The 71035-nt window shown below is 49.0% G+C and overlaps 2 protein-coding genes and 1 pseudogene across 3 annotated transcripts in view; 1 reads left to right on the forward strand and 2 right to left on the reverse strand.

Annotated features, from left to right (window-relative positions):
* Positions 1-11263: 11263 nt before the first annotated feature.
* LOC119622718 (uncharacterized) lies at positions 11264-20976 on the reverse strand (annotated as a pseudogene).
* On the forward strand, positions 11456-53932 carry LOC140712178 (SH3 domain and tetratricopeptide repeat-containing protein 1-like). 2 transcript variants are annotated; one of them, XM_073017941.1, is made up of 7 exons: positions 11457-11680; positions 41152-41201; positions 41336-42756; positions 45850-45972; positions 46679-46835; positions 47779-47975; positions 50773-53932. In XM_073017941.1, exons 5-6 carry the CDS (start codon positions 46706-46708, stop codon positions 47880-47882), a joined length of 234 nt encoding a protein of 77 aa, XP_072874042.1. In that variant the 5' UTR covers positions 11457-11680; positions 41152-41201; positions 41336-42756; positions 45850-45972; positions 46679-46705; the 3' UTR covers positions 47883-47975; positions 50773-53932. The 2 variants fall into 2 exon arrangements, with proteins under 2 accessions (XP_072874041.1, XP_072874042.1); XM_073017940.1 differs by having other exon boundaries at positions 11456-11680; positions 45850-46835.
* A 13629-nt stretch (positions 53933-67561) lies between these two features.
* Positions 67562-71035, reverse strand: part of LOC119625742 (protein FAM90A3-like) — a 12491-nt gene continuing 9017 nt past the window's right edge. The window contains exons 3-5 of the mRNA XM_073018631.1: positions 69610-69809; positions 69043-69151; positions 67562-68396 (exon numbers count right to left, since the gene is read on the reverse strand). Of these exons, the coding sequence (XP_072874732.1) occupies positions 68070-68396; positions 69043-69151; positions 69610-69809 (636 nt within the window). The 3' untranslated portion in view covers positions 67562-68069. The remainder of the gene's footprint in view (positions 68397-69042; positions 69152-69609; positions 69810-71035) is intronic.

Genomic DNA, 71035 nt, shown 5'->3' on the forward strand with positions numbered 1-71035 from the left:
CCCACCTTTTAAAAAGAAGACCCAAACAAAGCAGTCAACAGAAACGGAGTGCTGCTCTGGTGCCATGCCCGAGACACCTGCCAATAGTCTTCTGCCACTCACCATCCTTGCATCAGCATCTGGGACATGGTCATTACACTTGACGGCTTGTCACTCCACCTCTCCTCACTCCTCAGCTCACAGAAAAGAAATCTGTGAAATACCAGCTCTGGTCTTGGCAAATATTTGTTTCCCCTGGCACCCTGGAAAATGCATTTTTAAAACTCTTCCTACACTTGCGGTATGGCAGCAGCTTTATCAGTATGTGAAGATAGAGCGATGATGTGGCTTGGATACTTGACATTTTGTATTGTTGCAAAGTGGCAAATTGCACTGAGCTGCAAATGCACTGTAAACGGTGTTGTGCTGAATTATAAAGACAATTAGCATATTTCTTCCTTGTTTCTCATTTATCTTTTAGTTTGTAAACATGGAAAGCAGAGTGCGGTAAGCTTTACATGCCTTATCTGTAAAATGAGCCCAGTGATACTTACGTTACAGACTTTTGTAAGCCAGAAGGTTTAAAATGTTAAACTACCTAAGATAGTATAAAAAACATAGCAGCATCCAATAAATGACAATTCTTAGTATTACCTCCACACCTCCTGATAACATTAAACTCTTGGAGGATGGAAGAAAGCATGGATGTGAAGCACATACAATCACTAGAGGAAATCAGAATACTGCAATGTTTGGGGTTCCTTGAAAATTTTTAAAGCGTGTAAGGGTCCTTAGACATGATCTTTTACAGATAAGAACAAGATGAAATGAGATTGATAAAAATTAATCAATTTGCCCACGTTTTGCACAGGAGCATAAATTACCAGCAGACAACATCTGGATTCCATACTAAGAACAAGCATCTCACTACAAAGTTACAAACTGAACATGCCTCATGCCTAAAGTGCACACACCTATCAATCTTCACTTTGCATGGTCCCAAAGATTCTGTAACTTTCACAAATTTGCATGTTTAATAACAAATTTGAACTTTTAGGCTACTGAGTCATGTGCTGCAAATGTCACCGGTCCTTTGTTTAAGTCTCTGCGTGTATTTCACTCAACAGGTTTTCTTCATTACGCACTGTGTTTTCTGTCCATCAGGCAGCAAATCATCAGCGCATCCCACCACCAGATGGCGCCAGACCCACTTGTGGAGGCTCTAGGGGCGCCGTCAGCTTGGGACTAGAAGCTGATGAAAAACGAGGAGTTTCATTTCCGGGTTCCATTTAAACGTTCATCCTGAGCCATAAAAGCAGATGAATTAGATATGCCATCATCCTGAATATTATTATTTATATTTTATTTTATATATATATATATATATATATATAGAGAGAGAGAGAGAGAGAGAGAGAGAGAGAGACACGGAGTCTCGCTCTGTCACCCAGGCTGGAGAGCACTGGCGGGATCTCAACTCACTGCAACCTCCGCCTCCGGGTTCAATCCATTCTCCTGCCTCAGCCTCCTGAGTGGCTGGGATTACAGGCACGCACCACCACATCCGGCTAAATTTTGTATTTTTAGTAGAGACCCGGTTTTACCATGTCGGTCAGGCTAGTCTCGAACTCCTGAGCTCCTGATCCACCCGCCTTGGCCTCCCAAAGTGCTGGGATTACAAGCGTGAGCCACCACGCCTGGCCTATCCTGCATATTTAAAGTTAATTGAGTTTAATAAAAACAGAGCAGAGAGAGAGAAATAGCGGCCCGCCCAGCAGCTCTGAGCTATCTCATATAAGGTTTAGCGGGGAGTCCCGACCCAAGTCCAATCTCCAAGCTCTACACATCTCACCAACAAAACAGGAAGCCAACACATTCTGGATCTTCTTTCCAAGATAAAGTCGACCATTTGTAATATTTTTTTCAGAGACAACGGAAGCTGAAAAATAACTGCTGAGAAAGGAGGAACTTTTCTAGAAGAACTTAAATCCAAAAGGCTATGGGATGGTAATGAGAAGTGGACGAGAACAAAAAAGGCATGGAAAGTAAAATCAGGAGGCAAAACAAACGTTTTAGAACAGCCAAGTGTGGGGAGTTGGAAAGTGAAGCTTTGAGTAGAAACCAGAGTTACAAAATTTCAGAGCTGGAAGGGGCTTTATAAGGAAGCAGAATTGGGCCCGAGGACTAAATAGTTGCCAAAAACCACACAGGCAATTAGTGGCAGACAAGAGAGGACCTTCCTTTTTGCTAACCTGGGCTCTTTCCATCGAAACATGTGGCCCTCTCACTATCTAACTAAAAACCTTTCACAAAATCCAAGTAAACACAGAGAAACATCCTCTCTTCTGTCTTCACTGCTTTCTCTGCCCACACGTGCACATGTGCACACACAGCCACAATTACAACAATACAGGAAATGGAAGGAAGCCATCTGAAACTTCAACGTCGGGCACGGCCACCACAGATAACGTATCAAATGCAAGGCTAGAAATCAGCACTGTTCACATTCACACAGGAAGCCCGACTCAAGCTGTTTGACCCTATTTAGTAATCAGTTCCATACTCACAACAGAATGCCAGAACAAAAACAGAAGGAAAAGAAAAAAAAATAACTCCAACCATCCTTTTCCTTTGGAAGAGGATTTATACCAAGAAGTTTAAAGAGAGGCCCAGCTGGTTTATAGAATTTTGCAGGAAATTTGGGGACCTCTGTGATGCCATTGTCTTCCCTGGCCCAGGAAAGTAGCCATACCAAGGCGGTTATGGGGATAATTCAAACAAATCAAAGCCATATTTCACCTCAATTGTGCTTACACTTTAGGCAAAAGTATTTTGGACCTAAATATTTCCGATAATCATCAGATGCATCCTGGTCTCGTGGGAAATGCTGAGAAAACCTATGGGGCTATTATCCACTTACTAGCTTTGTAACCTTGGGCAACTTACTTAACTGTTCTGAGCCTCTTCCTTCCTCTACCAAAATGAGATTGATCAACTATTGCCTTCCAGAATAGTTCTGAGGTGAAAATGAGAGTCAATGTTCTATGGCATGAAGACACACCAGGAAATATTAGCCGTTTCTTTCAGACATATATGTATATTTAGTAATAAATATATATTTAGTAAATATTAAATATTTAATATATATTTATATATATTAAATATTTAATATATATTTATATATATTAAATATTTAATATATATTTATATATATTAAATTTTATACAGTATTATATGTAATTATATAAAAATTATGTATAGTAAATACATATATATTTAAGTTTTACATATATATATATTTTTTTTTTTTTCCTGAGACAGGGTCTCTTTCTATCACCCTGGCTCGAATGCAGTGGCAGAATCATGGCTCACAGGAGCCTCAACCTCCCTGGGCTCAGGTGATCCTCCCACCTCAGCCTCCCAAGTAGCTGGGACTACAGGCGTGCCACCACACACAGCTAATTTTTGTATTTTTTGTAGAGACAAGGTTTCACCATGTTGCCCAGGCTGATCTTGAACTCCTGGAGTCGAACGATGCACCTATCTTGGTCTCCCAAAGTGTTGGGATTACAGGCATGAGCCACCGTGCCTGGCCCCATTTAATTTTTCTATTTTGTTTAATTTGTGTGGACTTGGGCCTCAAAGAGAAAAGTGAGAAGAAAATGCCTCGTGTACAGTGGAGCCACTGGCGAGTTCTCTTAGGCCTAATCTACATCTGGAGTTCTCAAATATTTTGGTCTCAGAACCCACCTACTTTCTTAAAAATTGAGGATTCCAAATGGCTTTTTAAGTGTGGCTTATTGATATTTACTATATTCACAAATGATACTCAGGGTTGGGCACGGTAGCTCACACCTGTAATCCCAGCACTATGGGAAGCCGAGGTGGGCAGATCACTTGAGGTCAGGAGTTCAAGACCAGCCTGGCCAACATGGAGAAACTCCATCTCTACTAAAAATAAAAAAAATTAGCTGGGCATAGTGGTGCACACTTGTAATCCCACCTAGTTGGGAGGATGAGGCAGGAGAATCGCTTGAACATGGGAGGTGAGGTCACAGTAAGCTGAGATCGTGCCACTGCACGTTAGCCTGGGTGACAGAGTGAGACTCAATCTCAAAACAAAATAAATTAAATAATAATACTGGGGAAGTCTTAAATTATTTATTCATATAAAAGTAAAAGCAATATATTATATGTTAATATAAATAACACAGTTTATGAAAAATGCATTTTCCAAAACAAAACAAAAATGTAGTGAGGATAGTGATGTCATTTACAGTTTACAGATCTCTTTAATGTCTAGCTTAATAGAAAACAGCTGGATTCGCATAGCCACTCCGCTTCTACACTCAGCCTGTTGTAATAACTTGTTTTAGTGGAAGTTCGTGAAGAAAAATCAGCCTCTGTGTACGGGAGAAATTTTTTTTTTTTTTTTTTTTTTTTTTTGAGACGGAGTCCCGCTCTGTCGCCCAGGCTGGAGTGCAGTGGCCGGATCTCAGCTCACTGCAAGCTCCGCTTCCCGGGTTCACGCCATTCTCCTGCCTCAGCCTCCCGAGTAGCTGGGACTACAGGCGCCCGCCACCTCGCCCAGCTAATTTTTTGTATTTTTTAGTAGAGACGGGGTTTCACCGTGTTAGCCAGCATGGTCTGGATCTTCCGACCTCGTGATCCGCCCATCTCGGCCTCCCAAAGTGCTGGGATTACAGGCTTGAGCCACCGCGCCCGGCCTACGGGAGAAATATTTTAATAGCTTTGTCAGGTATTGGTGCTTATGGTATGACACTATACCTAAGTTCAGTAAGTACTAGTTTCTCAGAAGTTAATTTCAGTGTGGAATCTGCAGCCTTAACAATGGAGTTTTGTGCAACTTTAACAATGGAGTTTTCCTCTGTTACAGGAATTCCATTGATTTATTCTGCACTTTGAATACATTTTATCTATGCATGATTTTGTAACATTTGGAAGATACTTGTTCACTGAGTTATATAGATCTTTCAATTTCAACAAATTTTATTATACAACATCAAAAATCATTTTTTAACAATATTACCACCAATCTCATCAGAATAGTCTCTATAAGGAAACTGTCAAGCTCACTGTGATAGACATAAGTTTTCTATAGTTCTTATTTTCTCTTGAGTTCAGATTTTATCTTTGGCAACAGATACTCTTTGTTATTTTACTTGAGGTGACAATCTCACTTTATTCATTTTTGAGAAAGCATTTCTGAATTTCTCAAAACATGACTCCCATAATAGCAATGAATGGACAGCCACCTGGTGATATTGCTCCTAATATCCACAGAAGCAGCGTATGATATTATTCCCAATATCGCAGGGAGGGTACAGCTCTTCTGTGATATTGTTCGTAGTATCCGGAGGGGGAGAGGATGATGATAATTCCAGTATCGCAGGCTGTGTTCACCTGCCCTGTGATATTGTTATGAGTATCCTAGAAGGGAGAGGATGATACGACTCCCCGTAGAGCAGGAGGGTTACACCCAGCCTGGGATATTGTTCCTAATATCCATGGAGGGGAGAGGCTGATATTACTCCCAGTATGCCAGGGAGTGAACATCCACCCTGTGATATTCTTCTTAATATTCCAAGGCCAAGAGGTTGATATTACTCCCAGTACCGCAGACACTGTACATCCCCGTGTGATACTCTTCCTGATATCCGGAAGGGGAGAAGACGGTATTAATCCCCATATCGCAGGAGGTGAACACCAACTCTGTGATATCTTTCCTAATATGCAGGGGGAGAGAGGATAATTTCATTCCCAATATTGCAGAAGATGTACACGCCCCCCCGTGATATTGTCCTCAATATTCCAAGGCACAGAAGATGATATTACTCCCATTATCGCAGAAAGTGTACACCCCCCAGTGATGTTGTTCCCATGACCCAGGAGGGAAGAGGATGATATTACTTTCAATATGGCAGGGGGTGTACACGTCCCCGGTGATACTGTTCCTAATTTCCACCTGGGAGAGGATGATATTACTCCCAGTATCGCAGGGGTCAAAAACACTCCTTTGATATTGTTCCTAATATCCAGGTGGCAAGAGGATGATATTCCTCCCTATATTGCAGAGAGTGTACACTTGTCTTTGATACTGTTCATAATGTCTAGAGGGGGAGATGATATTACTCACAAAATCATAAACACGCTGTGTGTCCACTGTGGATCCTACGTTGAATTGTCTATTAATTTTAATGTCCTAAAATTTTAATAACCCTAAGGGGTCACCATTTTAGATGAAATTATACCAGGAGATTCCTCTAAGGCCAAGAGCATCCAGCTGCTCCCCTGAGAGACTCTACCCCCTATCTCAGGCTGTCCTTGGGGATGAGATGACCCTGGGGCTGATACTCACTAGACCCTCCAATAGACATGGCCACAGTGGGTATCCTGGGTCATCCCCAGACAGTTCTAAAATGCCAGGACTAGGAAAAGACAGGAGGGTGGCTGAGGACACAACGCCCTGTAAAGTTTTCACGGGGACACCTCAACCTAAAGACATTTTGGTAATATGTACACTTAGGAAAGATGAAAAGAAGAGAGGTACAAAGATTTTTTTTACAGTAGAGTGTCAGATGATTTAGTCTTTGCTTTCCTCTCATGTAAAATGTTTGGAAACAGAAAAATATTTTGGCCAAGGTGGCTCACGCCTGTATTCCCAGCACTTTAGGAGGCCGAGGCGGGCGATCAGTTAAGGTCAGGAGTTCGAAACCAACCTAGCCAACATGGCAAAACCCTGTCCCTACTAAAAATACAAAAATTAGCTGGACGTGGTGGTGGGCGCCTATAAGCCCAGCTACTTGGGAGGCTGAGGCAGGAGAATCGCTTGAACCCGGGAGTCAGAGGTTGCAGTGAGCTGAGACTGTGCCATTGTACTCCAGCCTGGCAACAGGGCCAGACTCCGTTTCAAAAAAAAAAAAATATATATATATATATAAATATACATTTAAAATTATTACATGTAGATAGCATTTGAAGTCATGGGACTGACTGTAGTTAGAAACAAGAAAAGGCAAGGAAAGTTTTTATATTTATATTTATATATAATTATATAAAATTAATATACATAATTATAATATGTAAATATATCATATAGGCTGAGCACAGTGGCTTATACCTGTAATCCCAGCAATTTGGGAGGCCGAGGTGGGCAGATCAGCTGAGGTCAGGAGTTCGAGACTAGCCTGACCAACATGGAGAAACCCCATCTCCACTAAAGATACAAAAATTAGCTGGGCGTGGTGGTGCATGCCTGTAATCCCAGCTACTCAGGAGGCTGAGGCAGGAAAATCACTTGAACCTGGGAGGTGGAGGTTGTAGTGAGCCCAGATTGCGTCATTGCACTCCAGCCTGGGCGGCAAGGGTTAAACTCCTTCTCAAAATAAATAAATAAATAAATAAAACAAGAAATACATCTTTATGTCTAAATATATAATTATAATACATAAATGTATATATAAATATACATTCATTATAAATTTATTAATATATGAAATATGTTTATTTCTGAGACAGGGTCTGGCTTTGTCACCCAGGCTGGAGTGTAGTGGCACTATCATAGCTCATTGGAGCCTTGAACAGATGGCTCAAGCGATCCTCCCATCTCAGCCTCCTGAGTGACTAGGATTGCATGCATACACCACCATGCCTAGCTAATTTTAAAATTTTTTGTAGAGACAGGGTCTTCCTTTTTTGCCTAAGCTGGTCTTGAACTCCTGGGCTCAAGTGATCTTCCTGCCTCAGGCTTCCAATGTGTTAGACGTGGGCCACTGCATCTGGTCTAATGCATTTTTTAATTTGCGAGTTTATATTATTTAATATTTTGAAGTACTGAATGTGTTGAACAACCAACTTGCAGAATTCTCAAACAATGGACGGTCAGCTGTCATGTCCTGGTTCAAATCGTCCCAGCACACCAAGGCTAGAAACCTTTCAGCCAACTTCCACTTATGTCTCATGGGGCAGGACAATGTCACTTGGCCACTCCCCACTAAGAGGGACTCTGGAAAGGCAAGAAACTATTCTGTTCTCTATAATGGAACGTGACCAGGGAGAAGGCAGCTGGGAGGGCCAGCTGGGCCCTCCAACCAGCAGCATCCACCATCGACCAACTGCCCTAGAGCTACACCGTGCTGGGCATTTGGGGCACTGTTATGAGCAAGAGTTTCCATTTTTCTTCTCATGGGACCTTCATGCTAGTGGCAAGAGACTTTTTTTTTTTTTTTTTGAGACAGAGTTTTGTTCTTGTCACTCAACCTGGGGTGCAATGGTGTAACCTCGGCTCACTGCAACTTCTGCCTCCTGGATTTAAGCAATTCTCCTGCCTCAGCCTTCGGAGTAGCTGGGATTACAGGATTGCACCACCACATCTAGCTAATTTTTGCATTTTTAGTAGAGATGGGTTTTCACCATGTTGGCCAGGCTGGTTTGGAACTCCTGAGCCACTGCACCCAGTCAAGAGGGAGATTTTAAATCAATAAGTATAATTGTGATGAATGCCAGAAAGAATAATGTGTGTGATGGGTAGGGGACCTAAGTTATTGTCTCATAGTTTAACACTTTCATAGGCAATAACTAAACACTTAGAAGCTTAAAACAACACACACCTTTAAGCCAATTTTGGCAAGCTAGGAGTTGAGCACATTTTAGCCGGTCCTGTGCTTGGGATCTCACGCTAAGCAGCTGGGCTGCATCCTCATCTGAGGCTCCGCCAGGGCAGAATCCATTTCCAGGTCCGCTGAGGTTATTGGCAGAATTCCTTTCCTCGGACCCGCTTGGCAAGGGCCCAGCTTTTTGCTTCCTTGCCTACGGGGCCCTCCAAAGGTCCTTTCTCAGCACAGCATCTCCCTCCTGTAGCGCCTGCAGGCGGAACCTCTCTCTCTAGTGTGCGAAGGTGATGCACTGTGACAGTGACATCCCATTGCTTTTGCCAGGCTCTATGGGTTAGAAGCCAGTCACCGGTTTTGCTTGTACCCAAGGTAAGGAAGACCATGCAAGGGCATAGGTCACTGGGGGGTCAGTCACTTTAGGGTGTGGCTGCCACCACTGAACTTGGTGAGACTTTAAGGGTTGGTAGGAGCTGGCCAGGTACAGGGGTGAGGGTGTGTCAGGCAGGGGTGAGGGCATGGAGGGGGATGCAGAGGCCTGCACCCTGGAATGTCCTTTCACTCCCTGAGGTTTTGTTCTCCTGATCCCTGAGTATATCCCAGAACACGGTGGGGCCCTAGCAGGGGAGAGGTAGGGAAGCATGTGTTGTTCGTCCGGGGACCTTGTTAGGCAAATCAGATTAGGGGCCAGGCTTTCAGGGGTGGGTGCGAGCGTGGGAGTGATGAGTGTGCAGGTGTGTGTGGGAAGAGCGATGGAGATGGGGTCAGCCCCGGCCACCATGAAGACCTTAACTGTGCATCCACCCATCCCAGCAGCCTCCCTGAGTGAGTGCCTTCAGGGTGCAGGTCCTGTTTTACACATGGAAGTGAATCAGAGTGGGACACTGCCTTGCCTTAGAGAGGTCACACTTCTTCTTCTTCTTCTTTTTTTTTTTTTTTTTTAAAATTTGTGACAGAGTCTCACTCTGTTCCCCAGGCTGGAGCGCAGTGGTGTCACCTTGGCTCACTGCAACCTCTGCCTCCCAGGTTTGAGCAATTTCCCTGCCTCAGCCTCCTCGGTAGGGTAGCTGGGATGATAGGCCCGCATTACCATGCCTGGCTAATGGTTGTATTTTAGTTTCACCATATTGGCCAGGCTGGTCCCAGTCTCCTGGCCTCAAGCGATCTGCCCGCCTCAGCCTCCCAAAGTGCTGTGACTACAGGCGTAAGCCACCACACCGGGCGAAAGGTCACACTTCATGCCACGTGGGTGGCAGCCACTCAGCACCCCAGCTGGTGCTGGGAGTGAGGGGTGCTCAGCGTCCTAGGAAGGCAGAGGGCTGCATGAGAGGTTCTGGGAGGAAGGACTGGAGGAGGATTTGAGATTTTCACCTGAGCAGCTGGGTGGATGGAGGGGCTGTTTATAGAGAATCACAAGAATGTGGATGAGCAGGTTAGGGCACTAATAAAACACTCTGTTTTGGCCTGCGGAAAATTTGAGATGCTTCCCTGTGTCCAACTGGGGCTTTGGGAAAGGTCAGGGCTGGGCATCTGATGGGATAGATGTCTCTGGCAGGCAGCAGAGCATGTGGATGGTTTGTGAAGCCCGGAAGGGCATGAGATTTCCTGTGGCAGTGCCCACTGCAAATGGAAGGGCATTTGGCCTGAGTCCAGACATATACAAGTTGGGCAGAGAAGGGGGTGGGTCCCCGGGACCCACCGAGGAGCAGCTATGGAAGTACAGGGAAACCAAGGGTGTGGTGGCACATGAAGCAGGAAGCTCAAATAAGATGAGGAAAGACGTTTTAAAGACGATCAGGGCTGGGGACAGTGGTTCATGCCTGCAATCCTAACACTTTGGGAGGCTGAGACGAGAGAGTAGCTTGAGGCCAGGAATTTCAGACCAGCCTGGGCAACATAGGGAGACCCCATTTCTATAAATAAATAAATACCATTGGTACTTGGCATTTCAGGCGGGGAACAGCAAACACATGAAAGCTCTGAGGCAGGAAAGGGAAGTGATTAGCGCTCGCTCCTGGTTCCTTTATCAGACCTTAAAGAGATGCAGAGACATTTCAGGTACTCCTCGGCCGAGCTCCTTCAGGGAAGTCCTAAGTTCGCTTCTACTTCCCATCTATTAATTTTTTTTTTGGAGACAGAGTCTCATTCTGTCGCCCAGGCTGGAGCGCATGCAGTGGCACCATCTCAGCTCACTGCAACCTCCACCTCCGGGGTTCAAACGATTCTCCTGCCTCAGCCTTCCCAGTAGCTGGAACCACAGGTACGCGCCACCACGATCGGCTAAGTTTTTGTATTTTTAGCAGAGATGGGGTTTCATCTTGTTGGCCAGGCTGGTTTCGAACTCCTGGCCTCAAGTGATCCACCTGCCTGGGCCCCACAAAGTGCTGGGATTACAGGCGCGAGCCACCGTGCCCAGCCCTACTTCACTCCTAACGCCCACCATACGTGCTTCCAAATGTTTGCTGAATGACAAGGTGAACGAGTGAATGGGACTACGTGACTTCGGGCAGCAGGCAATCTTATTCCTTGGACCTTAGTTTCCCTTTTTGTAAAGCAAGCCTGTCTCTCGCTCTCTGCCCTAAAAGCCTGAGTTCTGGGCTTGAGATGAGCGCGTCCTGTAGAGCAGACTCCAGGTGGACGTTGAGCTGGGTCTTCTAGGAGGCCAGGATCCGGCCACCTCTTGCGTCGGGTCCTCCAGCTGGACCCCGCATGCCCAGTCCCAGCGCCGCCACGCCCAACCTCCCTTTGTTCCCCCAGGCCCCGCCCTCTCCATGCAGCTCGCTCCCCATTGGTCGGGGGGCGGGCCCTGGGCGCCCGACACCGCTGGGGGCGGGGCGGCGGGCGGGGCCGTGTGCACCTGCGCGGTGTGTTCCCGGCCGCAGCCCAGCGCCAGCTGCAGCTCATTGATCCGAGCCGGATCCTGAGCGGGGAACACGGGCTGAGGCTGCGACTGCGGCCCCGCCCCGGGGCTCCATTGTTGAGGTTGCGGCGGCTCTGTCGGCTGCTCAGCTGCGCTCCAGTCGGCCCAGGCGCCGCGGCAAGGAGCGAGCGCTGTGAGGCGGCGGCTTGAGGTGAGACGGCACGACGGGCGACGGGGTCTCCGGACCGGGCGGGGGTCTCTGCCCCGGGCGTGGCGGCTCCGAGCTGGGCTCCGCAGGGTCCGAGGTCGAGATCCGGGGTCCTTGCGCCTGGGCTTTGTCTCGGGCTCGGGTGGCACCGGGGGCTTCACGCCTGCTGCGATGCCGCGTGGGACCGCACGGGGGTCCCTGTCGCCCTGCAGGTGGGGGCCGGTCCCTACTGCTCCTCGGCTCCCCGCGTCTGTCGCGGAGGGGGCTGCATGGACCCCGGCGCTGGCTTCTGCCCGGTCTCCCGCGGCGTGGCTGGTCCCCGCGTGCGGCAGAGGGGGCCCTGCGAGGGCCCACTCATGGGGCGGGGTCCGGGTCACCGCGAGTGGGAGACTCCGCCGCCTTCCCTGCCCTCCCTGGCAGCGAGACTGCTTCGCCAGACTCACCGAGGGGACTGCGCGGACCCTCGGACGAGGTAGTCCGTGACTCTGGGTGGGCTTTCCCGGCCCCGCATGACGGCTTCCTGAGTGTTTTGTCACCTATATAGGTGGCTGCGTGGACCCGCGTGCGTGGGTCCTGGCCGCCCTACTAGTGGGGCTGCGCGCCGCTCCGTGGCTCGTCTGGGTCGACCCCACCTGGGACGCGCGTGTAGTGGGGGTCCGTGCGCCGGGGGCGCGGTTGGTGGGGGCGCACTGCCCCCACCCCATGATTTATCCTCTCACTTGCCCGGCGGGAGGAATTGAGAGGCGTGGGCCTGGAGCTGTCGCGCAGCGGCCGCACTGACCTCTGCCCTGGCCAGCGGGTCCCGGGGGGCGAGGGGCTGTCACTGCGCGTCCCACCGCCGAGCTTCCTGCTCTGGCCCCGGGCTGGGCTCTTATTGGAGGGAGCAGGGCCTTTCTGCCTGGCACTTCTTGATTTCTTCCGTTAGTAATAGGAAGAAAACAAAATCTGGAAAGCCAGATTGAGCTTTGTAGTTCTCAGCGCTTGGAGAGTGGAAGAAACTCTTCCAAGAACTTGGCGGGCTGGAAAATGCGTTTCAAGCAGGAGCATCCACACCCACGGAATGAGGCCAAGGCAGTTACAGTTAGAGGTCAGATTTATGAGGGGAGAGCGAGGGTAAGGTCCGTGGGTGGGGAGACTCCGACCTCAGCTTGATGGGAAGACCTGATGCTGCCCCTCAGACGCGTATTTCTCACCCACCAGAGAAAGTGGAATCACTCCTTAGTGAATGCTTTCATCAAACTTTTGAAAAACCTGTAATGTCCCAGGAAGGAAAATCGAACTGGACAGTTTTCCCCTTTTAAGAGTGTTAAACCTCCCGGAGACAAACAGCAGAAGGCTCAAGGAGTTCAAACACTCAACCTGAAGTTCTTTCTGAACAAGAGATGGTGTATAAGTAACAGGCATACAAGACAAAACTGAACTAATCACCGCAGCTGTGGTGGCTCCTAGTCCTGTAGCGTGTCATGCAGGCCCTTTTGCCTTCTCTGCCCTCCGCTGTCCCAGACCCCAAGGCTACCGCGCACCTCCAGTCATCAGCCTCTGCCTACCCATTGCTATGAACTCTGTTTCGGTGGCTTCCTTCTCTCTGAAGTTTTGCTTGTTCTCCTGAAGGTCCTGGTCTTTAAGAGCTTATGATCTGCAGGGACAGATTGGCTTTGGGCAGTACATAGTTAACTGTAGCACAGCTTGAAAAATGCTGTGATAGAGGTGCGCAGGCAGTTTGTGCATGCTGGTAAATGCGAGGTCCTTTTTCAATACCATGAATCCAAGTATTCATGCTATTTTAAATCTGCAATTCTTTGACTCTCCAGAGGGTTTTTAGATTAATTTTTTTTCTATTACTTCCTAGTGTTTGTTGCATAGTTCAGAGTACTTGATTAAAACTTACCAGGTCGGCCGGGTGCGGTGGCTCACGCCTGTAATCCGAGGACTTTGGGAGGTCTAGGCAGGCGGATCACTTGAGGTCAGGAGTTCGAGACCAACCTGGCCAACATGGTGAAACCCTGTCTCTACTAAAAATACAAAAATTAGTTGGGCGTGGTGGTGGGCGCCTGTAATCGCAGCTCCTCAGGAGGCTGAGGCAGGAGAATAGCTTGAACCCAGGAGGCGGAGGTTGCAGTGAGTGAAATGGCTCCACTGCACTCCAGCCTGGGCCACAGAGTGAGACTTCCTCTCAAAACAAAAACAAAAACAATGTACTGGGTCTACCTCCGGCTCTGGCATTTTCCTGGAAGGCCTTCTCTTCTGGGCTTCATTTTTCTCACTTTTGAGGATTATAAACTACATAATTTCCAAGAATTTTTGCCCTACACCTTTAATTCTTTCAAGCAAATATAGCAGAGAAAAATTCTCTTCCCCGCAATGATGTAAATAATGGAGGCCTTTGAAAATGCGGATTCTAAAGTGGAAGTTCTTTTTCTTCTTCCCCTTTGTTTCCTTTTAAACGAGTTTAGTTACATGAGTATATACTTTATCTCAGAGTTAAGGACAAGTATCTATGATGAAAGCTTAAGCAGCTTTTTGGCAATATCTTGCATATTCTTCACAATTGTGTTTTATGTGTAGCATCTTCCCTATATCCAGTTGGTTTGTTTTTTTTCTCATTAATGGAGTTGTTGAGCTCAGACCTTTTCAGGAGCATTTTGTTGATCTTTTAAGTGTCATGTGAAATACGTTCCAATTTAACATTTTATTTTGGTGAGTAAAATGGGAGTAAATGGAAATTTGAGAGTGCCTAGAGTAGATGCACTTGGCTTTGTGTAATGGTTTGAAGCATAGTTTAAAATTACCACTTGTGGCCGGGTGTGGTGGCTTACACCTGTAATCCCAACACTTTGGGAGGGCAAGGCAGGCAGATCATGAGGTTAGAAGATGGAGACCATCCTGGCTAACATGGTGAAACCCCGTCTCCACTAAAAATACAAAAAATTAGCTGAATGTGGTGGCACACACCTGTAGTCTCAGCTACTCGGGAGGCTGAGGCAGGAGAATCACTTGAACCCGGGAGGTGGAGCTTGCAGTGAGCCGAGATTGCACCACTGCACTCCAGCCTGGGCGACAGAGTGAGACTCCATCTCAAAAAAAAAAAAAAAAAAAAAAAAAAAAAAAAAAAAAAAAAAAAAAAAACACTTATAAAAAATTGCATCACATGTTGAATGACCTATAAAGGAGCTACAATTCTAAGGAATATGGTAATTAATTCTTTAAAATAGTCAGGCTGGGTGCTGTGGTTTACACTTGTAATGACAGCGCTTTGGGAGGCTGAGGTGCGAGGATCACTTGAGCCCAAGATTAGAAGCTGCAGTGAGCTATAATCATGCCACTGCACTCCAGTCTGTGTGACAGAGTGAAACCCTTTCTCTAAAAGATAAAAAGGTAAATAAGTAATTTAAAAATAAAATACTAAGCTCCTTTCCAATTTATCTGTTTGGTAAGGTGGGAATTTGATGTGCTTGAGTTTCTTAAAACCATGTGTCTTTGTAGAAAGGAGACACAATTTTCTCTGCTATTCCTAGTTATTTGGATGATTATAGGGATTAAAAATAGCCATTTGGTCAAGTCTTGAGCTACTGAATTACAATTTTTGCTTCACTCAGTAGGATTTTGCCTTTATTTTGATTTGCATTCTTATCTTAGTTTAGGAAAAGATCTTTGCTATATGCCCCATGCACTTTGTTCTTTTGGGGAATCTGATCTTAGGAGAGGGCTTCAAAACACGACCAGATTTTCTTTGTGGTTTTCTAGATTTTATTAATGTCTTAATAAAACTTAACTAGTTAATGCTGCTTCTGTGTCAAAGTATTTTTCATTTAGAGTAGGCTTGATTTTTATATGCATTAAATGAAAGGAAGTCTCTCATGGAAGGGGACACATGGGTATAGAGAAGACAGAGGGGGTGTGTGTGTGTGTATATATATATATATTTTTTTTTTTTTGGAGACGAAGTTTTGCTCTGTTGCCCAAGCTGGAGTACAGTGGCAGGATCTCGGCTCACTGTAAGCTCCACCACCTGGGTTCACTCCATTCTCCTACCGCAGCCTGCCACCATGCCCGGCTAATTTTTTGTATTTTTAGTAGAAACAGGATTTCACTGTGCTAGGCAGGATGGTCTCCATCTCCTGACTTCGTGATCTGCCCGCCTCGGCCTTCCAGGGTTGTGGGGATTACAGGTGTGAGCCACTGCGCCTGACCGACAGAGGATTTATTTTTGAGCTCTACATTTCAGAGTTCTTTTCTCTAGCCCTGGCCTGGGTCCCAAACAGGGAACTTAATTCACTCTATCCCTGAAGTATACTCTTGCTTTGATGCCATTGGTATGTTGTCCTAGAGATTTGCTATGGCTGCTAGGAGTGTTTCATAGGTAAGAACTGATGCAACCTCTCTTTTGTCAGCTTATGAATCTATAAACCATCTTGTTTCCTTTAGTATTATCTCCCTGGAACTGGAAGGTCAGAGATGAAGTTTTCCTAGATTATAAGTCTCAGTCTTTGGTATCTACCTTTGTCTGTCTCCCATGTCACCTGCTGTTTTTTTTTCTCACTGTTTTTCATTTTAATATTTTTATTGGATAGGTGTCTATTATTGCAGGCTGCTTCAAAACATTTTTGGATATTGACAGGATATAAGTATGAATAATATGTAAAAGATAACTTATTCTAGTTCTTTTGAGCAGAGGATTTGGTTTCGATATGTGGCCCTATTAAAGCTTTTGTTAAGTCCAAGTACTTTGTGAACTTCAGTTCCCTTACCTGTAAAATGGAGGTAGTTGTTAATAATACCTGTTCTGCCTAACTCAGGAGATTGTTTTGAGGATCAAACAAAATTATGAATGTAATGGAATTTTGTAAATTTTAAATGAAATATTGTATTACCTAAGATTTTTTTTTTTAAATGCCATATTAAGAATGGAATGAATCTGGGTTTTCCTTTGAAATCCCAAATGTTTAATGTACAGAGACGTTTTAATGTGTCTGTTGGGGAGCTTCATTAGGATTGTTTTCTATCTTTAATTGGCCAATATTGTTTTATATTTTAGCATTTTTGGGGAAACATCAAAATTTGTGTTTCAGTTATCATTAATATTTTACAAAGTTATTGAATGTGCGTGATTTAGTCTCTAACAATCTCTTCAATTGTTTACATTCCCATGTAAAAAATGCAGTAATGAACGTTCATGTAAATAACATTCCCATGGTTCAATGAAGCATAATTTCTGGACATCTCAGTTTTTAAGTGCCCTGTGTTGAGGTTGGGAAGGCTAAAGGGCAGTCAGAGGTCAAGGTCAGCAAAGCGTAACCTTTGACATTTGAAATCCAGCAGCAGGTGTCACAGTGAACCCCATTCCAGCATCCAGGAAGTTTCTCTGCCCTGCCTCTCCTCCAGCCACCTCGGAATCTGTGTCTGTGGTGTTGGTCCTGCTTTCCTCTCTCTCCTCTGCCTTTTCTTTCTCTTCACCAACTTCTACTGAGTGCCTCTGATGTCCCAGACAGTGGCAGTGGGAGTACAAAGGCTAATAAACCCAGCCCTGGTCCTCAAAGAATTGATGTTTTCTGTGCAGATATTAAGTGACACTGTCATATATAGTGTTGACAAACATTGATACAGATTTCCTGTGAAGTGCAGAAGCACCATCCTAGAAGCAGAGATGCAGAGGCAGCACTGGTGACTCACACATGGAGAGCTGGAGTTCTTGGTCTAGTGGGATAAACTGACCTGGACATCATTTCAGTGCAGTGGAGTGAGTGCTGGGATGGGCTCCCTCGGGGCATCTGGGGCTGGGTTTGTCTGGTGTTTAGTCTCCTGCCTGGTACTTAGAGTTTATCAGTAAGATGAGCATTGGGAGGTTTCTAAGTGAAAGGAAAGGCAATCACCTATCTGAAACCTAAAATTTGTAGGTGTTCTGGGCCATTTATAATTCACTGAATCTGTTTTGTCAGAACAAAACTATCATCTATTGTTTTGGATGGAGTGTGGCCAGCCCTGCCTCACGATGTAAGGAAATCAGGAAATGCTTGTTAGGTGTCAACACCGTGCCAGACACTCTTCTAGGGGTTTCCACGTAAATCACTGTATTCATTTCTGTTGCTGCTTTACCACATTTCCACAAATTTAGTGACTTAAAACAATTGAAATTGTATCATCTCACAGTTCTATGGGGCAGAAGTCTGACGTGGGTGTCACTGGGCAAAAATCACCATGTGGGCTGCGCTGCATTCCTCACTGGAGAATTGTTTCCAAGTGCTTTTGGCCAAATATAGTTCCTTGTGGTTGCAGGACTGAGGTGTCTGTTCCCTTGCTGGCCATCTGTTGGGGGCTGCCCTCAGCTCCTGAGGCCTCTATCTGGTGTTTGCACGTGGTCCCATCAGCTCAGGACTAGCTAGGTCAGGGACCTGGTCAGGCTCTCCAGTTCCCCTGTGTGCATTTCTCTTCTTCCACTCAGAGAAAGTTCTATGCCCTATTTTCAAATATTTTTTTGAGATGGAGTCTCGTACTGTTGCCCAGGCTGGAGTGTAGTAGCGTTATCTCAGCTCACTGCAACCTCTGCCTCCTGGGTTCAAGTGATTCTCCTGCTTCAGCCTCCTGAGTAGCTGAGACTACAGGTGCCCACCACGATGCCCGACTAATTTTTGTATTTTTAGTAGAGATGGGGTTTCACCATTTTAGCCAGGATGGTCTCCATCTCTTGATCTCATGATCCGCCTGCCTTAGCCTCCCAAAGTGTGGAGATTACAGGCATGAGCCACCTTTCCTGACCAGTTCTATGCTCTTAGAGGCTCATGGGATTAGATTGGACCTCCCTGGATAGCCCAGGATACTCCTCCTAAGGCCTGTGGCAAAGCCCTTTTGCTGCGTGACATAGTCACAGGTCTCGCGGGTTGGAATCTCCCACCACAGTTACCGATCCACTTACTACAGCAGCCTGGGAGGTGCTTTTCATTGCCTCTGGTTAACAGATACCAATTTTTTTTTTTTTTTTTTTTTTGCAAATTGGCGGAACATGAAGATCCTTCCTTTTTTTTTTTTTTTTTTTTTTTTTGGAGACGGAGTCTCATTCTCTTGACCAGGCTGAAGTGCAGTGGTGCGATCTTGACTCACCACAACTTCCACCTCCCGGGTTCAAGCAGTTCTCCTGCCTCAGCCTCCTGAGTAGCTGGGGCTACAGGCATGTGCCACCAGGCCTGGCTAATTTTTGTATTTTTAGTACAGACGGGGTTTCAGTATGTTGACCAGGCTGGTCACAATCTCCTGACCTTGTGATCCACCTGCCTTGGCCTCCCAAAGTGCTGGGATTACAGGCATGAGCCACAGCGCCCAGCCATGAAGATCCTTCTTAAACGAAAAAACCGTTCCTCTGACTTGATGTGAGGCTGTTGGTGAGACTGATAGCAGTGGAGACAGGTCCATCAGAAATGGAGCTAAACTTTGTGTTCTGGAGTATTTTGATGGCCTGCCCTGATCATGTAAGTTTTGCTAAGAAGTCATTAGAGTAATTCCTCTACTGGAAGAAACACCCATATGGGGAATTTGGGACCTTGCATTTTCAAGTTGTACACAAAGGACTCTTCATGGGCGAAAAGTACATGATTCCAGGTCCATTTCTAGAATGGAAACAGCTGCATCCACCCAACAGCGATTCACATTCCTGAGTTTGAGAGAATCCGATTGTTTCAAGGCTGAAGCCAAAAGCCCAATAAACAATGTTTGTACCTTTATTCATAGTTAGGAATTAGGTGCATCCTGGGGTCAAGAAAACAACTGATGGTGGTCACCAAGTAGTTTAAAACCAAGCAGGACCTCATTTTATCATGTGGGTGTTTTTGATTTTCTTAATGAAGTTTTTATTTTCCTGTGCAATAAATGACAAGCTCTGACTTGAAATACATTTCCTTTAATAAACCAGAATCTAGGGCCGGGTGCGGAGGCTCACGCCTGTAATCCCAGACTTTGGGAGACCGAGGAGGGTGGATCACGAGGTCAGGAGATTGAGACCATCCTGGCTATGGTGAAACCCTGCCTCTACTAAAAATATAAAAAATTAGCCGGGCATGGTGGCGGGCTCCTGTTGTCCCAGGTACTTGGTAGGCTGAGGCAGGAGAATAGCGTGAACCTGGGAGGCAGAGCTTGCAGTGAGCGGAGATCACGCCACTGCACTCCAGCCTGAATGACAAAGTGAGACTCTGTCTCAAAAAAAAAAAAAAAAGAAAAAAAAAAAAATCAGAATCTATAATCCTAAGGTTTTTAACCTTGCTTTCAGAAGTTTATGAAGTCCCCAAAATCCTGTGCAACAATTTTGTGTATATGCATCCATGTATGTTTATGGGGAGATGATTTATAGCTCTCCATACTTTTTCAAAGTGGTTGGATTCCAAAAAATTTTAGAATACACCACTTCGGCCTGGTGTGATGGCTCACACCTGTAATCCCAGCACTTAGGGAGGCTGAGGCAGTAGGATCCACTGAGGTCAGCAGTTTAAGACCAGCAACATAGAGAGACCTCCACCTGTACCAAAAAAAAAAAAAAAAAAAAGAGAAAGAATGCTGGGCGTGGTGGTGCACACCTGTGGTTCTAGCTGCTCGAGAGGTTGATCACCTGATCCCAATAATTTGAGGCTGTAGTAAGTTAGAATTACACCACGGCATTCCAGCCTAGGCAACAGGGCAAGACCCTCTCTCAAACAAAAACAAACACAAAAACCCATATCACTTAGTATACTATTGTTGTTGGTCAAGTATCAGATTTTTTTTAAAAACTAAATACTCTCTTTGTTTTTTTTTTTTTTGAGATGGAGTCTCGCTCTGTTGCCCAGGCTGGAGTGCAATGGCATGGTCTCAGCTCACTGCAAGCTCTGCCTCCTGGGTTCACACCATTCTCCTGCCTCAACCTCCTGAGTAGCTGGGACTACAGGCACCTGCCACCACGCCCAGCTAATATTTTGTATTTTTAGTAGAGACGGGGTTTCACCGTGTTAGCCAGGATGGTCTCAATCTCCTGACCTCGTGATCCGCCCACCTTGGCTTCCCAAAGTGCTGGGATTACAGGTAAATACTCGTTTTTAGCAAAGTTGTACAGGCCTACAGCTCTAAGAGTCAGAAATTAACAAGGCTTAGGACAAAACCCAGCAATCCCCTACCTTACCCTTCTCCACTCTGATCCCTGCTCCTTGGAGGTTACTGTGTTTATGTTTTAGCTCGTTCTTCTAGATTGTGTGAAAGACAGGGAGATGTCCTACTGTGGAAGACAAGGATTCAGGTTGCTTACCCTCCCCGCTCCTCCTGTTGCCCACGTTTTTCTCCCCCATCCTCTCAGTATAATTACTGTGATAAGGAGGCCAGGCACGGTGGCTCGTGACTTATCCCAGATTTTTGGGAGGTCGAGGCGGGCAGATCACTTGAGGCCAGGAGTTGAAGGCCAGCCTGGCCAACACAGTGAAACCCCGTCTCTACTAAAAAATACAAAAATTAGTCAGTGGTAGTGTCGCACACCTGTAGTTCCAGCTACTCAGGAGGATGAGGCACAAGAATTGCTTGAACCTGAGAGGTGGAGGTTGCAGTGAGCTGAGATCCCACCATAAGCTGAGATCGCACCACTGCACTCCAACCTGGGCAACAGAGGTAGACTCTGTCTCAAAAAAAAATTACTTTAATAGTGGGATACATAGTACAATAGTGTATATATTTAGTATTCTTCCTGGTTTTTGGCCCAGAGCTTCTAAAACCCTTGTAATTTCCTGAGTGATAGGAACATCATTGGTTATAATATTTGGTCTTAGGTTTCAATTCCTGACACAAGAGCTTCTAAGACTTTTGGAATCTCTGGGGTGATAGGAGTGTCTTTTGTATGATAATGAGATGACAGGGGGCTTCGGCCCCTAGACAGGTTCAGGATCAGGGCTGGTTGCCAGAAAGATGAGTCATGATTAAAGAGTTGTACACATCAGCCCCACCCCTGCCTCTGGGAGGGGAGACGAGACAGGCTGGAGATTGAGCTAGTCACGGGTGGCCAATGACTTAATCATGTTGATGTTATGAAAACTCCATAAAACCCTCTAAATACTGGGTTTGGGGATCTTCTGGTTTGGTGAACTCATTTGGTGCTGGGGAGGTGGCACTTCCAGGGATGGCATGGGAGCCCTGACCTCTCTGCCCCGTGGTGTGCCCTGTGCGTCTCTTGCATTTGGCTGTTCCCGTGCTCTCTTCTTTGTAATAAACCAATAAGAGTAAGTAAGTGCCAAGCACTTTGCGTCTGTCACCTCTCTTACTTTTTCAGCAACACTGTGTGGCAGATAATGTCCTCATTTTGCCGGTGACAAAATGAGACTGATGCATTGAGTAACTTGCTCAAGGTCACATAATAAGTGGAATTCAAGCTCTGACACCAAAGCCTGTGTTTTTAACCAGCATGCTGCATACGCGGCCTCTTTATTTGTTAGGAGCTTTGGTGTCTCTAGGGCCTGACACCAAGTTGACTGTTGTGGCCTAGAGCTGTTATAACGGAGCTTTTAGTGGCCCTGCTGAGAACAGAGCCAGCACCTCCGGATTGGCAGGGCAGGGGCTGTTCCTGCTGGGAGCTGCAGGCCACTCCCTGTGGCCCTTGGCTGATCTCGCTCATCCACTCCCTCCCTCATTCAGTAGTTCCTGAGTGCCGCCTCTGTGCGGAGGAGAAGGAGGCAGCCTTCCAGCCCAGGTGGGGCCTGCGGGTACACACAGGGAGACGCAGCTGTGCACTGAGCTGGCTGTAGGCTGGGACAGTGTGGCTCCAGAGGTGGCGATAGAATGCTCTGGGACTGCAGAGGGAACACGTGTTTGTGAAAGGGAGGAAGGGGCAGGCGTCGCAGAGGAGGTGTACTTGAGTTGGACTTTGAGGGAGGAGTTGGATTTCCACAGTGGAATCGAGCAGCTGAGACTTTCTCAGCAGCTGAAGATTACAGCCAGCCAGCCTCAGATGCTCAGCTTTTCCTGAATTCCCTTTTTTAAGACAGTGCAGTAAGTTTTCAACAGAGATAAAGCAGTCACCTCCATGTCATTCATGTTCTGCAAATCCTGTGTGTAGTTTTCGATGCTTAGCAGATGGGGGCAGCCTGGGCCATAGGAGAAGAGCCTGTGTGTCCACCTGTTGGGACATCAGTCAGGTGTGGCACAGGGCAGTGATCACTGCCTTCCCCTGAGGAACTCAGTGGTACTTTTATGTGGAGAGGACAAAGAAAGCTGTTGTACAGGGGGCAGGAGACATTTCACCTGCAAAGCAAGGCACAAAATACATAGTCTGTGCCCTGCATGAGAAACCTAGCAGAACTGTGTGCTGATTCCCACCCCGCCTCCCCTCCTGAGAGCGAACCGTCCATTGTACCATGGTGGAAGGCATTTCTGAAGCCTCTGCAATCGGAGTGATCTGTTACTTGCCCATTGAGCCTTAGGGGCAGCAATTAGGTGGTGTGGCTGAAACACAGGCCTTGACCAGACCTGGTTGGGCATGTTGGTTCTGCCACTGATTGTGAATTACAAAACCTTGGAGAAGTCATTGTCTTTGTCTGTGCCTCTCATGTAAGGTGGGGAAGACTGTGGCCATTGCAGAAAAGCAGATAGGTGGAGCGAGTATGAAGTGCTTTGTGTGTGTGTGTCATACGGTGAATGACATGGCACTGATTGACATTATTGATAGTAATAACAGGTTTAATTCAGGAATAAAACTGGTAAAGTAGGCCAGGTGCGGTGACTCATGCCTGTAATCCCAGCACTTTGGGAGGCCAAGGCGGGCGGATCATGAGGTCAGGAGTTTGAGACCAGCCTGGCCAATATGGTGAAACCCCATCTTTATTAAAAATACAAAAATTAGCTGGGTGTGGTGGTAGTCCTGGGTGCACCTGTAGTCCCAGCTACTTGAGAGGCTGAAGCAGGACAATCGTTTGAACCCGGGAGGTGGAGGTTACAGTGAGCCGAGATGGTGTCACTGCACTCCAGCCTGGGCTACAGAGTGAAACTCTGTCTCAATAAAAAAAAAAAAACCTGGTAAAGTATTTTACCCAGCCTAGGTACATGTGGTAGAGCTGAATGAAAGCTCAGAAAAAGATGACTTGAGAACTAGCCCAGCAGAGGAATCAGGCGGGATATGTTGTTACTGAGTAAGTGAAATTTGCACCTGCTTTCTCCCAGGCCTCGCTGAGTTGTGTACAACAGAGAGCTCAGGTGTTGGGGGCAGTTGACCGGTTGAAGAATGCATTGCTATTATGTGAGGAACATTGGGCTTTGAAAAAGCAGAGCTGGATCCGCGTTCTTGCCTGGTAACTCTAACTATCGTCTAGTTTGTAAAGGGGAATGCAGTTCACTGAAAAATTCTTGTGACAGTGGGGAAAGGATTGGGGTGTCTGCATTGGGGTGTGTAATATAGGTCATATGAAAGAGCATTTAGGCTGGAGGGAGACTTTTCATCTCTATAACTTTACTTTCACAGGACAATTCCATGATTGGAAGATTTTTGAGTCAAAACTACATTGTTCTGCTATGTGTTTCAGGGCAAATTTATACATACAACTTGCTTAAATATTTCAGATGATACAAGAATATGTGTAGGGTAAAAAGCTGAAATTTGCATTTCCCCTTCTCTAGAAGTAACCATTGGGAATAGTTAAGTCTGTATTCCAGCTATTTTGTATATTATAAACAACTGTGAATATATGAATGTATATATACATACATGTTACAGAAACACATTTTTAGAGAGGGAATATTGTTGTGTTGCCCATGCTAGTCTCAAACTCCTGGGCTCAAGTGACCCTGTCGCCTCAGCCTCCCAAAGTTTTGGAATTACAGGGGTGAGCCACCGCGCCTGGCCTGCATGAGAATATTTACTAATTGCTAAGTTACTCTGTTCATTATGTGTCTGTTGAAGTCCCCCATGTGCCAAGCATTGTTCTGAATACCTTATATGCACGAATTCACTTAATTTTGAGAGCAGCTCTATTATTGTGGCCCTTTTACAGTGAGGAAACAACCACAGAGAGGCTGGGGACGTTGTCTAACATCACACAGCCAGCGCTGTTGGAATTGAGGTTTGACCCAGACAGCTGGCTTCAGATCTCTTAGCTGTTATCATAGATGGCACGCCCAAACCTTAGGGCTGCCTCCCAAGCCTTGCCTGAGCTCTGCCTGAGCTCTGCGAGAGCCGTGTATGTGAGGTTTCCTTCCTCTTTAAGAACACAAGTCTTGGAATTGTCCCACACCCTGGTAGGACCACTTGAGGACCAAAAAACAGGGATTCTTCAAGCCTGCCCCAAGGCCAGATCTCTGATTTAGCTACTTGGAAGGTAGACGTGGAAGAGAGTAATTTTGCCAGAACAAAAAGCCAGGATGGCTGGGCTGACTCGGCCAGATGCAGCGGCCAGCACTTTGGGAGGCTGAGGCAGGTGGATCACCTGAGGTCGGGTGTTCAAGAGCAGCCTGGCCAACAAGTTGAAACTCCGTCTCTACTAAAAATGTAAAGATTAGCTGGGCGTGGTGGTGGGCACCTGTAATCTCAGGTACTTGGGAGGCTGAGGCAGGAGAATTGTTTGAACCCGGGAGGCAGAGGTGGCAGTGAGCTAAGATTGCACCACTGCACTCCAGCTTGGGTGACAGAGTGAGACTCCATCTCAAAAAAAAAAAAAAAAAAAAAAAAGAGGGAAAGGGAATGGCTGGGCTGACTCATCCTAGGGAAGAGACCCTACAGCAGCCGTAGGACCTTGGCCACTCGGGTGTTAAAGAAGGAAGGAAGAGCTTCACCCATGGCGGTGACCTGCACTGCAGAAACCACACTAAACAGTCCACATCCTGGAGCCTGGCCACCCCATTTGCTTCTCTTCTCCTTGGGTAGAAGGCGTGGGGAGCTTTCTACCCTGGAGGCTGAGCAGCGCAGCTTCTAACCAGGGTGAGCATTTGTCTGTCCCTGGGAATACAGACAGCATTCTCATAACCAGCCCAAATCCTCCTGAACAGCTTTTTGTAGGGTGGGGCGGGGCGGGGCAGAGGGTCATTTTGACTCATAGGTACCTTTTCCACTTTCACTGCTGATAACTGTGTTACAGGTTAAAGTTTTGTTTTTGATACTGAAGAGGGCTTAAGAGAGTGAGCTATTATGGCACATCTAAGTCTGCTAAAATAGAACCACGGGGTAGTGTAGGAAAATCTCTTCTAAATTATGGATCATATATGGTGAATGTTAGAAGCCATGTGTACCTAAGTTGAAAAATCAAAACATGTCTTGTATTTGGGTGACCCTGGTAAGTCTGGATGTCACTGCGCCTTGTGTGAACACAGGATGTTGAGGTGTAGGGATCAACAGACTTTTTCTGGACATTTTATGCTTCTCCCTTGGGATAAAGTGGGGCGGCAGTAGGATCACACAGCTGTTGGGCCCGTAATATTTGTCAGCTGTTTTACATGTGGGATTACATTTAATGCAATCTTGGAGGTAAAATTATTTTATTGAAGATGAAGATAGAGGCTTAGAGAAGTTAAGAAAATTGTTCAAGGTCACGTCATTTGTTTTTTGTTTGTTTGTTTGTTTTTGTTGTTGTTGTTTTGAGACAGAGTTTTGTTCTTCCTGCCCAGGCTGGAGTGCAATGGCGCCATCTCAGCTCACCACAACCTCTGCTTCCCAGGTTCAAGTGATTCTCCTGCCTCAGCCTTCCGAGTAGCTGGGATGACAGGCATGCACCACCATGCCAGGCTGATTTTGTATTTTTAGTAGGGACGGGGTTTTTCCATGTTGGTTAGGCTGGTCTTGAACTCCCAACCTTGGGTAATCCACCCAACTCAGCGTCCCAAAGTGCTGGGATTACAGGTGTGAGCCACCACGCCTGGCCAAGGCCATGCAATTTCTTAAGTGGAAAGATGAAGTACTTGATGAACTCAAAAGCTTGACTTCAAAGCCCTTGATCTTTCCATAACACGTGGTTCCTTCCCTGGTTGGTGGGGAGTGACTAAGAACTCAAGGAAACTGTGTTTTGTGGAAAGAGGACCTGAGGGGTGTATGGTCTTTCCAGGCTTGGAATCTGCCATGCTGGGCTTCTGAATTGTATAGCTTGGCCATATGGAGAGAAGCCCCTCATTTAAGACTTATTCTTTGGGGGAAATAAAGGAAGGCCGCCCACATGAGACAGGCAGAGGCGACTTTCTCAGAGCTGCTGTGGCAAGGGAGTCGGCACCGTCACTTGCGTGTGGCAGAGACTGACATGCGAGTGAGTGACAGATGAGGAGTGGGGAAGCGTCAGGATGGAAAACAACGGCTCCCAGTGGAGGCTGTTCTGGGGGCTGGAGGTGGCTGTGCAGAAGTGGGGTGCCCTATGTCATTGGTTAGGGGTGTATATGGCTTTCTCTGAATGATCCTAACTGGAAATAGGGGCCACAATTAGGGTGGCTGTCAGTTTTGAGTCAAGTCCTGGCCATGTGGGACAGAGTTGTGGTTTAGTTTCTGGGTTGTGGAGAGAGAGCAGTCTGGCTTCCTGTCTGATGTGCTAGCCTGGCTGGCCTCCTGGCTGTTGACTGTAGATAGGGGATTGGTTCCCTGGGTGGGCAGCTACCGGTTGTGGTCTGAGTTCTGTCTTTATACATAAGATCAGGCATGGTCTGTTTGTATATTCAGTCCCTCATTTTTCTTGTCAGTAAAAATATCAAATGACAAATTGGATACATTGGGAACTTTTTAGTTGTCTGTGTCCCCTGGAGGAAGTTTTCACGTTCACATTTAATCAGAATGAATGTAAACAATGGGGCCATTTATCTTGAAGATGTAAAATAGGAAATCTTCAACAATACTACCTAGGTGCCATTGCCTCTCTGTGCATCGTTAGGGAATGTGTTTTTATCCACCACTGGCTCATCGTCCACCAGTTTGTGGTTGATCCACTTCTCTATACGTCTTGTCTTGTGTGTATCTCATTGTTTGCTAGTGTTAGCTTTCCCCTTCGTCAGTGTGGTTTATTTGTGTAGCCTCTGTTGGTAGGAAGTTATTTGTGGAATTTGTGAATGGAAGGGACCTTTGAGGTCTGCTAGGTCAGCCCAGTGGTTTTCAAGATAAACGGAAATACAGGGAAATGTTCCAGCTTCTTTGGTGGCAAAACCAGGAATAGAAAACAGTGTTCTTTGTGCCACAATGTCATTGGAAGACAACTCAATGTGGGCCTAAAATGCAGAGTAACTAACTTTCATTTATCTCTGCTTCTGACTCTTGTTATCAGACATTTTAAATTGACCTTAATGTGTTCGCAGAAATATGAAAAGTCCTTACTTGCTTATATATAAGGTACTTTGTCGCCTACTCATTGTTTTTTTCAACAGGATTGAAAAGAAATTGTTATAAACTGAATGTTTATGTCTCCTCCAGATTCTTGTACTGGAGCCCAAACTGCCAGTGTGATGGTATTAGGGGATAGGATTTTTGGAAGGTGATTAGGGTTAGATGAGGTCATGAGCATGGGCCCTGGTCTGACAGGATTAGTGCCCTTAGAAGAAGAGAAACCAGGCCGGGTGTGGTGGCTCACACCTGTAATCCCAGCACTTTGGGAGGCTGAGGTGGGCAGATCACGAGGTCAGGAAATTGAGACCATTCTGAAACCCTGTTTCTACTAAAAATATGAAAATTAGTTGGGTGTGGTGGCATGTGCCTGTAATCCCAGCTACTCGGGAGGCTGAGGCAGGAGAGTTGCTTGAACCAGGGAGTCAGAGGTTGCAGTGAGCTGAGATTGTGCCACTGCACTCCAGCCTGGTGACAGAGTGGAGACTCTGTCTCAAAAAAAAAAAAGAAAGCAGAGAGCTCCCACTGCCCTGGTGTGAGGAAACAAGAAGAAAGGTGGCTGTCTGCAAGCCAGGAAGAGGTCCCTGTCCTGGAACTGAGTTGCCCGACACCTTGATCTTGGACTTTCAGCCTCCAGAGCTGTGAGAAATAAACTAATGTTTAAACCACACAGCCTATGGTGTTTTTTATGGTATTTGCCTATGATATTATGGCCATGTAATTTGACTGATACAGAGATGGTTCCAGAATACTGTAACCTGTATTTAACTTGGGGATGCCATGAAAATAAATGTGGTAGTTCATTCCTTTATATAAAGATAACACTGTGAGCCCAGGGCCTTTGCTCATGTCTTAGTTGAGTCTTGTCTTCTTATAATAGCTTCCTAATTTCTCTTTTCCCCCTCTAACTTATATAGCTGGATTAAATCATATATGGTATGATTTTATACTTTATACAAACTTGTAGTGATTTTCTTTCATTTGATTTGATTTTTGGGACATGCCCTTGCTCTGTTGCTCAGGCTGGAATGCAGGCTTGCCATCACAGCTCACGGTAACCCTGAATTCCTGGGCTCAAGTGATCCACCTCAGCCTCTTGAGTAGCTGGGACTACAGGTGTGCTGTCCTGCCTAGCTAATTTTTAAATTTTTTGTAAGGACAGAGTCTTGCTGTGTTGTCCAGAGTGGTTTCAAACTCCTGGCCTCAAGCAGTCCTCTCGCCTCAGCCTCTCAAAGCACTGGATTACAGGCATGAGCCGCCACACCCGGCCCAGTGATTTTTCATTGTTAAGATCAAGGAGGGGTTCCCTGGCTTGGCATTCAAGGCTCATGATCCGGGCGTGACATGCAAGTTTGGGTTTCAGTGTTTCCATTTCCGCCATAAGTCTTGCTCTCCAGCTTGTTGCCTAAGCCCTGTTCTGAAGCCCAGCCTGAGAGCTGCACTTAGAATTTATACCTTCTCATCTCTTCATCGTCTTCGCCTATGTTCTTATCTCCATCTGGGACATCATCTCCACACTTCTGCCTCTTTAAATGTTCTCCATCCTTCAAGACTTGAAATACTTCCTTTACATGATCCCCGCTCTGACATCCAAGCTAGAAATAATCTTCCTTTGAACTCTGATAGTGCTTAATGGTTTTCATCCTTTAATTATGCAGCAGCCCTGTGTGTTAGATATTATTTCCCCAGTTTTTCATAGTTACTTTGAAAATATTTACTGTAGTCATGTATTTTGAATATGTAATATGAGTGACATTGAAAAGGTCCTGGAGAGTGAAAGGCAGTCCTACTCCCATCACTGGCCTGTGACCACTGTTGCCAGTTTTTGTTTGTTTGTTTGCTTGTTTGTTTTTCCAAGGCAGAGTCTTGCTCTGTCACCAGGCTGGCGTGATCTCAGCTCACTGCAACCTCCGCCTCCCAGGTTCAAGCGATTCTCCTGCCTCAACCTCCTGAGTAGCTGGGACTACAGATGTGTGCCACCACGCCCAGATAATTTTTGTATTTTTAGTAGAGACGGGGTTTCACCATGTTGGCCAGGATGGTCTGGATATCTTGGCCTCGTGATCCACCTCCCTCAGCCTCTGAAAGTGCTGGGATTACATGCATGAGCCACTGTGCCCAGCCTATGTGTCTTGTTTTTAAAAACACAGATGTTGGCATAAGATAAACACGGTTCTCCACCAGTTCCCCACTAGTAAGTATTTAGGTTGTTCCCAACCGTTTGGATTAATCAATGCTGAGTTGTACATAATTCTTGCATATTTGTGTGAATATGTTCATAGGATGCATTGCTAGAAATGGAATTGTGGGATCCAGGGTTCTGCGCATTTTAAATGTTGATGGGTGTTGCCGGATTCCCTTCCGTTAGGGCCATACCGTTATCTCACTGTCAATGTGTAAGGGCGCCTATTTCTATTTCCTTGCCAACAGCTTCTTCTCAGCTGTTTTGTTTGACATCACACACACACACACAAATAGCCCCCTTGTTCCAAAAACATGGACATTTGACATTTCTACTTACAGTGTGCGCACACTGACGGAAGCTCTGTGTTGTAGTGATGCGTGCTGCTAGGATTGTGGCTCTGTTTCGAATTTGCTAGCCAGGCTACGGCTTTCCAGTCTGGTATTTTTTGTTTTGTTCATGCTGTTGCTGCCATTGGGCCGGGGTAACCTGGGTGAATTTCCCTCCACTGCCCAGCCAGATTTCCTTTCTGGTGGACGGGCTTAGTGTCTCATCCAGCAGACCTGTTTCCTAGTGACCTGAGCCAAGTGTCTCATCTGGCAGACCTGTTTTCTAGTGACCTGGGCTGAGTGTCTCATCCAGCAGGCCTGTTTCCTGGTGATCTGGGCCGAGTGTCTCATCCGGCAGCCCTGTTTCCTGGTGATCTGGGCTGAGTGGCTCCATGAGAAGTTGTACCCATCTTCTCCAGTAGTGCATCTTTTCACAGCAAGCAAATATTTTCACCACGTTTCTAGTGGGACAGGCACTAGTTCTTTTCTGGGCATCAGGAGACCTGGCTTTGTTCTGGTTCAAGCAAGAGCTGGTGAGTTACCAAAGACAAGTCACATCTGGCCCCTGGTACTTTGCTTTATAAGTAGAATCACAGTCCGAGTGGGCTTCACTGCCCTGTTCTCTATGCGGTGCTGAGTGTTGTGGGGATGATGGCTAAGTGTCAGGGTGCATTTCCACCACTAGGGAATTACAGGCCAGCCAAAGACACAGGAGGAAAGCTAACAGCCCCGGGCAGGTACACACAAGGAGAAGAGTTTGAAAGGGTGGTTCCAAGCTCCTTGGTGTGATTGATGTGATCACAATAAACATTTTATCTCTAAGTCTTGGGCCATTGGACCAAGAGAAGAGAGAGCTGGTGTTGAGTTGTAGTGAGAGGTGCGTGGTTCGTGGGCCTGCTGAGCCTGGCTTGGACTCAATTCCATTGAGTCCCATTCCATTTTACCTTCGGTTTCCACCTTTTTCATGCTCCTGCTTGTTTCTCCAGAAAAAATTGCAATAAATTCCTTTCAAAAACTTTACAAAAGCCATAGATGCTTATTGAAAATAGTTCAAATGATATGGAAGACAGAAAGATGGTGAGTGTTTTTCTGTTGTGTGTTTGGGTGAATGTGTCTTTGGGGTAGTCACTATTAACACTGGGTGTATTTCCTTCCAGATCTTTTCCAGTGTACCTACAAATATATATGTACACATCATTGTAAAAAACAAAATAGTACCTGATAAACATTGAGTCCCCCTATCCCACTCCGCAGTCTATATGGACATCCTTTCATGGTGATACGATGAGATCTGATCGACTCCTTTTGTTCGCTGGAGTGGCAGGTAATAATAGCTACAGATAACTCACCTTCAGTGGGCATTTACCACGTGACAGGGTCTGTGCTCCAGGCAGGCTACATGAAGTGGGTCTTAAGGCTTTTTACAACAATGCTATGGGTGAACACGGTAATTGTTAACATTTTGCAAATGATAGAATTGCAGTAGAGAGAAGCAAAGCTGCTTGCTCAAACTCATGGCACGATTCCCGAGGGAGAGAGAGAACACTTTTAAAACAATTGTTATAGTCAGGTGATTTATGATCATTTCAAGAAATAGTGCATTCATTGAATACATTCCAGGGTCTGGTACAGTCTGGGAGCTGTTCCTGAAAATGCACTGGGCTAGAGGTAAGGGAGCGGTCCATTGGCTCTGGGTCCCTAGTGCAAGAAGGGAGGTCTTGGGTAGAGGGGGCATGGAGAGGAGGTCTCTGAACAAACCTTGCAACATCCATTTCTGCTGAGTCTGGTCCGAGATCTGGTTCTTGACATGTACACTTTTCAGAGATACTTGGTTTTGATTTGTATCATGGCTCACCTGAGCAGCCATGGTTTCAAACTGCCTGGAGATGTGGTCTGGCAGGCCAATGCTATGCCCATCCTTCCCACTCCTGCAGGAGGGGAGTCATCCTGGGACTAGAGGGCTTCGCCTGTAATCAGCTATCTCATAATAAGTGGATTTGATGCTGGTTTCACTAGGTCAGGAAATTTCCTATTTGGAAGGAAAACTGATACTTGTTTTTGGGTTTTGCTGAGGAGCCACAGGGTTTAGAGCAGGGACTGGAAGTTTGTTGAGACACACGTGAGTGCACTCAAACATCTTCCATGAAACGTGGAAATAAAGACTGTTCCAGAGAGGTCCCTGGCTTTGGGATATAAATACTTCAGTAACAAAATGGCACTGGATGTCTGCTGTATTTTTTTCTCTGCTATTTTGGCAAGTTTTATTTGGGTGTGTGTCTCCTGTACAGAAGGTATGACATCAGTTTTTGCCATCAAGTATTTACAGCCATTGATGCCTCCTATGTGGGTCACTTTTGTGCCGTGGTTTCTTTGGGGAAATTGTAGGTCTCCTACCCAAAGCACATTGCCCATTTCAAGGTGCTCCTGGTTACTGAACACCTGTGGCAGTGCCTTCCATGTGGGTGAAGCCAGTGGAGAAAGTACCCTCCCCAGGAGGTGGGGACTGGTGATTGCCTGAGTGAGGAGGCCGGGCATGAGTCCTGGACTAGAACTTATGACCAGCTGCTTTTCCTTCCCCTCCTCTCCCTCCTATTTTGCCACCACCCCCACTTTTTAAAAATTAAGTAGTTATTTTGGTTTCCTTTATTCGCTATTCCTTGCTAATCGTATGCAGAGTGGGCCTAGGACAGTGGAAAGGAAAGTTGTACTTAGCTTCAGATGATCCTACCAGTCCCGCATTGAGGGACTTCCGCCAGGCGGCATTGTGAAGTGGCGTCGTGGAGGTTCTCCTTTCAGTCCTCAGCGTTAACCAGCAGAGGCAGGTGGTACTTATTCCTAGTTAATGTTGAGGAAGTTGAGCTCAAAGTGGCTAAGGGAACTTCCCAAAGTCACATAGGAAGTAGCAGAGTAGAAACAAACACAGATTGTCTCTGAATCAGGCAGGTCGTCCGATTCCAAAATGGGCTCTTAATTTTTGGAGTTCAAAAAGCTGAACAGACACAGATACTTCTTTTTTTTTTTTTTTTTTTTTTTTTTTGAGCTAGGGTTTTGCTATGCTGCCTAGGCTGGTCTAGGCTCAAGCTGTCCTCCTGCCTTAGCATTCTGAGTGCTAGGCTTACAGGTTTGTGTCACCACACCCAACCGAACAGACATTTCTTGAAGGAAGACATACAAATGGCCAAAAAATATGTGAAAAAAATGCTCAGTATCACTTATAATCAGAGAAATGCAAATCAAAAACCGCAGTGAGGTATCCTCTCACCTGTTAGGATGGGTATTATCAAAAAGACAAAAAATAACAAGTGCTGGCGAGGATATGGAGAAAAGGGAGCTCTTACACACTATAGGGGGGTGTAACCTAAAGCAGCTGGCTGGGCGCGGGGCGCACGCTGACATCCCAGCACTTTGGGAGGCCGAGGCGGGCAGATCACCTGATGTCAGGAGTTTGAAACCAGCCTGGCCAACATGGTGAAACCCCGTCTCTACTAAAAACACAAAAATTAGCTGGGCACGGTGGATCACACCTGTAATCCCAGCACTGTTGGGTGGCTCAGGTGGGCGGGTCACTTGTGGCCAGGAGTTCAAGACCAGCCTGGCCAACGTGGTGAAACCCCATCTCTACTAAAAAATACAAAAATTTGCCGGGTGCAGTGGCGGGCGCCCGTAATCCCAGCTACTCGGGAGGACGAGGCATGAGAACCACTGGAACTCGGGAGGCAGATGCTACAGTAAGCAAGCCAAAATTGCACCACTGTACTCTAGCCTGGGCAACAGTGAGACTCTGTCTCCAAGAGAAAGAAGAAAAAGAGTAAGAGTAAGCTAGGGCACCCACTATGGCAAACAGTATGGAGGTTCCTCAGAAAACTGCAAATGAAATTACAGAGTGATCCAGCAGTCCCACTACAGTGTAGATACCCAAAGAAAAGGAAATCAGTGTCGGAGGGGCATCTGCACCTCTGTGTTTCCTGCAGCACTGTTCACCATAGCCAAGATATGAAATCAGCCTCGGTGTCTAACAGCAGATGATGGATAGAGAAAACGTGGTGTTTATACACAGTGGAGTACTATTCAGCCATAACACAGGATGAAGTCGTGTTATTCTCAGCAACGTGGATGGAACTGGAAGATATTATGAAATAAGCCAGGGACAGAAAGTTACACAGCACATGTTCTCTTATGTGGAAGGCAAAAAAGAGTGGATCTCACGGAAGTTGAAAGTAGACAGAGGATCCTAGAGGGTGAGAAGGGTCGGGGAAGAGGGAGATAGGGAGAAATTTGTTAAAGGATACAAAATTCTACCTGGATAGGAATAAGTTCTAGTGTTCTATAACACAGGATGACTATAGTTAACAAGAATATACAGTTTCAGGCTGGGCGCGGTGGCTCATGCCTGTAATCCTAGCAGTTTGTGAGGCTGAGGTGGGTGGATCACCTAAGGTCAAGAGTTTGAGACCAGCCTGGCCAACGTGGTTAAACCCCATCTCTACTAACAATGCAAAAATTAGCTGGGCATAGTGGTGGGTGCCTGAAACCCCAGCTGCCAGGGAGGCTGAGGCAGGAGAATAGCTTGAACCTGGGAAGCATTTGTTGCAGTGAGCTGAGATCACACCACTGCAATCCAGCCTGGGCAACAGAGCAAGACTTTGTCTCAAAAAAAAAAAAAAAAAAAGAATGTATAGTTCCAGATAATTGGAGGAAGGGTATTGAACGTTACCAACACAAAGAAATGATAAATGTTTGAGATGGTGGATATGCTAATTACACTGATCACATACATTACATGTATTATAACATCACTATGTGTACTCCATACGTATGTACAGTACACAATTATGTGTCAATTAAAGAAGAAAAAGCTGAACTTAGATTGCAATGGCTAAGTAGCTAGCTTTTTCATGTTTTTGATATAGACCCTAAGCATTTATTTTAAGTAAACTACCCTTGGCTTCAGGAAATGTTTAGTATTTGAATTTTAGCCTTGCATTTTATAATACAGAGAAGTAAAATTGTAGGCTTGCTTTAGATACAGTCACAGAGGTTTGCCGTGATGACTTTTTGTGTAATGAGGGGGAAATATACCTTAATTAATAGGCATACATGCTCATTTTTCTCCCTCGTACACATTTTCAGTTGTCCACGCATTGTGATACTTACGTAAACAGTATGCGATATCTTTGGTAGGAATCAGAATTTTAAAGTAAGAATACTTAGAGTTATATATTTTTCAGGCTTTCAAACTGGACATTTTACATATGTCCATTATATAACTGTAATTAAATTTTCAAAACGACAATACCTATCTTTAATATGGGGGATGCTCTAGCCTTTTTTTTTTTTTTTTTTTTTTTTTTTTTTTTTGAGACAGGGTCTCACTTTCTCCCAGGCTGGAGTGTAGAGTGTAGTGGTGCGATCATGGCTCACTGCAGCCTCAGCCTCATAGGCTCGAGAGATCCTCGCACCTCAGCCTCCCAAGTAGCTGGGACCACAGGTGTACAACACCATGCCCAGCTAATGTTTAAAATTTTTTGCAGAGACAGGGCCTCCCTCTGTTGCTCAGGCTGGTCTGGAATTCTTGGGTTCAAGTGATTCTCCTGCTTCATCCTCCCAAAGTGTTGTGATTACAGTCATGTGCCACTGCCTGGCCCCATATAAGTGGGATGATGACTTTAGCCTAGGAGTTCCACACCAGCCTGGGTAACATGGCTCAAGACCCTGTCTCTACAAAAACTAAAAAAATTAACTGGTCGTGGTGGCACCTGTCTGTGGTCCCAGCTACTCCAGGAGGCTGAGGCAGGAGGATAACTTGAGCCCAGGAGTTGAGGCTGCAGTGAGCTCTGATCTTGTCATTGCATTCCAGCCTGGGTGACAGAGTGAGACCTTGTCTGTTAAAAAAATTTACTGGCTACCTGATTATTCATAGGAAAAAAACCTGAACTCTGCTCTAAACCTCATGCCTCGTTCAAAAATTAACTCAAAATGGATCATGGACTAAAATATAAAATGCAAAATAAAGATGAAAAGAGGAGCTAGAGACTGGGAGAAACTATTTGAAACCCACATGTCTGATAAAGGACTCGTATCTATAATATATAAAGAACTATCAAAATTCAGCAGTGAAACCAAATCATCTACTTTAAAAATGAATAAAAGACCTGAAGAGACATTTCAGATAACATATAAGCACATGAAAAGACGTTCAACATCATCAGCCATCAGAAAAATGCACACTAAAGCCACATCACAATACACCTATCAGAATGCCTAAAATAAAAAGTAGTAACAAGACCAATGCTGGTGAGGATGCGGGGAAACGGGAGCACTCACAGTTGGCTGATGGGAATGGAAGATGGTACAGCCATTCTGGAAAACAGCTTGACAGTTTCTTAAAAAACTAAATGTGCAATTGCCATAGGACGCAGCACTCACAGTCATGGGCAGTTATCCCAGAGAAATGAGGACTTATGTTCACACAAAAACCTTTATGTATCTGTTCACAGCAGCATTATTTATGAAGGCTAGAAACTGGAAACAGCCCGGAGACTGCTCAGCAGCTGAATGGTTAAACAAACTGGTGCCCCCAGGCCCCAGATACCACTCTGCAGTAGTTAATGACATCCTTGTTCATCAGTCTTTCCAACTAGAAACCACCATCATGCTTTATCTCCTTTTTTCCATCCTGGGTCTGAGTGGACTTCATTTTGCATTTCTTTCCAATGCATTATCCCTCTGTCCTTTCTGGTTGCGCCTCATGCCTCATTTGAACTGTTGTAAGAGCCACCGAATTGTTTCTCTGCCTCATCATGGAATCCTTTCTACACTTCATGCCCCACTTTGCCGTTGGAATAATCTTTCCAAAACATGAACAAACTAACTTAAAAGAAAGATCCCAGGTAGCCTTCCAAAAAAGTATAAGCTTTCTGTTAGAAGTTTGACTTCTTGTCTATAGGGAACCCCAGGACTCTAGAGAGACAGATTTGCTGTCTGCATTTCAAGATCAGGCAGAAATCCCTGGAGGGGCCCATGTGGAACAGTGGCACAAATAATGGTTCTAGAATCAGAAGCCCTCATATCCTGATTCTAACACTAGCTGGATATTCTTGGGAAAGTTTTGGTTTCATAATCTCAGAAACTCGATTTCTTAAGAAATGGAGGCCGGGCGCGGTGGCTCAAGCCTGTAATCCCAGCACTTTGGGAGGCCGAGACGGGCGGATCACGAGGTCAGGAGATCGAGACCATCCTGGCTAACACGGTGAAACCCCGTCTCTACTAAAAAATACAAAAAAACTAGCCGGGCGAGATGGCGGGCGCCTGTAGTCCCAGCTACTCGGGAGGCTGAGGCAGGAGAATGGCGTAAACCCGGGAGGCAGAGCTTGCAGTGAGCTGAGATCCGGCCACTGCACTCCAGCCTGGGCGACAGAGCAAGACTCCGTCTCAAAAAAAAAAAAAAAAAAAAAAAAAGAAATGGAGATGAGGAAGCATACTGAAGGGATCACACAAGGCTGCTGGGAGGAGTGGATGAGGGGCATGGTGAACATGCTGTGTAATCCGTGAAGCACGTCGTATGTGTGAGAAATGGAGCTGTGTGGATAGCGGTTCTGGAATCATTGTATGAAAACGATGGAAAGCACATTCGTAGTTCTGCCTGATGATACCACTGGGCACCTGTGTCGTACATGCCTGCAACATGGGCGAGGCCCGGGTCAGTACAGCTCACAGTTTGGTTTTCATGCAGTTAGAAAGGCCCTAGAGGACCCTTCCCCCTCCAGCTGTAGGAAGGAGGTGGCTGTCTCCTGCCTATATTTGGTGGGATTGTCTGTGGCTCCTTAGGGACAGGAATGCAGGGAGTGGGGGAAGAAAGCCGGCCTGACTGCTCGCTAGTCAGCCTTCCCCCAGGGAGGAGTGGAGCGGTCATTTCGTGGTAACTTGCCAAGTCTTTCTTAACCCATCTGCTCTTAGAAATGACCAGCATGACAAGTAAAAGACCCGTTAGAGACAGATGGGCTGTGTGTCCCGTGCGTTTATGGCTTTGTGGCCTCAGAGCTGCCAGAACTGGATAGCTTTCTGGGGAATGCTGGGTCAGCCAAGGGGCTGAAAATAGTGAGAGGGAGAAAACTCCCCCTCGCTGCTCTGGTCTGGAGTGATTACTGAGGAGAGCAGCATGGAGAGCCCAGCCGTGGGGTCCCTCTCAAGCACACCCTCACTGCAGTGGGAATGCGGGTCTCAACCTCCCTAGGCCTTCGTGATTTTCATCTGTCACGTACTCACCTCCAGCAGGGATGTCTGTGGTGATGAGATGAGGGAGCATCATAGCACATGTGGCACTTAGTAGGCTTGCAGTGAGTGGACGCTGGCGTCAGTGGAACAGGAGACTGGGCGCTGCGTGTGGACGCACTCAAGTGCTGGTGGCATGGGTGGACAGAGGAGAGAGGGATGCTCTGCCATTCTCGTGTTGTTCTGTCACCCCGCTGTTGTGAGCAGAATCCGTGAGTGTCTTCTGTTGCCCCAGTCAACTTGGTAGGCTGATTGCTCAATTTTCTGCTTCCACTTTTGATTTCTTATGAATGGGAAAAGGAATACTTCAGTTACTTTTCTGGTTGATGGCATATATTCCTTGATATCACCTTAATGCTTTTTAATTTCCATGTATTTTGGATGCTGGAGCTTGCCTGACATCTGTGTTTTTATGCCTCACCCTCTCATGTAACTGTTGGCCACACCAGGACCAGAGAGAAGTGACCAGACCGATCGGTAGCAGGGCTAGGACTGGAATTCCCCAGCCTTTTGGCCCCCAGCAGGCTCTGTTTTCTGTATGGCACTGCTCTTCCCTATTTCGACCCCTGTTAGGACAGTGGGTGTGAAATGTAGCTGGGCGCTTTTGGGGGTGCGCTAGGAGTGTGGCAGATGCCTCAGACTGGCATTTTCCCCTGATTCTGAATTCTTATGGCTCAGAGTCAGTCTCTAGGCTACTGACTGGGAAGATACAGGAAGTTGTTTTGTGTGGCAAACGTTGCCTGGGCATTTTTTTCACCCGGCCATTTATTTGGTTTGGACTGGAATAAATCTCTGATGTTGGTTTGTTTGCCAATATTATTAGGGAGTGGAGCCTGACTTGTTAACTTAGCCCGATTCATAGTGCTTAGAATCTCAGTGAGTGTGTGTTGAACTGAACGGAAGTGTGAGAGCGTCTTGGTCAGTGGTTTGCAAACTTAGCTGCATCTGGGGGGCTGTGAAAAAAGCATGTGTGCTTACTCCTGACCAGTTGAAATAGAATCTGCAGGAATGGAGCCTGGGCAGCTGTAGTGCTGTTAAAAACCCCCAGGTGGTTCTGATATACCGTAAAGGTTGAAATCCACTGATCCGCAGTGAATTGGAGTCCTGGATCATAGACATGCCTTATGCTTTCACCAGCTTAGAATGGTTCTTGTGCTTTAGAACTGTGAAAAAAAGTGTTATGCAAACAAATGTGGAAATAGCCTAAATGCCACCTTCTGTTACTACCTGTCATGAAGTATATTTACCAGTTATTCACTCTATTCTGATCTCTACCCATTCCACCTTTTCTTCATGGAACAATGATTTGACAATTGGTTGTGCAGAACCAGAGTAAGTGTGGTTTGATTGGTGGGAAACGATTTTGGGTATGAAGTACCCTTTAGGCATTTATTGAACTCTTGTTTGTACCACTGCTGTGCTGGACAGTTTATAAATATTACTTCTTTAAACAAGGCCTCTGGAGTCGGGCTGCCTGGGTTTTGCTAACTGGCTGTGTCATTTGGGGCAAGTTTTTAAGCTTATATAAACCTGACTTTCATCTATGAAATGGGATGACAAGGGGTCATTATCATCTCAGAGGATCGTGCAAATGTGTGTGTAAAGTGCTTAGTTTGGTGCCTAACACATCGTACCTACTCAGTAAAGTTATTATTACGCCACCATCATCATATTTAAATGTAAATATTAAGAGTTAATAAATTTGTAAAAGGTAGTATACCCTTACCCCTTGAACCAAAGACTACTTTAGTTTTAAGTGGTTGGGGTAATTTATTACTTAAATATTGGCCGCTGGAATACCTTGAATTTCAATTGAACGTAGCCAGAGGATTTCATAATTGGACCGTTGCCTCTGGAACTTGGAGCTTTGTTTGTTTGTTTGGTTTCACTTCCTACACTAAGCATGTGGCTGTACGTACCTTTATGGTGACTTCTGGTACTGGGGAATCAAAGCTTCATTCGCTTCTTTGGAGGAGATGATCTTATGCTATACGCAGCACTCAGACTTCGTTAACTATGTACCATCCAGACAAGACCAGGTGCTTCCCATGGCAGCCTGTCCTTTTCTTAGCTCTCTCATCAATCTAGCCTGTTCCTTCTGTTCCTCTTTATACTAGAACTTCTCTTTGAACAAGGAATGTTGTTTTGTCAGTGCTAGGTCCCCAGCAATTAGTAACGCCTAGCACATACTAGGTGTCTCCTGAATCTTAATAGGTGATAATCTAGCAGAACACAAGATAAATCTGCAGGTTGAGATTTAAGCTGTGTGGTATGAATGCTGCATTGGCAAACTTATTAAATCAACTTTGTTAATACAAGTTTAACATATCTTAGTAACTGACTTAGTAATCATTTACTGAGTGTCTTCTAGGCCAGACATTGGGGACAGAAAGGTAATAATATATGATCCCTGCCTCATGCACAGGAAGTCTAGTGCGATGGACAGACACGTGCCAATGGCTGCCATGGAATATGGTGAGTATTAAGATAAAGGGGCACCCTGTGAGCGCTTGGAGCATAGAGCAGGGCTTGTGTTCTGGGAACATGGGCTCCATGTGAAAACACAATTTAAATTAATTTTCTTTTTTCTTTTTTTTTTTTTGAGACAGAGTCTTGCTCTGTGGTCCAGGCTGGAGTACAGTGGTGTGATCTCGGCTCACTGCAATGTGCTCCCCCCAGGTTCAAGTGATTCTTGTGCCTCAGCCTCCCAAGTAGCTGTTAGTTCTGACTTGGAGACACCTGGCTTCAGTTCATCTTCCTTAAGAGTGGACAAAGAACATGGGAATTTTGAAATTGTTAGTCAACATCTACAGGGTCGTTGCAGCCTGGTTTTGGGTAAGGTCATCTTTAGTGAGCCCAGGGAGAAGCACTGGTTTAGCTGTCAGCTGAGAGGGGTAAGCGGTCCTATTAATTTTCCTCTGTGTTAGTGAAAGCATTGTTAAGGGTCACAGCGTTAGTGGAGCTGGCTGGAAAGAGGAGGGGAACTCACTGTTACAGGTTATATTGAATGTCTTTTCAGTCACTAAATGCTTTTTATGATATGTTTTTCAGGATTTCAGTGTTGTGTGATTTCTCTGTGTTAAGCACAGGAAATTTAACATCAGCAAAAAAGAATGCTCTTTCTTTTTTATTTTTCTTTGAGATGGCGTTTCGCTCTTGTCGCCCAGGCTGGAGTGCAGTGGCGTGATCTCAGCTCACTGCAACCTCGGCCTCCTGAGTTCAAGTGATTTTCCTGCCTCAGCCTCCCGAGTAGCTGGGATTACAGGTGCCCGCCAGCATGCCCGGCTAATTTTTGTATTTTTAGTACAGACGGGGCTTCGCCATATTGGCCAGGCTGTTCTTGAACTTCTGACCTCAGGTGATCCTCCTGCCTTGGCTTCCCAAATTGCTGGGATTACAGGCATGAGCCACCATGCCTGCCCTTGAATGTTCTTTCTATGGGAATCTACAAAAGCCAGCTTTTGAGCCTAGTGGCAGAAAACCTCTTCTTCATTGTTTAGCTGTGTTGTGAGCTTGGAGGGCTTCAAGCCCAGCTGAAAAAGCTGTAGTATTTTCTGTCAGTGGCTGTCTTGGAGAACTTAATGAGCACTGGGCTGGAGTGATACTGTCGGAGTTTATGAGCTGTTTGAGGCTCTTGAAGCCTAGATACTGGGGTTGCCCAAATACATCAGCTGGACTCACTATTTCTCTCGGGAGTCGGGGGATGGAAAATGCTGTGGTCTTAACTCTGTTCTTAATTTTACAGTGCTGTTATTAATGGAAAGAATGATTTCATACGTTTGTATTTTGCTTCGTAATTCACAGAGAATTTAAAAATCCATTATCTGATTTTATTCCCTCAGCAGTTCTGTGAAAAAGGCAGAGCAGTTTTCATATCTTCTGTTTTCCCGTGATTCTCTTGTGGCTCACAGAAGCTAAGAGCCTTCACCAAGGTCATAGGGTGAATGAGTTGCAGAGCTGGGAGTAGAAGCTCAGGCTTCCATGACCCTGTTTCTTCCTGGATAGCTCGCTCTGGTGGCTCTATGCTCAGGTAACTGTGCATGCTCGGTGTGGTCTTTTGTAAATCCCTGCCCCACAATTTTTTACAATTTTTTGTAAATCCCTTTACAATTTTTTGTAAATCCCTGCCCCACAATAAGACATGGAAGCCTGTGTATGGCAAGCTGGCAAATTCAGCAAAACATGGAAAAACCTGTTAGCACAGTTAGCACGTGTGCGGGCACAGAGCAGCCAAATAAACACACACGTTTTCCTGTATTTTAAAAACTCTGGAAAAAAAAAAAAAAAAGACATTAAACCATTGCCCAGATGGCTTACAGAGCTAGAACTTTTTCCTTGAAGTATATGGGTATGGCTGTCAGACATTTGAAACCCGAAGCCATCTTAAAACATCATTTTGATGCTACCCCCTACCCGCCGTTTTTTCCCATTTGTAAGGGACAAGGATCCAGGAAGGAAAGTATCAGCTTACAAAGGCTTTTGTTACAATTAATCGTTCATGTTCTTTCTTTTGGTATCTTATTCTCTGTTTACATTTTATTTTTATTTTTACTTTTTTTGAGACAGAGTCTTGCTCTGTCACCCAGGCTGGAGTACAGTGGCGTGACCTCGGCTCACTCCAACCTCTGCCTCCCAGGTTCAAGTGGTTCTTGTGCCTCAGCTTTCTGAGTAACTGGGATTACAGGCATGTGCCACCACGTCCAGCTAATTTTTGTGTTTTTAATAGAGACAGAGTTTCGCCGTATTGGTCAGGCTGATCTTGAACTCCTGAACTCAGGTGATCTGCCTGCCTCAGTCTCCCAAAGACCTGAGATTACAGGTGTGAGCCACCGTGCCCGGCCGCTGTTTCCATTTTGTGACGATAGCGTCACCCCAGTGTAGGGTGGCTAGGGGTATTCTTCTTTCCTGTTTCCTGGTGTATTTTCCTCTACAGCATTGATCCCTCTTTAACACACTTTTTGGTTGTCTGTCTCTACCTACAAAAATATATGTTCCCTGTTATATCACCAGTGCCTGGCACGTAGTTAGTTAGTCAATATTTGTTGAATGAATGAATGAATGGGCTGAAAGAACCTTATTCTTCTTTCTTCTGTCACTTCACACCAAATGCTTTTGGAAAATGCTATGTGAACAGGGATCATAAGCAGGAGAGGTTACACACATTGCTGTGGGATAGCCCATCATCCTCAGATACTTGTCTGGAAGGAGGTGGAGTACTTGAGTAGAAATGATACAAGATAACTTCTTCAGGAAATCAGACAAGTGTCACAGCTTTTCACATAGGCATGTGATGTTTGTGTATGTGTGTATGAAGAGCTGTTGTGGCCTAGAATCACGGGCCTTTAGATCCCTTGTACAGATAGAAAAGTAAAGGCCGAGGCTCAGGAGTGCTGCAGGCCACCGAGGTAGAGTCCCTGTCTGCCCTTCTCAGTGCCCGGTCACTTCTCACTGCACTCCATTCATCCATTCATCCATTTATCCATTCATCCATATATCCATCTGTCATCCATCCATCCTTCCATCAGCCATCTACTCACCTCCTGTTCATCCTTCCATCCATCCATCATTCATCCATCTATCCGTTTATCCATCCATCCATCCATCCTTCCATCATCCATCCATTCATCTGTTCATCCTTCCATCCATCCATCATCCATCCATCCATCCATCATCCATCCATCTGTCCATTCATCCATCCATCATTCATCCATCCTTTTATCCATCCATTTACCCATCTATCCATCCATTCACCTGTTGTTCCATCTATCTGTCCATTCATCCTTCCATCATCCATCCATTCACCTTTTTATCCTTCCATCCATCCATCATCCACATATCCATTTATCCATTCATCTATCCATCCATCATCCATCCATGCTTCCATTATCCATCCATCCACCTGTTCCTCCTTCCATCCATCCATCATCCATTCACCCATCCATTCATCCATCCATCCATCCTACCATCATCCATCCTTTCTCCCTTCCATCCATTCACTGTTCGTCCATCCATCCATCATTCATCCATCCACCCACCAATCTACCTATTAATCCATCCCTCCATTCATCTATCTGTCAGTTTGTTTATCCATACGTTCATCTATCCACCATCTATCCATCCATATGCACATACATCATCTACCCTCCACCCATCCATACATTATCTACCCACCCATACGTACATACAGACATACACACATCATTCCACCCATCCATCTATCCATCCATCCACCCATCCATCCACCTACCCATCCGTTCATCCATTCATCCGTCCATCCATCCATCCATCCCAACATTAATCTGTCCACACACTCATCCATCCATCCATGTGTCTACATCTCCTCATCCACTCATCCATCCATCCACTCATTCCTAAGCCACTGCTGAGCACCTCTTGTGTGCCTTTTCCCTCCCTCCAATTGGTTCCCTCACATCCTCCCCCAGTGGCCAGCATCTTCTCCCTGAGGGCAGAGGCGTGGCCCCTCACAGTGCCCAGCACCTGCTGGTATACAGCACATGCTCAAATAATGTGACCACTCAATTAACACACAGAAGAACTTGCTCCAAGCGACACGTGGCACATCTCCTTACAAAAAGAATCTGTCATAGTGGCTGTTTTCAGAGGCTTTCCCAAACACAGTGTGATCTGGAACAAATTGTGAAGCCCACGAGCCTGGTGAAGCTTTCATTATTGAGCACCTGCTGTATACCTCCTTGAGTTGAGGAGCGGGATCAAGAGCTCATGGCCAAGAGGGGACCAGGCCCACCCACAAACACTGTTGTTGTGGCAGGGATGTGGCAACACAGAAAGGAGCCAGGGGATGGGCTCCCAGCAATCTGGGGGCCACAGAGACTGGTTTGAGTGCAGAGGGAGTGGGCTAGGGCTAGCCCTGGTGGTAGGATTCACAGGTGTCGGGCTCCTGGGCTGCAGCTGCTCAGTCACCTCCTGGCACTCAGGTGCATCAGTTCATTGTCCTCATGCCAGTGGTGGGGGCAGCCCTAATGCACAGGGTCTGAAAAATGCTCAGATGTACCTGTAGTGTGTGAGAGGAAGGAGGATGACAAACGTGGGCGTGGCCACCTCGCCAGGTGTGGGTCTTGAGGGAACTTCTGTCTCCTTTCAGGTGGCACAGAATGTGGTCCTGTACACAGGCGACCCCAACCTGGGGCTGGAGCTGTTTGAGGCAGCTGGAGACATCTTCTTCAATGGGGCCTGGGAGCGGGAGAAAGCCGTGTCCTTCTACCGGGTGAGCTGGCCTGTGGGCTGATGTAGGTGGGCCTCAGGGAGGCACCTGGAGGGCTGAGGCACAGGTGTGGCAGGGCAGAGGCCTCCCACCTGGAGGCAGGGCCACCCATGCACATGCTAAGTTTCCAAGTGGTCTCACCGGGAATGATATTGACCGTGCCCCTGCCTGGGACAAACGCTCGGGGCCTGGATGTGACAATGGCTCTACCCTTGTACCTGATTATCTCAAGCAACCATGAGCGGGAAGTCCTGTCCCCATCTTTCAGATGAGGAAACTGAGGCTCAGAGAGGCACAGGGACATGTCAAAGGACACACAGCATGTCAGTGGGAGGCCCAGGTCTGCATGCACCCCGAAGTGGGATGGCTTCTCCCTTCCTCTGAGCTCACGGTGTGGCTCAGCCCTGGGCACAGATAAATGTGGTGTTTTTAGAGCAGAGAGGAGTGCTGGCTTCCCCCAGTCAGACCCCCGGTGCCCAGGTGGGAGAGGCTGGTCTGAGGCTGCCGGGTGTAGCTGGATGGGCCTCAGGTGACTCTTCATCCCCCAACTTGGGTGTCTGAACTCTGTGTTATCCCAGAGCACAGAGCTGTGTGGAGGTGCAGGGGTAGCTGGGCCGTGGGAAGATCCAAGCACATGTTTGAGCTCTGAGGAGGGCGCTGGGCAAGGTGGGTGCTGCGGGAAACCTGACCCCTCCTGCCTGTGTGGTAGGACTGGGTCCTGGCCCTGGCGGTGACTATGGGGAACCGCAAGGTGGAGCTGCAGCTACAGCTGTGCAACAAGCTGGTGGCACTCCTGGCCACACTGGAGAAGCCCCAGGAGGGCTTGGAGTTTGCCTACGTGGCCCTAGCACTCAGGATCACTCTGGGTAAGTCCCCTGAGCCCCCATCCTGCCAGGACCCACACTTTGCCAGAGCCCAACCTCCAGGTCTGCAGGGCAGGAGCTGAAACAGCTGCTGGATTTTCCTGGTCTCCTGTCCAGGCAGGCAGATCTGCCCAACTGGCTTCCCTGTCCGGCTGTGGGGCACAGCCCGAGGTCTCTCATGCAGTGAGCTCTGTTTCCTCTGCCTGTTCCCGCTGCTGACCACAGGGGCTGCCCAGTGTGCCCTCTGCCTTCCAGACATGCCAGGCATCTCATTGGTCCATGTATGTGCCAGACTGAGTGGCACATTCCCTTTCTCTTGTGCCCTTCCCACCCTCATCAACCACATGGCTATCTGGCTGATAAAATCCCAGTTCCCCTTCCAGCTGTCTGCCCCTTAAGGCCGGGCATCCCCTGGTGCTGTGCCAGGGTCGTCTGTCCCCCTCCAGAGACACGGAACCCTAGGCAGGCCGCATGCCCCAGCGCCTTGTGCCCTGTGGCCCAGTACACAGTAGGTGTGCAACGGACTCCCCAAAGTAGGGGGCTCTGATCGTGACACACCCAGGAGGAGTCGGATGTCACGTCTGTGGGTTGCCTGGAGCCGGGGTGCCCGGGAGCACCCGGACTACATGGCTTTTGGGCTCCCCTGGTTAAAACCAGTGAGCAAAGGCAGGTGGCTATGTGTAGGCACAGAGCTGGGCCATCCAAGTCCGACTTTGCCAAAACCTCACAGTAGACAGGGGCAGGCCTTATTAGTTCTGCTTTGCAGATGGGAAAGTGAGTCTGGGAACCCGGAAGGGACTGGCCAGAGCTGCCCAGGTGACCGCAGGTGCCTGGAGGCAAGCCAGGTGTGCTGCCCGGGGTCTGCATATCTGCTCCTGAGGGGCCTGTGCCCTCCCTGCCCCAGAGAGCCACGTCCTCACACCTGTCCCTTTGGCCTGCACCCCAGGGGACCGGCTGAACGAGCACGTGGCCTACCACCGGCTGGCCACCCTGCACCATCGGCTGGGCCATGGCAAGCTGGCGGAGCACTTCTACCTCAAGACCCTGTAGCTCTGCAACTCGCCGCTGGAGTTCGACGAGGAGACCCTCTACTACGTGAAGGTGTACGTGGTTCTCTGTGACATCATCTTCTACGACCTGAAGGTGGGTGGGGAGGGGCAGGGCTCGGGGTGTTCTCAGCCCCCTTGGAGTGGGATCTCCACCCAGACCCCAGAGGCCTGGGTTCCAGCCTTCCTTAGGAATGGCCCAGTGGCCTCCCTGGAGCTCTGCACGTGGCTGGAGGAGCCGGCAGTGTTAGCAGATACAACCCAGCTCCCAAGCTGGCCAGGCCCCACCCTCAAGAACTCAGTCTCAGCCAGGGAGGCTGACACATGAGTGGGCAATGGTGGCCTCTGGGTAAAGAAGGAGGATTGTAGTCAGGGGGACCCTCCTGGAGGAGGTGACACCAAAGCTGAGTCTTGACAGTCGAGTGTCAAGTTGCATGTAACAAAGAAAACAGGGTCGGGAGAAGGACATTTCGGAGGATGGCATCATCCTCACATTGAATCCACGTTGCAAGATCCAACCCAAATCCTGGCGCCTCCTCTAGGAAGCCTGCCCAGGGTGCCAGCCTGCACTGAGCAACTCCTTCCTGGAGTCCCGAGACACCTTGAATCTTCACATCACCCAGGAAGGGTGGGGTGGGACCAGGGTCTTACCATCGGGTTCACAGATGGGGAAACCCCAACTCACAGCAGTTGCAGTGGGGCAGGGCCCCAGCCAGCCAGGCTGAGGCCTTGCTGGGTCGGGTCTGTCTGGAGGGGAGGTGCTGTGCTCCGTCTGCCCCCAGCCCTGCAGGGGTGGAGTGCTGGGACTGGCAGACTCAGACCTGGGGTGTCTCCACCCCTCTGCCCCGCAGGCACCGCCCTTCCTCAGCATCGCGCCAGCACCGTGTCAGTGCTCCTTATGGGCTGAGGGGCCAGGACACTCCAGTCCTGGGGCCAAGATCTTGGGGACCTTAGAACAACATGAGGAGCTGGGGCAGCCCTAAGACCCCGCCCCATATCCCCCACCGCAGGCCTGGGGCTGCCCGGGAGGCCCCCGCCCAGTGCTGTTGACACCTGGTGGTCAGAAGTGGTCCCTGTGGCCTCGCAAGTCCCAGCCAGACAGGGAGGTGCCACGTGTCAGACCCAGAGGGACGCTGCTCACCGCTCAGGGGCTCCCCTGGGACCCAGGGGGACGGGCCTCCCAGAAGAGGCCTTTATCTCTTTTGGTCAAGCCTGCCGCCCACTCCACCTGTCCAGGAGGAAGGAAAGGGCCAAGTAGTACCTGAGAGGCCAAAGTCCATGGTTGGGGTTGAGAGGCAGAGGCCTCCTTCACCTCCTTCCCATGCACAGCCCTCTGGGCCTCATCGTGACTATGCTGTCAGCGCAGGCCAGCTTCCCACAGGGAGGCCCCCTTGGAATTCCCCAAGGGTGGCTGTCTTTTCAAGGCTACGCCCTCCTCCTTGTATAGGAGGCTCTGGACCCAGGGCCCAGAGGAGTGGGAGAAACAGCCGGGCTGCATGGAGCCTGGAAGGCTGGCAGAGAGGCAGGGGTAAATGGGCATCTTGGCCGATTGCCCTAAAATGGGGTCCCCTATAGTCTCCACATGAGAGCGAGCCCTGGAATAGGGAGGATTAGGTGTGTCCTGGCTCAGCCTGCCACTCACTAGCTGCTGCACATACTACAGGCACGTGGAAATGCACACGCAAATGCACACGGGCACAGGCACACGCACAGACACAGGCATGCACACAGGCACACGGACACGCACACACAGGCATGCACACAGGCACACGAACACACACACACAAGCATGCACACAGGCACACGGACACGCACACACAGGCACACGCACAGGCACACGCAGAGGCATTGGCTGGCTCCTTCCAGTTTAGTTGGGATGCCCCCACCCCTTCAGGAAGCCTTTGCCTTCCACCCCCGGCTGAGTCGGGGGCCTCCTGGGCCCCCCACAGGCTCCTGGACTTCCCTCTGCCACAGCCCTGGCCACCCTGTGTGGTGAGTGTTCACTCCCAGGTCCCTCGGAATAGGAGCAAGGACGTTAGGCTCAGCCACGCACCCAGCACAGAGTCCAGTGTTCGGCTGGGCCGGGGGCATTGGATGAGCAGTGGCGGTGACTCGGGGCCTTCTCACGCCCCTGCTCCGTGTGTGGGGTGGGGCAGTGGGGGAATGGACTGCTGCATCTTGGACTTTGTCCTTGGCCCTGGGAGCCATCTTGAGATGGTAAAGAGGGACAGGCCAGGCATGGGTCTTAGAGAGGTTCCTTGGGTGACCCCCATGTGGAGAAGGCGCCTGGGGAGAAGCTGGTTGGGGATGGGAGGGTCAAGCAGGAGGTCTGGGAGGCGGCATCCCAACCCAGGGATGGTGAGTTTGAGCCAAAGATGCATTGAAAATGGGAGTGGATGTCTGGGGAGTCACACTCTGTCAATATTTCAGGGAACATTGCCAGAGAGGACACCTGTGAGATGGTTTTGTACCTGGCCTGTCCCGTGGAGGGCCTGGAAATGGTCAGCATGGACAGGGGCCAGAGGGGAGCCTGGGTCACTCAACGCTGTGCCCCTGCTGTGGCTTGGAGCCACGGGTCCTGCATGGAACTCTCAGAGCAGGCAGGATCTGCCCTGACCTCAGCCCATGGGGAAAGCAGCCACTGCCTGCAGAGAGGGTGGCACTGGGGCAGGAGGCTGGGGGTGAGGGGGTGTAGGGGCAGTCAGGAAGGCTTCCAGGGGTGTCAGGGTCGTCCCCACCTCCTGCAGCTGAGACCACAGCAGTGTCACAGGCTTCGGGGTTCATGGGGTAAGCCAGCATTGGCTGGACATGTGGAATGACCTGGAGACAGGAATGGCCTCTGGGAAGACGGGCTCCGAGTCCCCCATTTGCTGAGCATGACCTGTCCCCTTCAGGACCTGTTTGATGTAACCGGGTACTACCAGCTGGCACTGGCAGCCACCGTGGACCTGGGCAACAAGAAGGCACAGCTGAAGATCTACACATGGCCGGCCACCATCTCCCACAACTTCCTCCTGGACCGTGAGAAGTCGCTCCTCTTCTACCAGAAGGCCAGGACCTTCGCTACAGAGCTCAACGTCTGCAGGGTCAACCTGCCGCCTCTGCCACTCTGCGGGTGGACCCCCTGGTTGGCCCCAGCCACCCTCGCTGAGGACAGCATCCAAGGGAGTGGGTTTTGTGCAAGGAGGACGGTCTCCTGCCTCTCCTGGTGTCTCCCGTGGCTCATTTTCTGGGAAATGGAGGCATGAAAGCAGGGTTCAAATAGCAATCAATGTTTTTTTTTGCAATAACCTACTGAAGTCCCCAGGGCATCCTTCCCTGTGTGCTTCCTGGGCTGTGTCTAAGGGCCATCTCCTTCCCTGGTGGCAGCCCTCTGATCTTGGGGATGAGAACTACTGTGAGTCCAACAGACCTGGGCCAGGTCACCATGAGCCTCGGTTTCCTTGGTGGCCAGAGGGGAGATGGTGGTGGAACTCTCTGGGCAGCTCCCTGCTCTCCCTGCTCAGAGCTCTTGCTGTAGGTCTCGTGCCGCCCTTGCCTTTAACCTTCAGGCCACTGTGCCCGGATGTGGGGGCTGCTAGTGTCCCTGTTCGCCATTGAAGAAATAGAGGCACAGAGAGGTTAGGTGTCTGGCCCACCGTCACACAGCAGGTAGGGGCGGAGACGCAGAGCCCAGTACATTGACCACGACAACACCCTGCAAGCCTGCTGCCAGGAAGGTGTCCCCCATTAGGACCCAAGGTCAGCTCCTGGACCTCTCTTGTGGTGTCAGGAGAGCCACAGGCCAGTGAGGGTGGCCCTGGGGATCCCTCACTCAGTGTCCTGTGCTCCCAGACTTGGTTGGGCCGGGCCTGGCCAGTCCTACCTCTGGCCACTGGTCAGCCCTGCAGGAAGTGAGATGCAGGGATCTCCGCCTGTGTAGACGCTGCTACCCAGTATTGAAAGCCTTATCTGGGCTGCCCCCGAGCCGTCCCCACATACCCCTCCCCTTCCGGCCCCCGGCCCTCATCCCAGTCCCAGGAATCCCAGGTTTTCCTTCTTGGAATCTCTTGTCCCCAGGAACACAGCTCACACGGTCTCTTTCCCAGTTTACGGCAAGGAAACCGAGGTTCAGAGACTGTGGGTGTCCCACGTGATTCTCACATACACTGCACTCTCCCAGGCCCCTCTTTTAAACACTTTAAATGAGGTGACATTCACATCGCATGCAATGAACTATTTCAACGCGAATAATGTGGGGACATTTGTGCTTTCACAGTCCTGTGAAACCACTCACGCCATCTAGTTTCAAAATGTATTCATCTCCCCAGAAGAAACCTCCCATCCTCACTAAGCAGTTAACCCTCCTTGGTATCCCCCAAGCACTTCATTTAATGGAAGGGGAAACTGAGGCCCGGAGAGAGACTTGCCAGTGGGCGGAGCTCTGATAATAAGGAATCAGGCAGCCATCTGCTGCTTCAGTCCTGGGTTGGTTTTCCACCCAGCAGAGGTGACAGAGCCAGGAGGTTCTGGGACCCTATGCTTGCAGCCAGAGCCCTGCCCCGAGCCTCCCCAGCAGGGGGCAGCAGAGAGCTTTCCAGAACGGGCTGCGGGGCTGGCGGGAAGTAGCGGGTCAGAGCTGCTGACAAACCTCATGTTGACCCCAGCTCGCTGTCTCTGTGGGTTGGGCTTGGGAATTGGAGAGGAGGCCGCAGGATTGGAAACGTGAAGACAGCACGGCCTGGCTAGAGGAGCCGGAAACGCCATCACGTTGACTGAGGACACAGACCTCCTGCCCGCTGGGACGGGTCTGCAGCCATTCTTCTCGGGGTGGGGTCCGCAGGTCCGGGTTACTCTCGGCCCCCGACCTGCCTCAGAGTCCGGGGGTCTTTGGAACTGTACCTTCCCATCTCCACCCACCCTGGCTGGTGCCATGAGGGGCCTGGATCCTGGGATCCTGTTCCTCTTGGGCAGCAGAGACTGGGGGACCAGAGGAGATGATGGGTCTTCAAGCCCCACATTCAAACCCCAGCCCACCACGCACAGTCTGGGGGTTTGAGATGAGGGAGTTGATGTCTGTGAGCCCCAGTTTTGTCACCACTAAAATGAGACCGACATACTGGCGCAGAGTGCCAGCCCCAGGGCTAACAGAGGCCTGTTTCCTACTGACAATCCCTCTTACTCCTACGAACAGCTCCAGCAACCACACACTAGAGAACACTCAACCCAGGCCAACTTGTCAGAGGCACGTGAACCAGAGCGACTCCATCTTGAATGGGGGCTGGGTAAAGGGAGGCTGAGACCTGCTGGGCCGCATTCCCAGGAGGCTAGGCCTTCTTCGTCACAGGATGAGATAGGAGGTCCCCACAAGATACAGGTCATAAAGACCTTGCTGATAAAGCAGGTCGCAGTAAAGAAGTCGACCAAAGCCCCAAACCCAAGATGGCCACAAGAGTGACCTTTGATTGCCCTCACGGCTCATTATGTGCTAATTATAATGCATTAACTGCTATAAGATACTCCCACCAGTGCCCCGACAGTTTACAGATGCCATGGCAGCATCTGGAGTTACCCTACATGGTCTCAGAAGGGAGGGCAGCAACTCTCAGTTCTGGGAATTGCCCACCCCTTTCCTGGAACACTCATGAATAGTCCAACCCTTGTTTACCCTATGATCAAGAAATAACCATGAAAACGGGCAACCAACAGCCTTTGGGGCCACTCTGCCTATGGAGCTGCCCTTCTTTTTTTTTTTTTTTTTTTTTTTTGAGATGGAGTCTTGCTCTCTTGGCCGAACTAGAATGCAATGGCATGATCTTGGCTCACTACAACCTCCGCCTCGTGGGTTCAAGCGATTCTCCTGCCTCAGCCTTCCTAGTAGCTGGGATTACAGGCACCTGCCACCACACCGTTAATGTTTTGTATTTTAGTGGAGACAGGGTTTTGCCATGTTGGACCAGGCTGGTCTCGAACTTCTCACCTCATGTGATCCACCTGCCTCAGCATGCCAAAGTTCTAGGATTACAGGAGTGAGCCGCTGCGTCCGGCCAGAGTAGCCATTCTTCTATCCTTTTCTTTCCTAATAAAGTTGCTTTCACTTTATGGACTTGCCTCGAATTCTTCTGTGAGATCCAAGAAACCTCTCTTGGGGTCTGGATCGGGACCCCTTTCCAGTAACAAACTTGCTTAACCTCTCATACCCTTCGTCTCTTCATCTGTAACCAAAGACAAAGCCTCCCCCAAGGTTCCAACAGTGAGGAGAGAACGCATGGGAAACGAGGGGCACAGAGTTGGTGTGGAGAACCAATACCACAGACTGGGTGCCAAGCCACTGTCATATTGGAAGTAATATCATGCTCTCCCCTACAAGTTATGAGGAGCAATATCACAGGGGGTTGTGTAGCTTCTCCGGTAGTGGGAGTAGTATCATCATCTCTTCCTTTAGATGACAGGAACAATATGACAGTGTGGGTGTACACCCCGTGTGTTTTTGGAAGCAATGTCATTCTTCTTCTAGGTTTTACGATTCATATCACAGGCGGGGTGTACACCCTTTGTTATATTGGATGGAATGTCAACCTCTTTCAACCTGTATCTTTAGAACAATATCCCATGGGAGTTGTATATCTCTTCAATATTGGTAGTAATAGCATCTTCTCCTTTCCTGGATGTAAGAAACCATATCACAGGAGGGGTGTAGACCCCTTGCAATATTGGTAGCAATATCTCTCCCCTGTGGTTATTAAGGACAAAATCCCAGGGTGGCTGTACTGTTCCTACTTTATTGGGAGTAATATCATCCATTCACCCCCTGGATATCAGGAACCATATCACAGAAGGGGTATCAACCCCCTTCGATATTGTTAGCCATGTCATCTTCTTCCCACCTGGATATTAGGAACGATACCCCAGGGTTGGGGGCGGTGTACACCCACTGCGGTATCGAAAGTAAAATCAGCCTCTTTCCTGCTGGGTATTAGGAACTACATCACAGGTGTGTGTGCACCTTCTGGGATATTGGGAGTTCTATCAGCCTCCACCCCTCTGCATATTAGGAACAATATACAGGGGGCAGGGTGGTTACACACCCTGCGATATTGAGAGCAATACTTTTCTCTTGCCCCTGTACATTAGGAACTACATCACAGGGGTCTGTACACCTTCTGCGATACTGGGATTAATGTTATCCTCTCCCCCAACTGAACGTCAAAAATGATATCACAGAAGGGTGTACACCCCCTGCGATATGGCCAATAATACCATCGTCTCTACCTTTGGATACTAGAAACAGCATCACAGAGGGTGTGTATACTCCCCAGCAATATTGGGCATAATGTTATCCTCTCTTCCCCTGGATATTAGGAACGATATCCCTGGTGGTGGGAAGTGGAGTACATTAAGAACAACATCACTGAGTGGGTGTACATCCCCTGTGGTATTGGGTGTAGTATCATCCTCTCTTCCCTAGGATATAAAGAACAATATCAAAGGAGCGGTGTACAGCCACAGCCCCTGCGTTACTGGGAGTAATGGCGTCTTCTCCTACTCTCGATATACGGAAAAATATCCTAGGGTGGGTGTACATCCCCTGCGATATTGGGCATATTGTCATCGTCTCCCAACGTGGATATTGAGCGTAGTGTCCCGGGAGGGTGTATGCCTTCTTCGATATTGGGAGTAATATCATCCTCTCCCCTCAGGAGTGTAGGCAAAATATCGAAGGGGTTTTACAACTCGTGCGATAGGGGCAGTAACATCATCCTCTCCCTACCTGGATGTTAGGAACTATATCACAGGCGGCTGTACACTTGTTGCCATATTGGGAGTCTTATCATCCTCTCCCATCATGGATATTAAGAAAAATATTACAAAGGAGGTGTACACCCCCTGAGATATTGAGAGTAATATTATGCTCTCCCCTTCGGGATATTAAGAACAATATCACAGAAGGTGTGTACAACCCTTGCGATATTGGGAGTCATATCATCCTCTCTCCCTGAATATAAGAAACAATATCACAGGAGGATGTACCCCCCCTGTGATATTAGGAGTCATATCGTGTTATTCGGAACAATAGCACAGTGGGTGTGTACAACCCCTGCGATATTGCCACTAGTATCATCGTCTCCCTCCCACGATATAAGGAACAATATCACAAGGGGGGGTACAGCCCTGCGATAATGGCGGTAATATCTTCCTCTCCCCGGCTGGCTATTACGAACAATGTCACAGAAAGGGTGTACACCCCTGCTTTATTGGGAGTGATATCATCCTCTCCGTCCCTGGATATTAGGAACAATATCACCAGGGAGTGTACACCTCCTGCAATATTGAGACTGATATCATCCTCCCGCCATCTGGATATTAGGAACCATATCACAGCCACTGCGAAATCGGAAGAAACATCACCCTCTCCACCTTTGGATGTTAGGGAAAGTATCACGGTGGAGGTCCACACCCACGGAGATATTGGGAGTCATATCAACCTCTCCCAACCTGGATAGAAGGAACAAGATGACCGACGCCATGTACACACACCGCGGTAGTTTCAATAATGTCATGGTTTACCCCCTGGCGACTAGGAATAACATGATAGAGGGGTGTACACTTTCTGCGACACTGGGAGAAATATCCTCTCCGGGCAGGATATGAGGAACAAGATTATTAATTATTAATACTAATACATATAAAAATATCACAGATATTAAAAATAACAATTAAGATACTAAAAATGAATACTGGTTAAAAACGTTAACAATTAGTATTAATAATTAACAATATTAACACAATTAATAATAAAATAATGATATCAACAACGTATGTTACTTAAAACAATACTAAGCGATGTTGGCAATAAAATAATAATTAATATTAAGAAATAATAATATTGATAAATGACATTAATATTAAAAATTAATCCTTGGAGTAGATATTAATCTATTTAAAACAATTATCAGTAATTAATAAAAAATTAATAATTGATAGTATTACTGATAATTAGTAAAATCAATCATAGATGCGTAATAATTAATTATATTATTGTTCCCAGACCAATAAACTGAGGGTGTACATCGGTCTGTGAAACAGTTCATTATTTCCAGAGAGGCAGATGATACTACGCAAAATACAGTAACCAGGCTGTGAGTCCACCATGGCTCCCAATAGCCAAGGGGGGGAGAGGGGGTGGCTATTGGTCCCCACGTCTCGGGCGGTGGCTCACCCCCCCCACCGGAGGTGGCTCCCAATAGACAAGGGGGGGAGAGGGGGTGGCTGTTCGTCCCCACCTCGCAGGGGGTGGCTCACCACCCCCGCGAGGTGGCTCCCAATAGCCAAGTGGGGAGAGGGGGTAGCTGTTGGTCCCCACCTCGCGGGAGGGTGAGTCACCCCCCCCGGGTGGTGGCTCCCAATAGCCAAGTGGGGGGAGGGGGTGGCTGTTGGTCTCCACCTCGCGGGGGGAGGCTCGACCCCCCCGCGAGGTGGCTCCCAATAGCCAAGGGGTGGAGAGGTGGTGGCTGTTGGTCCCCACCTCACGGGGGGTGGCTCACCCCCCCGCGAGGTGTCTCCCAATAGCCAAGGTGGGGAGCGGGGGGTGTCTGTTGGTCCCAACTCCCAGGGATGGCTCACCCACCCCCACCGCGAGGTGACTCCCAATAGCCAAGGGGGGGAGAGGGGGTGGCTGTTGGTCCCCAACTCGTGGGGGGTGGCTCACCCCCAAAAGCGAGGTGGCTCCCAATATCCAAGGGGGGGAGAAGGGGTTGCTGTTGGTCCCCACCTCGTGGGGGGTGGCTCCCCCCCCGCGAGTGGCTCCCAATAGCCAAGGGGGGGAGAGGGGGTGGCTGTTGGTCCCCACCTCGCGGGGGGGGGCTCGCCCCCCACGTGAGGCGGCTCCCAATAGCCAAGGGGGGGAGAGGGGGTGGCTGTTGGTCCCCACCACGTGGGGGGTGCTCCCCCCCCCGCGAGGCGCCTCCCAATAGCCAAGGAGGGGAGAGGGTGTGGCTGTTGGTCCCCACCTCGCGGGGGGGGGGCTTCCTCCCTCCGCACGGTGGCTGCCAATAGCCAAGGGGGGGAGAGGGAGTGGCTGTTGGTCACCACCTCGCGGGGGGGGGCTTCCCCTCCCCGTGCGGCGGCTGCCAATAGCCAAGGGGGGGGAGAGGGGGTGGCTGTTTGTCCCCACCTCGCGGAGGGGGGGCTGCCCTCTCCCGCGAGGCGGCTCCCAATTGCCAAGGGAGGGAGAGGGGGTGGCTGTTGTTCCTCACCTCGCGGGGGGGACTTCCCCTCCCCGCGCGGTGGCTGCCAATAGCCAAGGGGGGGAGAGGGGGGTGGCTGTTTGTCCCCACCTCGCGGGGGGGGGCTTCCTCCCCCCGCACGGCGGCTGCCAATAGCCAAGGGGGGGAGAGGGGTTGGCTGTTGGTCCCCACCTCGAGGGGGGGCTTCCTCCCCCCGCACGGCGGCTGCCAATAGCCAAGCGGGGGAGAGGGGGGTGGCTGTTGGTCCCCACCTGCGGGGGGGGCTCCCCTCACGCCAGGCGGCTCTCAATCGCCAAGGGGAGAGAGGGAGTGGCTGTTGGTCCCCACCTCGCGGGGGGGCTTCTCCCCCCCGCGCGGCGGCTGCCAATAGCCAAGGGGGGGAGAGGGGGTGGCTGTTGGTCCCCACCTCGCGGGGGGTGCCCCCCCCCGCAAGGCGCCTCCCAATAGCCAAGGGCAGCGAGGGGTGGCTATTAGTCCCCACGTCGCGGGCGGTGGCTCACCCCCCCCCCCCCGCGAGGTGGCTCCCAATAGCCAAGGGGGGGGAGAGGGGTGGCTGTTGGTCCCCACCCCGTGGGCCCTGGCTCACGCCCCCCCCCGCGAGGTGGCTCCCAATAGCCAAGGGGGGGAGTGGGGGTTGCTGTTGGTCCTCACCTCGCGTGGGGGGGCTCCCACCCCCCTGCGAGGTGGCTCCCAATAGCCAAGGGTGGGAGAGGGGGTGGCTGTTGGTCCCCACCTCGCGGTGGGGGCTCCCCCCCGTGCGAGGCGGCTCCCAATAGCCAAGGAGGGGAGAGGGTGTGGCTGTTGGTCCCCACCTCGCGGGGGGGGCTTCCTCCCCCCGCACGGCGGCTGCCAATAGCCAAGGGAGGGAGAGGGGGTGGCTGTTGCTCACCACCTCGCGGGGGGGCTCCCCCCCCGCCAGGCGGCTCCCAATAGCCAAGGGGGGGAGAGGGGGGTGGCTGTTGGTCCCCACCTCGCGGGGGGGGGCTGCCCCCTCCCGCGAGGCGGCTCCCAATTGCCAAGGGAGGGATAGGGGGTGGCTGTTGGTCCCCACCTCGCGGGGGGGGACTTCCCCTCCCCGCGCGGCGGCTGCCAATAGCCAAGGGGGGGAGAGGGGGTGGCTGTTTGTCCCCACCTCGCGGGGGGGGCTTCCTCCCCCCTCACGGCGGCTGCCAATAGCCAAGGGGGGGAGAGGGGTTGGCTGTTGGTCCCCACCTCGCGGGGGGGGCTTCCTCCCCCCGCACGGCGGCTGCCAATAGCCAAGCGGGGGAGAGGGGGTGGCTGTTGGTCCCCACCTCGCGGGGTGGCTCCCCCCCCCAGCCATGCGGCTCCCAATAGCCGAGGCTGGGAGAGGGGGTGGCTGTTGGTCCCCACCTCGCGGGGGGGGGCTCCCCTCACGCCAGGCGGCTCCCAATAGCCAAGGGGGGGGAGAGGGGGTGGCTGTTGGTCCCCACCTCGCGGGGGGGGGGCTCCACCCCCTGCGAGGCAGCTCCCAATAGCCAAGGGGGTAGTGAGTGTGGCTGTTCGTCCGCACCTTGCGGGTTGGCTCTCCCCCCGCGAGGCGGCTCCCAATAACCATGGGGGGGAGAGTGGGTGGCTGTTGGTTCCCACCTCGCTTGGGGGGGCTTCCTCCCCCGGTGCGGTGGCTGCCAATAGCCAAGGGGGGGAGAGGGGGTGGCTGTTGGTCCCCACCTCGCCGGGGGCGGCTCCCCATTCCCACGAGGCGGCTCCCAATAGCCGAGGGGGGGAGAGGGGGTGGCTGTTGGTCCCCACCTCGCGGGGGGGGGCTCCCCCCATGCCAATATCACCGTTGGGTGTGCAGCATCTGGAGTGCAATTAATCACATTATCTTCTCTTCCTTTAGCTCTTGAGAATAATATCACATGGCGTAGGACACCCCCAGCAATATTGGGAGTGGTATCATTTTCTCTCCTTCTGGATAGTTGGAAAAATATGTCCGGCGAGTTGGACAACCCCTTTTATTGAAGGTAGTATCATCCCCTCCCAAGGTGGATATTAGGAACCATATCACAGGGGGTGTGTTGACTTCCTCGATATTGGTTGCGAAATCATCCTCTCCACACTGGGTATAGGAAACAATGTGACAGCCGCGGTATACACTCCCCGCGACACTGAGGTGTAATATCTCTACCTGCATATTAGGATCCACGATGGACACACAGCATGTTTACGATTTTGTGAGTAATATCGTGTCCCCCTCTAGACATTACGAACAGTATCAAAGACAGGTGTGCACCCTCTCCAGTATAGGCAGCAATATCATACTCTCCCCAGCTGGCTATTAGGAGCAATATCAAAGTAGTGTTTATAACCCCTGCGATATTCTGAGTAATATCATCCTCTCCCAGGTGGAAATTACGAACTGTATCACCGGTGGCGTGTACACCCCCGGCGATATTGAAAGTAATATCATCCTCTTCCCTCCCGGATCATGGGAACAACATCACTGGGGGGTGTACACTTTCTGCGATATTGGGAGTAACATCATCTTCTGTGCCTTGGAATATTAAGGACAATATCACCGGGTGAGCGTGTACATCTTTTGCAATATTGGGAATGAAATTATTCTCTCTCCCCCTGCAAATTAGGAAAGATATCACAGAGTGGGTTTTCACCTCCTGCGACATGGGAATTTCTCCCCCTCCGGATATCAGGAAGAGTATCACAAGGGGATGTACAGTGTCTACGATACCGGGAGTAATATGAACGTCTAGGCCTTGAGATGTTAAGAAGAATATCACAGGGTGGATATACACCCCCTGCCATATTGGGAGTAATATCAGCCTCTCCCCTCCATGGATATTAGGAACAATATCCCAGGCCGGGTGTAACCCTCCTGCTCTATGGGGAATCATATCATCCTCTCCCTTCCAGGATATTAATAACAATATCACAGGGCGGGTGAACACAGCCTGCGATACTGGAATTATTATCATCCTCTCCCCCTCCGGATACTAGGAACCATATCACAGAAGAGCTGTACCCTCCCTGCGATATTGGCAGTAATATCATACGCTTCTTCCATGAATATTAGGAGCAATATCACCAGGTGGCTGTCCATTCGTTGCTATGTTGGGAGTCATGTCATACTGTATCCCCCTAGATATTAGGATCGGTGTCACAGCGTGAGTGTACACATACTATGATATTAAAAGTAATATCATGCTCTCCGTCCCTGAATATTAGGAATGACATCATAGGTAAGTGTACACCTCTTGCGGTATTAGGAGTAATAATATGATTAATTATTAAACATCAATGATTGATTTTAATAATTATCAATGACACTATTAATTAATAGGATACCATTATTAATTATGGATAATTATTTTACATATAGGATTATGCACACTTAAAATTAGTTATTAATATTAATGTCATTTGACAATATTATTAGTTCTTAATATTAATCATTATTTTATTACCAACATCTCTTACTATTGACTTAAGCAATATTAATTGCTGATATCATTAATTATTAATAGTGATATTACTATTAATTATTAATAGTAATTGTTAACATTTTTAACCAGTATTAATTTTTACTATCTTTATTACGATTATTAATATCAATGATTCTTATTAATTTTATTATATTTATTAATATTAATAATTAATAGATTTGTTCCTGATATCCGACTGGGAGAGGATGATATTACTCCCAACATCGAGGAAAGTGTACACCCCTCTATGATGTTATTCCTAATAGTCATCGGGTAGAGGATAACATTATTGAAACCATCACAGTGGGTGTATATCCCCTCCGTCGTTTTGTTTCTTATATCCTGGGTGGGAGAGGATGATATGGCTCCCAATATCGCAGGGGTTGTAGACCTCCCCCGTGGTATTGTCCCTAACATCCAAAGGTGGAGATGATGATATTTCTTCCGATTTCGCAGTGGATGTACACCACCCCTGTGATATGATTCCTCATATCCAGGGGGCGAAAAGATTAATCTCAGTATTGCAGGAGACGTACACTGCCTAGTGATATTGTTCTTAATATCCAGGGATGGAGAGGATATCACCCCCAATAGAGCAGGGGGTGTACACTCCTTCTGTGACATTGTTCCTAATAGCCAGAGGGGGAGAGGAAGACATTACTCCCAATATTACAGGGGATGTACACCCCCTTGGGATATTGTTCCCTATATCCTGGGAGGGAGACGATGATACCAGTGGCAATATCGCAGGGGGTGTACACCCTTCTGTGATATAGTTTTTCACATTCAGTGGGGGAGAGGATAACATGAATCCCAATATCGCTGAAGGTGTACAGACCCCTGTGATGTAGTTCCTAATGTACAGGAGAAAGAGAAGAATATTGCTCTCAATATCGCAGGGGGTGTAACTATCCTGCCCCCTGTATATTGCTCCTAATATGCAGCGGGGTGGAGGCTGACAGTACTCCCAATATCCCAGAAGGTGCACACACACCTGTGATATAGTTCCTAATATCCAGTGGGAAAGAGGCTGATTTTACTTTCGATATCGCAAGGGGTATACACCGCCCCCAACCCCGGGGTATCGTTCCTAATATCCAGGCAGGAAGAAGATGACATGGCTGACAATATTGAAGGGGGTGGACTCCTCTTCAGTGATATGGTTCCTCTTATCCAGGGGGTGAATGGATGATATTATTCCCAATAAAGTAGGAACCATACAGCCACCCTGGGATTTTGTCCTTAATAACCACAGGGTGTAGGTAATATTACTACCAACATTGCAAGGGGTATACATCCCTCCTGTGATATTATTTCTTATGTCCAGGAAAGGAGAAGATGCTATTACTACCAATATTGAAGGGATGGACAAACCCCATGGGATACTGTTCTAAAGATACAGGTTGAAAGAGGATGAGATTCCATCCAATATAACAAGGGGTGTACATCCTGCCTGTGATATGAATCCTAAAACCTAGAAGAAGAGAGAATGACATTGCTTCCAAAAACACACGGGGTGTACACCTACCCTGTGATATTGTTCCTGTCATCTAAAGGAAGAGATGATGATACTACTCCCACTACCGGAGAAGGTACACACCCCCCTGTGATATTGTTCCTCATAACTTGTGGGGGAGAGCATGATATTACTTCCAGTATGACAGTGGCTTGACACCCAGTCTGTGATATTTCTCCTAATTTCCAGTAGGTAAAGTATGATGTTCCTGCCAAGAGAGTAGTGGGTGTACAACCGCCCTGTGATATGTCTCCGAATATTCAGGGAAACACAGGGCGACATTACCCCAAATCTCCCAATAAGTGTGCACCCATTGAGTGATATGGTTCCTAATATCCAGAGGTGCAGAGGATGGTATTCATTCTCCTGTCGAAGGCTGTGTACACACAACCCGTGAAATTGTTCCTAATATCCTGAATAAAAGAGACTGCTAATAATGCACACACATTGCAGGGGGGAGTAATTGGCTAATACGATCCACATCGCAGGGGGTGAGGCACTCCCCATGATGTGGGGAGTAATAGCAACCCCCTCTCCCCCCTGGCTATTACGATCCACATCGCAGGGCAGTTCAGGACACCAGCCCTGCCCCAACCTTGAGCGAGACAGTGAGTGTCATGGGAACACCTCAGGGTGGGTGGCAGCTCAGCTCGAAGGTATCCCTGCTGCCAAAGACCAACTCTTCCTGCTAGTTTGAATCTGGCCACAGGGTCTCTGTTGATGAGACAGGTGACCATGAGGCAGACACCCTGAAATCTAGCACGACAGAGCTCAATGCCCCCATGAGAGGCACCATAGCACGCAGACTTTGCAGACACACTAGCGAAGGCCACAGCAGGCCCTGAGTGAGGAACAAGCTGACCAAGATCCTGGGGTTCTGCCACACAATCCTTAAACCAGGGACTGGAAACTGTTTCCCTAAAGAGCCAGGAGTCAGTATTTTCAGCTTTGCCAACTGATCTTTGCCTCAAGAATGCAACTCTGCCATGGCGACACCACAGCAGCCTTCTGCAGGTGGCCTGTGAAGAGATGGGCATGACTGCAGCCCCATCAGACTTTACTTACGGACATGGAACCTTCTCAGTGTCATGAAGTGTTATTTTTTTATTTGTTCAGCCATTTGGAAATGTAAAATCCATTCTTGATTCACGGACCACAAGAGCAGGCAGGTACGGGCTGCCCCTAGCTGACCTCTGGAATGAGCTTAGAGAAGGAAATGACAGGCTGGGCCACCGCAGCCTCCTCACAGCGGGTTCTCTGCAGGAGGGTCTTGCGTAGCAACCACTTCTCATCCTTCATCTTGGCTTCAAGTGCAGTTCAGGTGGAGAAAGAGAGAACAGAACCGGCCTCAGCAACAAGAAGGAAGGAGATGCAGGGTCAAGCAGCCGTGTGGATCCATCACACCCAACATTCACACCAAGTGGAGCACAGGCAGGACCAGCCCCGGGGCGGGGGGCCGAAGTGGAGGCTCTCTGGGGTGGGGGCCCTCTGGGTGGGCAAGATTCTCTACCTAAAACTCAAATAGAAGATCTACACAGCAGTAGTTACAGAAAACACACACTAAGAAAAAGGCCAAAATAAAAATAGGACACCAAATTTGGCCAACCGGATCTCACAAGCCAGTAGGTAAGAAAGCCCAGGAGGGTCCAGCAGAGGAGCTGGGGGTGGGTTCCTGCCTGCAGGGGACCTGGGACACCCCATTCCCGCAGACGAGGATCCAAGCTTTGGGGAGGAAGCTGTCAGAGTCACCAGTGAGCTGTTCAGAGCTGGAGCCACAGAGCAGGGGAGGAGCCCTGGCCACGTGCCCGTGCGGGCTGAGAAGCTGGGTGAGGGCACACCCCCGGGGGCCGATGCAAACAGTGGACCGCAAGCCCTCCTCCTGCCCAGAGGATGCTCAGCTCCCAAAGGACCACCAAAGTCTGGAACCTAGGGACACACTACCTGACCTTCATGCCCAGGCCTCCTGGACCAGGCAATGTCCAGTACAGGCAGGCAGTCTGGGCTTGAGGCCAGGACAGGGGTGGATAGTCCTGCTAGGCAGGCCTCCTTCTCCCTACCAGCTGGGCTGGCTGCACTGTAGCTTTATTCTGGCAGCATATTGCTGCCCACTTTGGCCACACCAGTCCCCGGCTCCCTGGCTAGGCCCAGTGCTGTCCAACCCACCTGCACAGGTCCCACACACCCAGTGCCCACCAGTCTCCCATCAGCCAGGAGGACCAATGCTAACCCCCTGAAGTATCCATGGGAACCTGCATCCCACAGGGGCCCACAGCTCAGGGCCAACCTCCATGGGGCCTCTTGGTTGTGGTGGTAGAGGTAGGGGGGGGAGTTGGCTTCTAGCCCTCCCATCCTGGCCACTGTGTTTTGTGGGGATCATTCAGTCCTGGGAGCTTCCTAGGGACCCCAGAAGGAAGAGAACAGGGTGATCATGGCAGCCTGAAATTACAGGTCTACTTTCATTCCTCGGCTGGCGCTGAGATGGACAGGTGCGCTGACGCTCAGATGGGCAGGTGCTGGAGCAGCCCTGCTGGAAGCGATGCAGCCTTCAGGAAGCCGGAAGTAGGGGCGGAGAGGGACCTGTGCTTTCCAGGCTGCCTTTTACACTGCCTCTGGACCCCTGACGCGAAACGGACCCTAACCTATCAACTTAATCCAATTACATGACCTGGAAAGGTCTATATGCCCAGCCCACTCTAAGACGATGTTCACTATGGACAGACATTCTAAAACCAACGTGTACAGCTGCAAGCTTTGAAGAATAGATGCTTCCCATCAGCTATGTAGCACTGGTGCATGTACCCCTGTCTTCTTTTACACCCTTTTTTTTTTTTTTTTTTTAAATAAGGTACTAAAATAGACACAGTGTAATTGTACCTTATTTACCCTATTTCAACGTAGGCCTCAGTGTCATCAAGGAGGTTCACCTTGACATGCAATCTCAGCCGTTATCCATCTTCAGAGCTTCTCCTTCTTCCCCACGGTAAGTGTGTCAGTAGAAAACCCTGACCACACCCTCACGGGTTTTCTCCTCCAGGAGGCCCTTGGAAACCACCGTGACTTGGACTGCACTGGGAAACCGAGATGAAGAAAGTCAACACCGCTTTGTCCTTCGGTGCCTGGCTCCTTTTTCAGCTCGTCCTGCGGCTCCAGGCATTATGCCTGAAGAGTCTCCAGGACACCGGTGGGGCTCTATTTCCTTGGGTCCCCTTGCCATTTCTCTGGATTTGCGAAGATCCAGCGGACTTTCTGTGCAACTCTCTTGTCGGGTAACTTTGGTTCCACGTCCCCTCATTCTGCCCTTCCTCATCTGCACCTGCACAAGTTAGGGTCCATGTTCCTTGGACGGGAAGAGATAGGCAGGAGTCGGAGTGCTGAACCAGCACATTGGGGGCATTTTCTCACGTGGTCCAAGTGACCCCATGGTCTTCTAGAGCTTTGGAACCAGTCGCATCCCACTTGACACTACAATCGACTCTCAGTTGCTGAATCTTGTTGGCCCTCCGGCGATCTCCCGTTGGATTAGTTGAACCTGCTGAAACTCGATTCCCATTGGATTTGCACTTCATTAATTATTCATGATCCAGGTGGGAACGCCTGCTTACATCCCCCTGCGGCTGTTCTCTGAGCTTTCCGGTCACATCTTTTCCTGCCACGCTCTTTGGTTCATTTTGGTTATGCTCTTTTTGCTGTCAGAGGAGCAGAGAGTTGATCTTGTTGACTCTGGGTACTGATACCTTCTAGGTGATCTGGATAATCAAGGAAACGACCCTCAACGGTGGCGGAAAGGGAGCAGCCATTTGGCTTTGCTCAGAAATTCCTACTCAGATCCGAGGCCTCCTAGATGTGGAATCCTGGTCAGAATTGTTCCCAGGTCAGAGAACGGAGATAGCCTGTGCATGATGGGATATCTTTGCCTGGAGTTTTCAGTGAATCTCGACTTCAGCTACTCTTAGGATCAGGGGAAGAAGCATGGAAAGGCCCGGTGCTCAGGCATCCGGAAAGAAGATGGAATGAATATTCTACCTCTGAAGTACATCCCAAAGCTGGGAGTTTACTTCAGCTTTACTGGGTTCTACTTGGCGAATGAAACTGTGCCTCGTTCATACACACATCCGGAAACCACTTCATGGGGACCGTCACAGTTTGAACCCCACGCGTGGCATCGCGGTGAGCCAAATGGGGACTCGTGGTGCAAGCAAAGCTCCCTACGTGTTAGCGTGTGTGAGATTCACTTGGCGGAATTTGACTAGGTGCGTGTTGGTAGAGTGGGGCTGAGGTTCTCTTGCCCCTGTGGATGTTTAAGAAGTCAAAGGTCCTGCCAAGTCCTGCAGTCCCCTCAATTAACTCTGTTTCGGAGACATAATGACTTGGATTGCTAACAAGTCAAGAAATTTTCAAGCCCTTGGAAAATCAGTTCCACACAAACATGGAATGAAAGTCAAGAGAGAGTACGTCATCTTTTTGAGAATTTTATTCACTTCAAAACCAATTAAACACACCTATTTCCAATGGCATTCCAGAGCCCAATTTTCGAGTCTGAGGAAACACCCCAAGAACGCTTTGCAAAGAACGCTTCACAGCGTCCAAAAAAAAAAAAACACTGCTGTCAGGGCGGGGCACAGCTGAAGGCCTGCATCTCTCAGGGTTCCCTAACTGTTCCCTGATTCAGTCATCTAGAGAGCAAACACACAGTAATTCCCCAGTTTCCTGCTGATATCACAGCGGAAGTCTGACTCCTGCGCGTCACCGTCACCCAGTTTCTGAGGCAACGAATCACTGTCACAGAAGCTTCTCTTGGCGGGTTTCTGGAAAGCCCTGTGAACTACAATGTCCCTCACCAGAATTCAATGAGGCAGAGTCTCTGCATGTGGTCCCTGCCTGGCCTGGGCTCCAACATCCACAGAAGCACCACAGCTGGGGAGCTTGGGAGTCACCACACACAGTCTGCTCTCTGCTCTGTGTTCCTCAGTTCTGCAGTCCCCTCCAAGCTACGGAAGCTGGAAGCCACGGGGCCCCTGCCACTTGCAGTCTCTCTCCAGGGCATTATTGCTGTCCTCTGAGGAGGAGGAAACCTGAAGGTCCTCATAGAGGACACTCAGGGGGACAGGAACACAGGGAGCCTCAGACTTTGCTGTGACGTGAGGGCTGTGAGCGAGGAAGGCTCCCGGCTTCTCAGGAGAGGGGAACGAGGGAGCTGTCAGTGAAGCCAAGACGGATACCATGTCAGACATTTTGGTAGCTGAGCCATCAGTGAGGGCAGGGTCTACACGTGGCCTCTTATTGCTTGTGGGGACTGGCATTGGCCTGGTTGCAACCTGAAAGAAAGGAGACCACAAACGTTAGAAGTTCCTCAACATCGAGCCAACATGGAAATCAACGGCATCCGAAGACAGCTGGAAATTCTTAATACGGTATGGACAGGTGGTCCTTGGAAGTAGGGATAGATCCTCAATGTGAGTGCTGATTGGGACAAGACCCACAAAAAATGCACTCTCGAGCTATGATCTAAGAATACCATTTTTCTAAAGACTGTGTTTTGGGCATTCACTGGATCAAAGCGCCTCCACTCAGTCTTCCATGAAGTGGGACGGACTAATGCCCTTCTGATGGCAGGTTGGTGGCTGAAGGGTTCCCAGGACGTCTTTTCTGAAAACATGCATGTTTCTGGGGTTAGCCTCCTCCAGGTTTGGGGCACCCAAGGGACTAATTTCCTCAGGCCGCTAGGAAGATGTTGTTGGCATGCTTGCCATCATTGCACAGAAAAGAAAACAACAGAAAATATGGCATCTTTAGATGCCTTCACCTGGAATCAAATGGACCTGGAAGGATCGTGGAGTCCCTGACCTCAAGAAGGCGGGGAAGAGGGGTTCCCTGATTCCCTCACACACACGGGAACCTGAAAGGAAATCAACCAGGGTGACCTAGAGGAGAAAAAGACCAGGGGCCCAGGGTGACACTCACCCTCTGATAATCACAAGATTCCATGGATTCTTTTCGATTTGGCAGCGGCTTCGCCGAAGGTTTCCCGGAAAAGATCGGGAGGAGAGCCTTCCTCTGCGGGTCTTGTTGCCTGCAGGAGAGAAAACGTCCAGGCCCTGCTCCCCAGTTCTCCCCAGGAGACAGGGAGAACCCTGTCTGGGGCCCAGTCCCGTTCTGTGTTTTGTGATACATAAATGGAATTTTGTGCCCTTTCTTCCTCTGCACTTTCTCTCATGTGCCAACCTTCCCATCCTCCCGGTGGCCCTCTAGGCTTCCCAAGTAAGGACTGTCATTTGGATTCCGTTGGTTTTTCCCCTGTCATGGGGAACCTGCACGAAGTGCCCCCAGCTCTCCCCCATCCCTGAGTGTCCCAGAGCCAAAGGAGCTCCTGGGTGGGGAACCAGGCAGGCCACGGAGTTCTGGTCTCTTTTTCTGCAGTGTTCTTTCCCTGACTCGGAGACGGAAAAGCACACGGTGTGCAGGTGCAGAGACACCATGTCCTTAGGTGGCAGTACCCTGAGGGTGGTGAAAACCCCTCCCACTGCTCACCTTGGTCTCTCTTCCTTCTCTCCCTTTTCCTTGTTCAAGGGCCCCAGGTTCCCTTGAACCTGGGACTTCCATGGTTTCAGGTTTTCCTTCCCTTCCTTCTTCCCAAAGTTCTGGGGAATCGTGGCTTCTTTCCAGCACTTCATGAAGCACTTGGTATCTCTGTCCGTGTGGCCAAAGGCCCCGCAGTTTTTGCACTTCTTCTGTGGGTGGAAAGGAAGTGATGTCAGTGAATGAGCTGAAGCCACAGGCAGCGATCCAATGTCAACATTGAGACGGATTGTGAATTCAGAACTGAATGAGGATTCCAAAGAGGGGACACCGGCATGGGGGCCCTTAACTGGTGGTGAAAGGAGCTGGGCGCATTCCTCAGCCCCGGGCTCAAGACTCCCTGAGCCTAGTACAAACACATTCCATCCTCCCATCCCACCACATATCGCCATATATCTCTCAAACTCCCTGAGTCCAGTATAAACACCACCTGGAAAGCCTCCGATAAGGAGACAGCCGTTCAAGGTTCCACTGAAATCGCAGGAATGAAAAGAATTTCTTTGTTCCCCTGTAACTTTCGGGCTATAAAAAGCAAACGCTCGCATTGTTCGAGGCCCTCTCTTGTATGCTGTAGAATGGAGGGACCAGGTTCGAACTTGTAATAAAGATCCTTGCCGCTTGGCTTTGACATTGGACTCTGGTGGTCTTCTTTGGGGAACAAACGGTCTGGGCACAACATCTGGGGGCCCGTCCGGGATTCCCCAAGCCCACCGGACCCCTGGTCAACCGATCTGCTAGGATCGATCTACTGATAGGTGAGCTGGCTCGTCACCGTTTGTCTGTCTGTGTCTGTCTGTGTCTGTCTGTGTCTGGTCTGCATCTGAATCTGTGGCTCACGAGGTCTGAAACTGGAGCTGGCACAGTCCTGGTGGACGCGCTATAGGACAGCCAGCAGAGACTGGTGGGAGACATCCCCTGCTCTCGTCTGATCTAGCTGTCTCCGATCTGAGCTGCCCCGGGCGCGTTTGCCCGGGCAGGACGCGCTGGCGATCTGAGCTGCCCCGGGCGCGTTTGCCCGGGCAGGACGCGCTGGCGATCTGAGCTGCCCCGGGCGCGTTTGCCCGGGCAGGACGCGCTGGCGATCTGAGCTGCCCCAGGGGCGTTTGCAACCGGGCAGCGCGAGCTTGCGGCCCGGTTCCGGGCTCCCGGCTTCCGGCACCCTCCCGCCGGGTTCCCGGGCTCCCGGCTTCCGGCGCGCTCACGGCCCGGTTCCCAGGCTCCCTGCTTCCGGCGCGCGCGTGCTCGGTTCCCGGGCTCCCCGCTTCCCGCGCGCGCATGCTTGCGCCCTGGTTCCCGGGCTCCCGGCTTCCGGCGGCGCGCGCGTGCTTGCGCCCGGTTCCCAGGCTCCCGGCTTCCGGTGACTAGATATCATTAATAA

Source organism: Chlorocebus sabaeus, chromosome 8 (genome assembly GCF_047675955.1).
Source record: "Chlorocebus sabaeus isolate Y175 chromosome 8, mChlSab1.0.hap1, whole genome shotgun sequence".
Classification (NCBI taxonomy): Eukaryota; Metazoa; Chordata; class Mammalia; order Primates; family Cercopithecidae; genus Chlorocebus; species Chlorocebus sabaeus.

Excerpts from the sequence above, each read along its gene's own strand:
- LOC140712178 (XM_073017940.1), top strand. The coding sequence starts at position 46,706 with ATGGGGAACCGCAAGGTGGAGCTGCAGCTACAGCTGTGCAACAAGCTG. Across the intron at positions 46,836-47,778 it reads AGCACTCAGGATCACTCTGG|GGGACCGGCTGAACGAGCAC; the intron begins GTAAGTCCCCTG and ends CCTGCACCCCAG.